Source organism: Sabethes cyaneus, chromosome 3, assembly GCF_943734655.1.
Source record: "Sabethes cyaneus chromosome 3, idSabCyanKW18_F2, whole genome shotgun sequence".
Lineage (NCBI taxonomy): Eukaryota > Metazoa > Arthropoda > Insecta > Diptera > Culicidae > Sabethes > Sabethes cyaneus.
Window position 1 is genome coordinate 46,247,756 of NC_071355.1, and position 71,315 is coordinate 46,319,070.

The 71,315-nt window shown below is 41.3% G+C and overlaps 5 protein-coding genes across 6 annotated transcripts in view; 3 read left to right on the top strand and 2 right to left on the bottom strand.

Annotated features, from left to right (window-relative positions):
- Nucleotides 1-3,538: 3,538 nt before the first annotated feature.
- LOC128741758 (YTH domain-containing family protein) lies at nt 3,539-40,137 on the bottom strand. Of its 2 annotated transcripts, none has more exons than XM_053837773.1 (7): nt 39,262-40,137; nt 39,141-39,165; nt 15,498-15,643; nt 14,135-15,429; nt 7,694-8,364; nt 7,231-7,634; nt 3,539-6,708 (listed from the first exon to the last, which is right to left on the bottom strand). In XM_053837773.1, exons 1-7 carry the CDS (start codon nt 39,280-39,282, stop codon nt 6,511-6,513), a joined length of 2,760 nt encoding a protein of 919 aa, XP_053693748.1. In that variant the 5' UTR covers nt 39,283-40,137; the 3' UTR covers nt 3,539-6,510. The 2 variants fall into 2 exon arrangements, with proteins under 2 accessions (XP_053693748.1, XP_053693749.1); XM_053837774.1 differs by having other exon boundaries at nt 6,597-6,737.
- An 11,207-nt stretch (nt 40,138-51,344) lies between these two features.
- On the top strand, nt 51,345-52,323 carry LOC128741851 (60S ribosomal protein L30). The gene is made up of 4 exons (XM_053837949.1): nt 51,345-51,396; nt 51,488-51,541; nt 51,607-51,752; nt 52,020-52,323. The coding sequence occupies exons 2-4, from the start codon at nt 51,521-51,523 to the stop codon at nt 52,201-52,203; spliced, it is 351 nt and encodes a 116-aa protein (XP_053693924.1). The 5' UTR covers nt 51,345-51,396; nt 51,488-51,520; the 3' UTR covers nt 52,204-52,323.
- Nucleotides 52,324-61,296: 8,973 nt separating this feature from the next.
- On the top strand, nt 61,297-62,599 carry LOC128742731 (very-long-chain (3R)-3-hydroxyacyl-CoA dehydratase 2-like). The gene is made up of 3 exons (XM_053839177.1): nt 61,297-61,604; nt 61,676-61,796; nt 61,860-62,599. The coding sequence occupies exons 1-3, from the start codon at nt 61,534-61,536 to the stop codon at nt 62,361-62,363; spliced, it is 696 nt and encodes a 231-aa protein (XP_053695152.1). The 5' UTR covers nt 61,297-61,533; the 3' UTR covers nt 62,364-62,599.
- A 7,114-nt stretch (nt 62,600-69,713) lies between these two features.
- On the bottom strand, nt 69,714-70,849 carry LOC128743378 (very-long-chain (3R)-3-hydroxyacyl-CoA dehydratase hpo-8-like). Its single transcript, XM_053839938.1, has 3 exons — nt 70,676-70,849; nt 70,497-70,617; nt 69,714-70,427 (listed from the first exon to the last, which is right to left on the bottom strand). The coding sequence occupies exons 1-3, from the start codon at nt 70,750-70,752 to the stop codon at nt 69,936-69,938; spliced, it is 690 nt and encodes a 229-aa protein (XP_053695913.1). The 5' UTR covers nt 70,753-70,849; the 3' UTR covers nt 69,714-69,935.
- Nucleotides 70,850-71,128: 279 nt separating this feature from the next.
- Nucleotides 71,129-71,315, top strand: part of LOC128742784 (uncharacterized) — a 1,547-nt gene continuing 1,360 nt past the window's right edge. The window contains exon 1 of the mRNA XM_053839239.1: nt 71,129-71,291. Coding sequence (XP_053695214.1) covers nt 71,153-71,291 — 139 coding nt within the window. The 5' untranslated portion in view covers nt 71,129-71,152. The remainder of the gene's footprint in view (nt 71,292-71,315) is intronic.

Here is a 71,315-nt window from a genome sequence, read left to right on the forward strand (position 1 = left end):
CAATAATGACAGCAAGGCTACGATGCTACGATGATCTGCTCTGAAAAAATCGTTCGAAACAGCTGCGGTGGTAGTGTCAAGATCGCTAGTCTTTCGCAGAGATGATTAACGCAGGATGATGAGGTTCGTCTTCAACTAGTGGCAGAGGACCTTTTGAGATGAATGGTGCGGCATCCTGTGTAGAGAAGAAACAGAGATCCAGGCAGCGCTTGAGGCGGGCGACTTATACGCTTGGGCGGTAGCGTGGGGAAGTCGCCGCACGAACCTTAGGGGTCGCATTCTGCTTGAGGCTCTGGCAAAGCTCAACGTAGATCTGGCCAACGTCGGCACCACAAGTACCTTCAGTAGGAACGGTACGGAGGCTATCATCAACGTGACATTCGGCAGTCCTGGTCTGATAGGAGACTGGAGGGTAGACAATGGCTACACAGTCTCACAGTGACCATCAGGCGGTCCGCTATGGTGTCGGTCAGATAACGAGTCGGCAGGCGGCGAGTAGAGCCGACACTCCAACCACCCGTGGACAGACGAAATCGCAGAACTCCGTGGATTATGCAAAGAGCTCGTTCGGACGAAGGTAGGTCTGAATGTCGAGTAGCACTTGTTGCTGCAGGCACAGCGCTTAAGAGTGGGATAAAAGCTAGTAAACGAGCCTGCTTCGAAAGGTTACGTGCTAATGCTAATGCGAACCCCTGGGGTAACGCCTACAGAGTCGTAATGGCTAAGACCAAGGACGTGATGGCGACGGAGATCGATCACCAGAGATGCTGTAGCGAATTATCGAGGGCCTTTTTCCGCACCACACGCCAAGGGCCTGGCCCCAGGCCGCTGAGTCGTCCCACGGCCGACGTTCCAGTATCTCAGACCATAACGTAAGATGAACGACCTCCATGCCGAACATCCAAAGTAACGTGGACGATGGCGGTTTAAAGGTCCGGGAGGAAGCAATGGTTACGAACGAAGAACTCATTGAGATCGCTAAATCCCTAAAGGTGAGCAAGGCACCGGGACCAGACGGAATTCCGAATTTGGCTATTAAAGCGGCTATTTTGGAGGGTCCTGAACTATTCAGGGCAGTAATGAGTAGATGCTTGAAAGATGGCCACTTCCCGGACAGATGGAAGCGACAGAACCTGGTCCTATTGTCGAAGCCGGGAAAACCTCCGGGGTCCCCTCGACATATAGGCCGATCTGCCTGCTCGATACTGCCGGTAAGGTGCTGGAACAGGTTATCTTTAACAGACTCGTACAGTACACTGAGGGTACAAACGGTCTTTCAAGGAACCAATTCGGCTTCCGTAAAGGCAAATCTACGGTGGATGCCATCTTGTCTGTCACTAAGACAGCCGAGGTGGCAATCCAGCGCAAGAGGACTGGTATCCGCTATTGCGCAGTTGTCACGCTCGACGTGAGAAATGCGTTAAATAGCGCTAGCTGGGACTCCATAGCCAACTCGCTTCGGAATGTCCAAGTGCCGGTGTCGCTGTACAGGATTCTGGAAAATTACAACACGGAGGAGGGTCAGAAGTGCATTTCAATCACCGCAGGAGCTCCGCAAGGTTGCATACTAGGCCCGGTGTTGTGAAACGTCATGCATGACGACGTGTTGGAGTTAAAGTTCCCGGTAGGGGTTGTGATTGTCGGCTTTGCGGACGACACCACCTTGGAAGTCTATGGTGAATCTATCAGAGAGGTTGAGTTGACAGCCACCCAGTCTATAAGTATTGTTGAAGATTGGATGCGCTTCAGGAAACTGAAGATAGCGTATCATAAAACGGAGGTTATCGTGGTGAACAACCGCAGGTCGGTGCAGTAAGCAAAGATCTGCGTCGGGGGCAAGGGGACTGCACTATTTTGTCAACGCGGTCCTTAAAACTCCTGGGAGTCATGGCCGCCGACAAGCTCAAATTCGGGAGCCACGTCGACTATGCCTGCAAGAAGGCTTCCACAGCTATTTCGGCATTGTCTCGCCTGATGTCTAATAGCTCTGCGGTATATGGCAGCAAGCGGAGGCTATTAGCCAGCGTGGTCTAGTCCATACCTAGATATGGCGGGCCGGCGTGGTCATTGGCGTTAGGAACCAAAAGCTACCTAGGTAAGCTGGAAAGTACCTATCGTCTCATGTGCTTGAGAGTGGCGAGTGCGTATCGCACAGTTTCACGTGACGCAATCTTCGTCTTAGCGGCAGGGATGCCACATATAATTCTGTGTTTTTTGTTGGAATAATCCGACAATCTGTACGGCGAGGAAAAATATCTGTGCAAAAATCTGTCCAATGCAAAACAATGAGAGTGAAAGAGATAGAGAGTCATTTTGCTGACTATTTCCATCTCTGTCACTCTCATGTAAAAGCTCAAAAATCTGTTTAATCTGTGTAATTTGGCGAAAATCTGTATTCTATGCATACAGATTTTGTACAGGCGATTTCTTTCAAATATCTGTTAAACACAGAATAATCTGTACATGTGGCAACCCTGCTTAGCGGGTATGATCCCTATTGGCATCATCATCAGCGAAGACGTAGAGTGCTTCAACTAACGTGGAACTAGAGGCATACGGAGTACCACAAGATCGGCCTTGATGACCACATGGCAGCGGGCATGGTCTAATTCCACAAAAGGCCGGTGGACACATCGACTTATCCCGGACGTATCCGGGTGGGTCGACAGGCGAAGTCAACTTCCACCTGACACAGATTTTGTCAGGGCATGCTTGTTTCAGACAGTATCTACACAAGTTCGGGGATGCGGAGTCCCCCGCGCGTTCCGAATGCGTGGATGTAGAAGAAACTGCTGAACATATATGCCCTCGATTCGTGGGCAATAGAAAGAAGCAATAGTTATCTAAGCGAGTGCGTTAAGCACAATAGCCCCTCCCTGAAGTAATACCGATAAGGTGGTGCCAGGGGGAATTGAGGCTGGAGACTCGAGTAGGGTTTTAGTGGGTCGGGATCCTCACATCCCATTAGGGAGGTCGGGATACCTAAACCCCACTCCCTGAGTTGTCTTCTTAGGTGTCTGGTAATACCGTATCTTCTAAGGTGCTCAGCAGATTTCCCTACTCGTAAAAAAACCTAATTTAATCCACCTAGTGGTGAAAGGAACCTTTGTTATACGGTCTTACTTGCTATTTGAGATAGAAATCGACATGTCTTCGGAACATAATTCATGCAATCCACATACAATCACCTGTTCCACGTCACGGAAGCGATCTTTATTATGGGCCCTATTATGAAAGTCCCATTAAGTGTCACTTTACTTAACTTGTCGACTTTTGGTATACATAAGTCACACGCGACACGATTTCGTCGAATAACTTGTATAACCGAGTCAATCGCTAAAAAACTAGTAACTCAACTGTCAGCAAATGACACCACAGCTTGCTTTGTTTTGGTCGTGCAAATGGGTTTATAAATATCGATGAAGTTTAAATTAGCCTAATTAGGATTTAGAGCACATGCATTTGCCCTTTTCCATTAAGCGGAGGTATTTCGGACACACCGAAAAAAAAGAGCAAAACTTTTATTATCAATATGCCTTTTATTACTTTTTTTTTCATTGGATTTTGCATTTTATTTGTATCTCTTACTTCTATGTACATTTCTTAATGTTCATCATTTTGTTTGTTTGTTGTTTATGATTGGCTTCTCTGTGTTTTACTGTTTCTCTTTCTTTTTTCGCATTCTTGCTGATTTCCGCTCGGGTATTGATCGATTTTAATTGCTGTTATTAATTGTATATATTTTGTCTCATCAGACAGTTTTTCTTATTCTTGTTTTTCAGCTTTGCCTGGTCTCGCTTGTCATCGTTATACATACTCTTGCATCACCGTCGATCGGTTGTCCACTTATATATCGGGTATCTTTATTTTTTTTCTTTCAATTCTTAATTCATAGTTTTTAATCATTTCTTATGCAATTATACCTTTTATAAATTAATTGATTTCATTCACTAAATCCTCCTATATCATCATTTGTATTGTTTAGGTGTTTTCATTCTTTTTTTTTATCGGCATGATTCATTTTCAATTCAATTAGAATCTTTGTATCTTGTTTTTTTTTTTGAATATAAGTGTTTTTTTTACTTCCTTAAATGTTACTTAGTTTGCTTAAATCATTCTCAATTTTTTTCCTGTTAGACAGACTTTCATTTTGCTTGTGTCAATTGATTAACTGCTAACGATAGTTTGCCATCATAGCATTGGAGTTATCCATAAATAAGTTTAAATGTTAGATTTTTTTGTTCTTTAATAATATTCGGTAGTAAAAAGGAGATTTACGAATTGAATAATGTTTTGCAAGGTGCGACACTGTTGTGAACGTAAAGTTCTCTAATCCGGGTTAGTGAGAATTTGCAGAAACAGTTTTGTTTATTGTCTGCTAAGCAAATTCAAAATAAAAGTTTTGTTTGCGTCCACATTACTGGTAAACTTCGTTAGTTCATGAATGATGATCAACACTTAGAATGATCCAATTTCATGCAAACCCTTCGCTACAATTTCCCACAGTGGTTTGCTACTTTGAACTTATGATTTCGATTATTTTTTGTTTATTTTTTCTCGTCTAACTTTCAATTATCAAGTAAAGCTTAACTTTAATAGTTTACCAAAAAATCAAGATTTTACTTTATTGACTGTTGAACTTTCTTTTCCTAGCAGCTTCTATTCGTAAAACACATTTGATCCGATGAGTGTAAACAGTGATTTTTTTTTTGTTCTAAATGTCCATCTAGATTTAAGTTTTTTAAGTGTATTTCGTTTATTAGTGAACTAGCTTGAGTAAAGTCAGCACAATTTTTTTAGTTCTTTCGACTCTGCAAAAAACTAATAAATCAATCAACAAACACCGTGTCTCCATTGTATTGAGCCATTGAACTCGTTCTTTCTTTGTTGGCTTTGTGATTCGGCTGTAGTTATCTTCGGCAGAACCGCGGATGATGGGGCATTTTATTGCACCGTTGGGGAGTAATGTTCTTCAGTTGTTGTTGCACTTAGAATTTTCGATTTCGGTTGCGCGCACTTTCGACGGATTTCTCACACTTGTTTTTCGCACATTAGTACCAACGACGATGTGTTGTTGTATCACAAATAGGTTTCCACTTATAAAAGTGTTCGTGTTATGAGTTTTAACAATGATTGAAACGGTCCATTATTTCCTGTGTGTTACTCACCATGTTACGAGGACAGGAAACGGCTTCCTCTGTTAGTTTTCCTTTAGTGAAAAATAAACCATACGACGATATGGGCTTTTTATTACGGTCGGCTGCATGGCTCGAGATCAGCAAATGATGATGAGTCTCGTTGAACGATGTGTGGTTGGAAAATACTTTCCATTTTGCTTCGTTTTTAGCTAATTAAACAACACTAAAATACAAAAATCAACAGGAAACAATACTTGGACTTTTAAAACTGAACTTGTTTGAACTACTTAATACTTGGCAATTTGTTCGTGTCTTTATTAAAAAGGGTAGTACTTTTTCAGTCGACGTTGCAGTGGCTATTTTTTGGTTCTTTGATATTCAGTATCTTCGAAAATATACACACACATATGTTGCAGCACTTGTTTTGCTTCTATGTTTCTTACTTTTTTTCAATTGTTCTGTCCAGTTTAGCAGCAGTCTTTGAGAGAGTATCAAAAATTCACTTCGAAAGCACACACTCACTTCAGTTGGCTCGCACGCGCGCGCTGGGGGCGATGACTCTATCTGCTCGTCACCAGTCACCACCGTCCAGCAGGGGACAAGCGAGCGAGTTTTGATTTCCGGTCCTCGATTCTCCCGCCATCATCCATTCTGGTAGCAGCAGCTCACACATCCTCGGAGGGTGGGTGACACCTGGCATTGCTTAAATGGTATCGGTTTAAGTGCTTCCCCACTCCACCACAAAAAAAAACATCATCTCTTCGTAGTTTAATAAATCGAAAAATTTTAAAACTGTGCATTGTTCTTGTATTAAGTTTCTTGCATGGTCTTTTTTTAACTAACGGCAGCACTTTTGTCAATTGATTCCTTTCTAATTATTTATCTCCTCAGAAAGTGTAGCAAATCAAAGCGTTTTAGGAATATTGTTTGTTAACATTCTCGTAATATTTAGCTGTGATAAAAATAAATCGTAAGAACGTCGAGTTTAGTAATTTCTTTGATTACCTTTTGCTTAGATATATACGATCTGTACTACTATATTTTAACAAGTCATAATCTTTTTTTTTTCTTTTCCTGCTGGCTTCGACTATAACGATCCAACCTTAGTATCTTTAAGATCATTCCTTCCTTAACGTTTATTAAATATTTTATGAATGGATATATTAAATTTACCATTGATTTTCTTCTTTCAATCAAACCTCGAGTGTCAACATTCATTTTTTTCTCGGTGATCTACCTTATACGCATAATTTGTATTTCTGCTGTCTTGTTCCCGCATTCGGCGTGTGTGTATGTATGTAGCGGTAAATTTAGTGCTAGAATTTGATCAAACCTTTAAAAGACATTATATTTTGCCACGCACAGCGGTGCTTCAATTCTGCTGACCTTCGCCGCTATCGCCAGCGCTACCACCGCTGCCGCCGCCACCGCCTCCTCCAGCGCTGCTGTTACTGTTGCGATAGGAGCCCGCGGATGATACTGCGTTTACTGACGGATTGGCGCTGGCAGCTGTGCTGCGGGCATTCGGAGGAGCGACCCGCGATCCGCGACTGCCGAGGTCATTACGGGGCTGCGAACGAGATACCGAGAATCTTATTTCTGCAAAATAAAGTTTCCGTCGGCGGAGAAAGAGAGAATAGTGTTCGAATCAACATATGATGAACAATATGCAGAGGCTATCAGTTCGTTCGTTAAGTTTGACGACAGAAGTTTGAAGTATGCCATTGTTTAACACGAAAAAATCACCCCTTATTTTCAAAATTCAAAAAAATAATAGGGCACAGAAGTTCGCTTTGATCGATTATTAGTAGAATTAAAAATAACATAAATTAATTTAAATAAATAATAAATTTTCACTGGACTGCCAGAACGTAAGAGGTTTACTTTCAAGAAAATGTTCCATTGTGTTATAAACAAACATTATGCTTGCAGACTGAATAATTCCATGCATTTTTGAGATCACAACACATTCAAACTCGAAACACTGACCAACCAACTGCGAACCAACCACCCTTCCACTAGACCCGGTTACCATGTAGAAAGATAATTGAACCACTAACCCGTTTGTTTTGCTTGCACTCTAGTTACCCACCCGATAGTGGTCTCTCGAACCGCCTCGATAGCCACCACCATTGTTGTCGCCTTCGGCGTCCGAACCACCACGATCGGCGCCACCGCCTCCTCCGGAGCGTGACGACCTGTAACCACCATCGGCGCCTCCGTCGCCACGGTAATCGGTGCGGCCACGGTTGTCATCCCGTCCGTAATAATCCCGATTGGGGCGACCATAGCCGCCACCGCTGCCGCCGCTACGCTGGTGATAACCGCCGTTACCGCCATCGTCCCGCGAGCGCTCAGGATAATTACTGCCCTCCCGATCGTCACCGCTATTGCTACCGTTACCGCTATTGTTGCTATTATTGTTGCGTCTGTCATAGCTTTGATAGCCTCCCCTACCACCATCCTGGTTGTACGGGCCACGGTTGTTATACCCACCTACAAAAAAACCATATGTATTAAACCTTCCATCAATAAAATTTCAGCGCACAACATACCATAACCCTTGCTGTACCCCCCTTGATAACCGCGACTGTCGTATCCTCCGCGAGAATTGTAACCATCACCGTTGCCATCTCGATCGTTATACTTGTTGTAGCTGTTATACTTGCCGGGGCCACTGTCGTAACTACCACCGTACTGCTGCGATCGATACTGTTGACCACCCTGAGCAGGCACGTCATGCTTCTTGGTGTCCTCCTCTAGCTGCCGTTTCTCGTAGTGGATAAAATCGTCGAATATCGACATCGTATGTTTGTAGTTGTGAATAATTTTCAGCGCTTGCAGCCCCTTCGCATTCGGCACCTCCTGCGTGTCTCGTGAGTTCGTGATCGGTTTGTTTTCATTGTTCTCCAATCGGACGTGTCGCAGCTGTCCATTCGGTACATCCTTTACGTAGATCCAGCGCACCTTGAAGGTGCCCTTCCATTTGTCCTGCGACCAAACGCTCGAATTCGAATTGTAATCCACTGCCGTCATCATTTGCGCGATTCCGCAAAAGTGACCGGAACCGTTAACCGAGAAGAACAGATACACCATGCCACCTTTCTCCTCGCGCTCGCGGTACGCCTGATCCAGCCGCTGATTGCCATGCTCGGTTGAGCACCAGATTTCGTACTTGATGCTTCGGTGGATGTCATCCTCCGAGTAGGATTTAATTACGAAGAATCTGAAAATGGAAAACAATGTTTGGAATGATCAACCGTGTCTACGATATAAAAATCTTGTAATCTTTTTGTGTGTCTTGTCTAACTTTTTCGTTTCCTTCTTTCTTTCTTGTTCATGACTATATACGGGGCCATGACGTAAATTCTTTTTTGGAAAATAGTCGAATGTTTGCAATATGACGGACAAGTCGTCATGCCATTTAAAAAGGATGCAGACTTGAACGCAATTAATTTGATCTCCATCAACATCGGGATAGACGTAAAATGTTCTCTGTAGAGTTCGGGGGCGTTAGCTAAAAAAAAAACTATTGGGAACCGTGATCCGACTACCTTTCATCGCCATGATACCACAAATCACCCCAGGGGCGGTATTTTAGCTCTCTTTATAACTTTGTTCTGTCGACTGTAGAATTTAATATTCTCGTTTTATTTGGCTGCCAGTCTATTAGAACAGATTTTGTAATCTTTCCAACGTTTCAACTGTGTATTTCAGTCTTCTTCAGGAATTGCTACAAAGTGTTACATGTTAGGTCTGTCGTAAAATGTTTTTGAATTATACGTACAATACTGTCTGCTCTTTGTCAAGTATCTGTGTCTCATAGAAATTACTTGTCGGTAAAATTGTGTTTGTCGCACATCTGTTTTGTATAGGGATGGATTTAAAGCTGTTGTCTGTCGTAAAATTTGATTTAAAAACCTGTTATTCTGTCTAATTAACTGGATCATTGCACCCGTTTGTCCTGTATTTGCACTGAGACTGAAATACACAGTGGAAGCGTTGGAAAGATTACAAAATCTGTTCTACTATCAATAGACTGACAGCCAATTAAAACGAGAATATCTCCATATAACTGTAGTATCTTCGTAAATATAGTTGTCTCTGACTCTTCGAGCTCCACCGCCACTCTACGTCAGCGGATCGCACTTCAGTCATCATGGTCCTGAATGTGATTGTGTGAAACCAAAACCTTTGCAAATTTCAATAAATATTATTACCATATCTTACGCGTGCGGATTAAGTCCCCCCAGCGAAAGTATCGGGTTCGCGGGACTTAGTAACCGTGCAATAACTGACGCGAACTGAACCGATTGATGTTGCCAAACCAAAACTAATTTAAGCTCGGCCTTTCCCGTCTCCTGCTAGTTGCTTCGCTACTATAAAGGCCTATGCATCTGGAGAGAAGTAATTCTTCCATTCCGACTCTTCCAAAGCCATGTCAGGTCTTCTAGCTAGTGTCCTCACTAAACCGGAGCAAGATTTCAAAAATGAATGTCGTGGTGTCCGGCCCCTATAGCAGAACCGAGTTTAATGATACACCTTTGATTTCTGCCTTGCCGTCGAATACTAATCGTGGTTTTTTCTTAGTTGGGTTCATGACGTTAAAATGCGGTAGATAATATGCATTGGTAGATGCTACCAGTTCTGCCGGCGTTAGCTTTCTAGCAAAGCGCTTTATTAAATATTTCTAAATGTTGTTCTTTTTCCATTGTTTTAATGTCTCGTCTTTTTCTAGCAATTTGTCTGTTAAAATGAGCCGCCTTAGAGCGTTTCGGTAGATTTGCGGAATTTGAATGAGCGTTGTTTAAATAGTATCCCGAGCTCATACTTTCCTCCGTCGTATTTCAAGGTGTTGTTGATGATTTCTTCCGCTCTCTTGTTTCCTTACATTTAGGAAGATCCTGGTTCTGTTTGACTCCGAAGTCCTCTGTACTGAAGTTGCCGCATCATGTTTCGCATATTTTCTTCATCTTCCTGGATGGTCATTACAATGTTTTCTTTCTGGTTGTCAAAGAGAACCCATCCGAGCTTGGTTCTCATGGCCATTGGGAAATTTTCATCGACCATTCTTTTTCCATGGACATTAGCAAATGATAATTATCTAGCCCAATCAAGATGGATGGTCGTGCCATCGTGTAGCTCGGCAAGTCTTCCAGATGTTCATATTTTCTCATTGCTTCCATGGTTAAAGCCTGTGTTGGTAGTTGGAGATTACTGATGGTCCTTACACTTTTTAAATTGAACTATTTCTCTGACGGACCGGAAATGGCGATGCGTACTTGTCTGCTTTCCGACTGTCTCGTAACATTTTGTATCCAGATAAGCTTGAGGGAATTTGTACCTCTCTCCAACCCCAATTCAATCGCTATCTCTTCTTCAATCATTGTCAATGAGGACCCTGCGTCCAAGAATGCGACGGTCCTTACTTCTTTTCCCCTATTCCGAAGCGTTCCGGAACGATTTGGGAGTAGATTTTTGGCTTTCTGATGATGATTTCCTTTGCTAGAGTTAATCGGCTTGGCTTTCTCTTCATATTCGCCTGTGTTTTCTGTTGTTGGTTTCTGTTGCTCATTTGATTTACGTGTGGTTTTGTTTCTGGGATGTAACCAACAACAACCGTGTTTTCTTGGCATTTATCAGTGGAACATGTTCTCACTCGCTCACAACTTCTCAATTGGTAGGTTCATTTCCGCAGGCGACGGATTTTTACTGACGAATTTTTTATTATTGTCGTGGTGAACATGCATTCTTGTTTTCTGCTTGAAATTGCGGGACAAGAGGGTTAATCAAACGTTGTATGTTTACGAACAGTTTCATTCATCGTTCAGTCTAGATAAGTTTGGGCAATACTGATCGCTTCTGCATAGTTCTTCCAACCATGTAATCTACATATTATAGGGTAACTTTTAAATTATTGAATCTAACAAGCGATGAACGTTCAAATATTCAGCACGGTTTATAACCTTTATCGTGCTTACTAGATTATCAGGCGCATCAGATATTTCTACCTGAGAGAGAGAAGCCAGCTCGGTGACAGATTGATTGTTTTCGTTGTCTTCTTATTATCAGCGAAAGTCGTGCTTACTATGGGCTTCACAAGCGATTGCGTTCGAACAGACTAAACTTGTCCTCAGCAACAATTTGCGACCACAATCGAGTATGACCAGTGGAACCGTCCACAGACTGCCAAAGGCCAATCGCGTGTAGTCGATAAGCACATATTAGTGCCTCTTGCTTCAGGTGGAAGTGTAGAGGTTTAATATTGAAAATAGCTTCTAGGGCGGCAGTAGGAGTTGTAGTAAATGCACCAGACATTGCCATTGAACACATCCTTTGAAGATGGTTTAGCTTTGTCTGGACAGTCACAACTTCCCCTCTCTGTCACCATACAAGACAACCATACGCCAGTATTGGTCTGACAACGACCGTGTATAACCAGTGTATGCATTTAGGTTTAAGCCCCCAAGAGTTTCCAATTGCTCGTCTACATTGCCCAAAGACCATGCACGCTGTTTTAATTCGGAAATCAATATTTGTGGACCAGCTTGGAGTTGAGAATCAACCCCACGTACTTCACCTCGTTCACAACATCAACATCCGAATCGTAAAAGCGCAGAGCGCGAGCTCCATTGGTATTTCTAATTCTTGAAAATAAGACGATGGATGTTTTGCTCGGATTTACCGAAAGTGCAGTTTCTCGGCACCACGTTTCCACGACTCGTAGTGCCTGCTGCATTAAGTCAAATAATGTGCTTATGCACTTTTCATCTACTAGGATGAGACAGTCTTCCGCAAAACCATATGACGGATAGCCTAGACCATTGAGTTTCCTCAGTAGGCCATCCGCCACAAGGTTCCATAAAAGAGGCGAGAGAACGCCACCTTGTCGAGATCCACAAACACTTTGCTTCCAAATCCTCGCTTGCCGTAAGGACGAAAAAAGCAATCGGTTACTAAGCATTTGTTCTATCCACTTTATGATTATTGAAGGCACATTATGATAACGAGCAGCCTCCAAAATGGAAGCGAAAGATACAATATCAAACGCGCCTTCAATATCCGAAAAAGTTCCTAAGCAAGATTCCTTTTGTGGAAAAGCAACCTCAATTTTATCCACCACATCATGTAATAAGGTAGATGCAGACTTGCCACTTTGATAAGCATGTTGTGCTGAATGAAGAGGAACTTCTACTAAGCTTGTTTCGCGGATGTGGTGATCAACAATCCGCTCAAGTGATTTAAGCAAGAAAGACGTTAGACTGATTGGTCTCAAACTTTTTGCTTGCTCGTATGTCGCGCGTCCACCTTTAGGAATAAACTTAATGGTTATTTCACGCCATTGAGTTGGGATGTACCCAATAGCAATACTACACACAAACATCCTTCTTAGAATGTGTTTGAAGTACTTGAATCCTTTCTGCAGTAGAATAGGGTATATTCCATCTGTTCCAGGAGATTTGTATGGAGAGAAGCTGTTCACGGCCCACTCAATCGCTTCAGTTGTGACAAGTCTCCGAGCAAAAGCCCATGAGTCTAAGCCACCTAAAACGATTTCTGGATCGTTTCGAAGTTCAGGTTCCACACAGCCCGGAAAGTGACTATAAAAGAGACATTCCAGGATTTCATTGTCATTCGAACAGTATTCACCGTTCGAACTTCGAATGTTATTAACCTGATAATCTTTCGATTTTGACAGTATTTTATTAAGTCGACTTGCCTCGCCGAAACTGGAAACGTTGCTACAGAACCTGTGCCAGCTCGTGCGTGCTGAAGACCGTAAAGCCTTTGCATAGGCTTTCCGGGCCAGCTTGAAAGGCTCCACGCCATCCCTCCAACGTCTATTCCAGGCTCTCCTGCATCGTTTCTTTAGTTCCGCGAGATGAGAGTTCCACCACGGTGTTCCTCTAATCGTTTTAATAGTTTTTAGCGGGCAAGCTACTTCAAAAGCTTCCGCAATAAAAGATGTTGTGACATCTACAGCCACATCCAAGTCGATCGATGACTCAATCGTCGGTTCGAATCCTTGAAATTTCGTCGCCAGTTCCTCCTCAAAGAGTTCCCAGTCGGAAAATCTCGGATTGCGAAATGTTGCAGCGTTCAAGGAGACACCCAAATGATCAAAATATATAAAGCAATTATCAGATATTGGTGTCTCATTTGAAACATGCCATTGTGCCAACTCATGACTGATCCTGTTAGAGCAGAATGTTGTATCTAACACTTCCTCTCTACCAGCTCGTATGAAAGTTGGACAATTGCCAATGTTGAGTATTCCAAGGTTGGTACTACTCAAATATTCCACCAAATCAGAGCCTCTCAGATTGATATCCAAGCTGCCCCAAATGATGTGATGGGCATTGGCATCATTGCCTACAATGAGCGGAAGCCCATTAGATTGGCAGTATCTCACCACATTTCTGAAATTGTCGCTGGGTTCATCGTGTGGTAACTTACCACTGGTAAGTATGCAGAACAGTAGACATGGCGCCCCTATGGACATTGTCCACGACTGTGACTGCACAAATATCTCGAGTAGTCAACTCAGAGATAAGGCATGCACTTATTTGCCTATGCAACAATATGCATGTTGTTCTGAGGGACTAAAGTGAAAGATTCCCCTTCTGAAGGTACCCCGTAAGGTGTTGCTCTACTCAGTCAATACCCTTTCCTTTCGCGTGGTCGAGTGGCAAACAATTTTACAGCTTCGTTTTGCTTATTTCGTGTATCGCGCTAGAAAGGCAGAAATTTTCAAGTCAAATTTTTTTATCGAAAAAGGATAAAGAATAAAATACGCTATATGATGATTATAAAAAAAAATATCACTGTAGATACTCTGTGAAAAAATCGTTAGCTTGGATTAAGGTAAAACTATCATGTTAATGCAACTGACCCATCTTACCCCTTCTTACCCTACTGCTACTATGGTATCCTTTGAAAATGTTCATATCATACGCTGGTTAAAAATAATCGTTAAAATCTACGGAAAAACTTACCTAGCTAGGTGCGCAGTGTCCAGCATATCGAGTGTGGGCGGATTGTAGTTGTTTTTGTTCTGCAATGCGTTCGGTATCGGGGCCGGAACTGCGGCACCACTCGGGTCCGCTGCACCGCTGGCTGGCGTAGGAGAGTGCGGTGATGCAACCGGTGGCGGTTGCTGGAGCTGGGATTGTTGTTGTTGTTGCGGCTGCTGTTGCTGCTGCTGCTGTTGTTGAACCGTTGGTTGCGGTTGCTGCAAGGCAGATGGCTGCTGCTGCTGCTGCTGCTGTTGTTGTTGTTGTTGAGACGCTGAATTATCATGATAATTATTGGGCCCATTGTTCACTAATCCCCTTCGATCGTCCTGAGGATGACGCTGATGCTGGGGAGGAGGTTGCTGGTAGCTTCCTCGTTCACCGTGTGGCTGCTGTTGCGGTTGTTGTTGATGATGATGCACCGTTGGAGGCGGACCGTGATGATTCTGATTTTGTCGAGAATGCGACTGATGTTGCATTGAAGGCGGTTGATGATGGAACGGAGGAGGCTGGTGATATCCTTGTCCACCGCTTCCTCCCTGATTCACCGATGGTGGCGGTCCGGAAAAGTTTCGGCTATTGTTTTGATGTGGCCCGCCAGTCGATTGATATTGGCGATGATCGGATCGCTGGGGATGATGCTGCTGCTGCGGCATCATGCCTCCTCCGCTTCCACCAGCAGCTTGATTCGATTGCTGTGGTGTGGGCTGCTGGGGCAGTGAATTCTGGGCCTGACCAGGGGTAGGCCAACGGGAATTATGCGCTCCCGCAGGCGGTGCCATATTTTGCTGGTGTCCATACTGAACTTGCTGCTGGTGATGCTGATGGTGACCGCCGCTTCCACCGACCTGGCCACCACCCATCATAGCAGCCGCACTATTCGATCCCTTCCCAGCTGGTTGCTCGGCCAGTGGAGATGGCTCCACCACGGGTGGTGGAACGATAGCCGGCGGTGTTGGCGTCGGAACTATGGTGCCCGATCCATTCTTCGAAGGCGAATCCCAAGTGCCTATATCCATGTTGTGTTTACCAGGAACCATCGGTGGTGGGGGCATTCCAGGGCCCTTCTTCTTCACCGTCGTACTAGTGGTGTTCACTTGCGGTTTAGGCGGTTGCGACGCAATCGAAGCCCAGGTCATCTTTTTGGGAGCTTCCTTTTGCTGCTGGTGATGTTGATCAGATTTGGATAGTGAATTGCCGCTGGCATGATGATGGTTTGCGTCTCTGTCGTGGTGCATCGAGCCGAGGCCGAGTCCCTGCATTCCTTGCTCAACATTCTAGAAAATAGAACAATCATGAATAGCGAACGATGAAACTTGTGAAGTGGAAATGAAAAGCGCTATACCTTAATTCCATCGTGACCCTGGTAGACTCCCTGATTCCGGTGGTAGTAATCATCGTACGGTTTTCTCTGCGAATGTCCTCCGGCACCAGCACCAGCATGACCGTGGTTCATTTGTTGTGATCCCCATGAATTATTGTAATCATTTCCTGTGTTCATTGGTGATAATAGAAAGATTCGAAGAAGCAGAAAAGGATCCAATTAGTGCAATTCGTTCGAGCGAACGTTGTGTTAAATGCTAATCAGAGCAAAGCAAATGCACGGCAAATAGATAGCGGGGAGTACTTTGTCCTCATTCAATTGCTAAACGGTTTTCCGCAGAACGGCTCCTTGTCCTTGTCAAACTCTCGGAAGAAATGTTTAGGAATCAGGACATGACCAAAGCAACATTTTCCTTCTCTTTTGCATATATTCTAATAACAATAATTTTTTAAAAAACCAAAATAAATAAAATGATCCCTGGAGTTAAAGCTGAACAGCTTTAACTATAGATAGAGCCGTCCAGAGACTGACTAACACATTTGTCCGTCAATCGATAGTTTAGTATAAAGACACCAACAAATATAAAGCTAATATTTTTTTTTTGAAACGATGGTTCTACAATTGATGAAGGGACGGTAGGGGAAAGAAATGAAAATTTTTTGGTGAAGGAGGGGGAAGAGCGGAAAGGAAGGGGGGGGGGGGGTATTGGTAGCTATGCTTGACAAGTAGTCATTTTGACTCCTACCTTTTGTCCAATGCTGGAAGGTGCATGAGTCGAACCAAGCTGTAATCTGAGATTATAACCGGATTCGAACCCACAACACCCTCCAGGGCATGTGGTTCGCTGGTACTTGTACCTTTGAACCATAGAGGCGCTGGACAAAAGGAGACCGCAAAATCCACTTCTCAAGGATAGCTACGCGTGTTGGTTGTGTTATCGACACATATTGTGCCGCTTCCTGCATCAATTGCAGATTACCACCGAGCGAGAAGTTTTAATCTAACTACTATTTACTTTCAGGACGACGACACTGTGCCGGTCCTTACGACTTGCAAGGTACTGCACGCGACGCTGTTCGTCCGTCAGCGTATGTTAGCCGCGTTTCTCGGCGCGGGTTTTCGAGGGAAGGCCCCGTTCCTATGTAATAGACTAATCTCAAGATTTTAGTCTTGACCTTGGAATGAGGTCATACATATATTAATATTTTTTTTTGAAACGATGGTTCTACAATTGATGAAGGGACGGTAGGGGAAAGAAATGAAAATTTTTTGGTGAAGGAGGGGGAAGAGCGGAAAGGAAGGGGGGGGGGGGGTATTGGTAGCTATGCTTGACAAGTAGTCATTTTGACTCCTACCTTTTGTCCAATGCTGGAAGGTGCATGAGTCGAACCAAGCTGTAATCTGAGATTATAACCGGATTCGAACCCACAACACCCTCCAGGGCATGTGGTTCGCTGGTACTTGTACCTTTGAACCATAGAGGCGCTGGACAAAAGGAGACCGCAAAATCCACTTCTCAAGGATAGCTACGCGTGTTGGTTGTGTTATCGACACATATTGTGCCGCTTCCTGCATCAATTGCAGATTACCACCGAGCGAGAAGTTTTAATCTAACTACTATTTACTTTCAGGACGACGACACTGTGCCGGTCCGTCCTACCGTCCCTTCATCAATTGTAGAACCATCGTTTCAAAAAAAATATTAATATATGTATGACCTCATTCCAAGGTCAAGACTAAAATCTTGAGATTAGTCTAAATATAAAGCTGTTAAATTTTCGGTCGGAAAATAAAACTAGTCGGTTTGCTTGCAGCAAATGTGCACTCGTGAAAAAGTAGTGATAAACTAAAAAAGTTAACAAATTAAAACCACAACAATAGAAGGAGCTGCTTTGCAAGCCCCTAGCCACACTAGTGGTTGGCAAGTTTCTGCCATCATCCTCACCGTTTGAACAATGTTGTTGGATATAGGGAATATGGGGGGAAAATGGTACAAAACAAACAATGTCGGCAAAGTGAAACGATTAGGTACGGTAGGGGTTATTTAAACAAACCAAAAATTGCTGTTATAGAGTTAATATTAGTTACTAGTGTACCCACCACCGATTATAGCTATACTTTCATTCCCATTGGACCAAGCAGTCGTCTCGCCTACACCGCTGAACGGAGGATATTGGAACTGTGCACCCGATGTCGTCTGCTGCGAGCCATAACCATAACCTACTTAATCATGTTATGGATGAGAGAGAGAGAAAAAGAACAGGAAAGAGAGGACAAACACTGTACACTTGACTGTTCACATTTTATTAGTATACATTTGTGCAATGCAAGTAGGGGGTTGTTACTTTTGTTCAAAGTTCATGACTCAAAACGTATTACATCAAACAGAAAATACATGAAGGAAGAAGAATTTGCAACTACGAAACAACTGTCTACAATGAATAGAGAATACAACAAAAAAACTGTAGCGAACAAGAAAGCAGTGAAATCAATCAGACTTCCTGTGCCCTGTGCATCGGTGAGGATTCCGGCCGGACAAGTCGACAGAATCGGGTTACAGTGCTCCGCAGACACAAGGAACTATCGCACAGTCTACTTCGATATTCTTTCAATTTATCAAAGTATGTCACCGTTTCGCGCACCCTTCTTCTTCGGGTGAGTTTGTTTATATTTATTTTCAAGTTTGAGAAATCCAACAACATTTATTCTACAGTTAGGGAACTCCCTAGCGTAACGTTTTTGGGTAGATTGGGGGCGCACACTGAAAATAGAAATAAACCGATTTGTTTTTTTTTTTGGGTGTTGACGGTTTTGTACCAAACTGCTTTGCAGTGTACATATGTCTCGGTAAAGACCGACGATGCCTGGAGCTTCCGGCAAGGAAAGCATTGAATTGAGCTCCGCTAAAACATGCACGCAAATTAAAAAGTCGAGCTCGTGACGACTGGTGCGACTATGCGAATAGAATCATGCTCATGAATGGGAGAAAAGGAAACGAGAACTACAATTTACATAACAAAAACTGATATAGAACACCGATATGACGATGTGGTATTTTATTAGTGACCACAATAAAATAGGATGCACGAAATGGTAGGCACGTATGACGATGAAAGTGTTTTTATAGCCATAACCATGAAATAAAATATGTATGACCGATGGATGATATTAGGATATGTACGTACATTTAGCCAAAAATGAACGAACCAAAGCATAAACGCTGCCTACCGATGATGGCTGAATCATAAATTGTTTGAAACTACAAGAGCACATGAAATATTGCACTCTGCTCTTCGAAACATGAGTCGTGAACTTCTGAGAGAAACTAAAGCTCGCTTACTCAAAGGGTCATAAAATAAGAATATCTTAGAGTTTTAAATATGCCTTTCTATATAGGGATTCTTTGCACCTGTTGACGTTGTTGACCACTGCCAAAAATGCCTTGGTTGGACGATATGGTTTGGAGTTTCCCCAATTGGTGATCCACAAAAAACCGAGCATCGATTGCATAATCGTATAATTCCAACTTGGACTACAGTCACTACCTGCCAAGCGGATACTATTCATGTGACCACAATTTTTGATGTTTACTGTTTTGCAGCACTTGCTCGAAAAAAGTCTCAATTTCGCTGCTTCGCGTCTTCCATCGCTCTACGGTTGATTCCGATGATATCGACGTCGGCCGCAAAAACAACAAGCATGTGAGGTCTCGTGATGATAGTCCCATTTCTTTTCACACTTGTTTTTCGTGTTGCACCTTGCAAGGGAATATCGAATACCAGGTTAGAGTGCATTCCCTTCTCTTCAGCCCACGTCACCAAAGTGATTGAGGTCTCATCCGCTATTCTGACGCATGATTTTGAACCATCCAGTGTCGCACGAATCAGTTCAAACAATGTCTAGCAATATCTGTCAGCTCGTTTCGTTTGACTTAATCGTATGCCGACTTAAAGTAAACAAACAGATGATGATTCTGCAAGTTGTTCTCCAGGAACTTGTGTGGTAACTATCGCAGAGTATACATTTGATTCGTCAGGGAGGGCAACGAAAACTACCTTGGTACTCGCCGGCTTACGGCATTTGTTCTTCCACCCAGATCCTGACAATGATCTGGTGGATAGCTTCGTACAGCCGCTTGCTCAGTGCTTTTAGAACTTCGACCGGGATACCATCCTTCAAAACAGCCTTACCGTTTTTCAACTCATTAATTGCCTTCTGAACCTCCTCTTTTGTCGATGGCTGCACAGTTTGACCATCGCTCACAATTTTTATACTGTTCCTGCTGATCCGAATTTACCTCTCCATTCAATAGCGGCTGGAAGTGCTCCTTTCACTTGGCTGCTATCGCCGTTTTGCCAGTATTGCACGATACCAGCACTATCAATACACTCCAAATAACAATCTGGGTTTTATTATACTCTTATGATGGCATTTAAGACCAAAATTGGTCATGAAAACCACCATAAAAGTACAATAAAACTCACATTGCTGCTTGGGACATCACAGGCATGGAAAAAGTCCTGTACTTCACGGTTGTGTACAAACGCCGTGTGTCGTTGCTGGCGATTCTCTCCTCTACACCTAAGAGCATGTGCTCTTCGTACTCGCGTATTTTAGACGGCGGGTTCCTTTTCCTGCAGCACTAGTCTATCTATACCTTTTTTCGTTCTGACGTGTAGTCTCACTGCGACATGCAACTTCTGGCCTGGTTCTTCACTGTCATCTGTTACTCTCTGGCGTTCAGTTTTTACACTGCTTACTGATGGGTGCGTGGAAAGCAGGTGCGACAGGAGGCCATACCCTTGGCACGGCATAGTGGCACGGCACGGCATATGAGCCTCAGACTCAGACACTACGAAATCGACTGCATGTTCTGCCTTTCTACTGACACTGTAGTAGATGTCGTACTTAAAAAAAGTGCCTACAATAGGATCTACTACACGAAACTCGCTTTCTCCTGAAATTGGCCACCGAACTTCCTGAATAGCAATCTCTACTCCGAGACGATGTAGCTCTCGACTAGGCAAGACGGCTCGTCCTGGTTCATGGAGAGTTCGGACATTTTTTTTTTTGTCGGAAGATTTGACCACTGCGACCATTATTTTGATCTATTGTGGTATTCGGAGTTCGGACATTCCTGGTACCGAGGTTCCGAACGTCATTCATTAATCGTTTCCTTGTTCTTTGCCGTGTCCTATACCGATTCATCCGTTCGAAATTACCATTTCCATTCGTGGTATGTGAGAATTTCCGTCACTACCTTACCGGAGTCGCGAGACCTACATCCCGCTGATGGCTCTGCCATCTTAGGAATAGCTTGTGGGATACAGCGTTTCATATTCATCCGCTCGCTCCGAGACCGACACTGTTTGAACCGCCCCTCACGTGGGAAATAGACACTCAAGTTCGCACCGACTAACTAAGCTGCTCCAGAATGTACATGAAGCATTTTCAGGTATGGTCATCGATCATGGTCGATCGTCATGGTTTGACTTAGATTTACGAGGAAGTAGGCGCTTCAGAGAGTCAGAACTGGATTTGACGCACGTTACAGGTAACTATCTCCATTTACTTGACGTTTATTTATTTGTTACATATGACGAGCAACATTTCAAAAGATCCAATGTGCAAACGAGAGATTCTCTTAGCGTCTCCTCTCTTACGCTTATCACGGCGGCATAAATACACTTGAATGCGTCTATTTTGCATAAAACGATTGCTGGTTTAGCAATCCTTGAGGAAAATTGGGTTGAAATGCATTTATGCTGCCGTAAGAAGCATAAGAGAGGAGACGCAAGGAAAATCTCTTATTTGCACATTGGACCTTTTGACACGTTGGTCGAGATATTCAACATATAGTAGCACAGAACATAGAGATAATTTACCATTTATTTATTTACGATGTATTTATTTGTGATGTATTTATTTGCAATGAAATTTCAAACCCTTCGCAAACCCGAATATGCTGACTTGATGTAAATGGTACCGTTTGAATCTTCTGCATGTAAAATAAGAAGAAGAAGACAACGAAAATAATCTGTCACTGGCTCCTCTCTCTCTCAGTACTATTCTGCTTCTTCTTCTTCTTCAGCATAGAGCCGGGGTGGCTCGTGCTGTTTCAAGCACTCTTGGGCCACTCGTCGCCAATTTCCAGGTTGTCTCAGAAGACGCAAATCGCTCTCGACCTGGTCGAGCCATCATGCACCCTCGCCGCTTCTCGAATAGACTCGAGAGTGTCCCAGAGATGCGTACGAAACACATCACTCGATCCAATGTAGCTCTGATCAGTCACGTCAGTTTGTCCGGAAAACCGTGTTCATGCGTTATCTGCCATAGGTTGCCTCGATCGACTGTATTGTATGCTGCTTTGAAATCAATAAAGATGTGATGCGTGGGCACGTTGTACTCCCGACATTTTTGCAAGATCGGTCGGATAGTAAAAATTTGGTTGCGTGAGCCCCCATGAAACCTGCCTGATAATTCCCTACGAAACCTTGTGCTATCAGTGACAACCGGCGTAACAGGATCTGGCAGAGTACCTTGTAGGCGGCGTTTACCAGCGTAATACTGCGGTAGTTGCAGCAGTCTAGCCGATCACCCTTTTTGTAGATGGGACAACCGACTCCTTCCATCCATTCCTCCGGTAGCTTTTCCTCCTCCCAAATCCTCGAAACAACCCAGTGTAGAGCCTTTGCTAGCGTTTCTCCACCAAGTCTATAAAGCTCTGCCGGTAGGCGGTCCTTCCCAGCGGCTTTATTGGTCTTCAGCAGCCCGATTTCTCGTTTGACTTCTGGAGATCAGGTGCTAGGACATTACTATCTTCCATGAGCGCTCCTAGGTTAACTTCCGTTCCGCCTCCTTCTGCGACTTCGCCATTGAGGTGTTCATCGAAAAACTGCTTCCATCTGTCGACCACCTCGCGCTCGTTTGTGATTAGATTCCCTTCCTCGTCCCTACACATGTCAGGTTTCGGTGTGTAGCCCATCCGAGTTTCGTTCATCTTCTCATAAAACTTGCGCGTGCCATTAGCTCGGAATAATTGTTCTAATTCTTCACGATCTCTGTCCTCCTTTTGGCGCTTTTTCCTCCTCAGGATCGTGGTCAACTGGTTCCTTGCTTGTCGGTATTTGGTCAGGTTCTCCCTAGTGGCAATAGTTAGAGAATTTTTCCAAGCAGTATTTTCCCGTCCACCACTTGTTGGGATTCCCCATCAAACCAATCATTTTGTGTACTCCGCGACTTAATACCTAGTGCCGAATTGCCGTACCAATACGGTAGCGGCCTCTCCGATGGCCGAGCGCATTCTGCCCCAACCGTCTTCGAGGTTTGAAGCACCTAACTCCTCGGAAGAAGGCAGTGCCTCATTCAGTATTCGCGCGTAGTTCTCGGTAGCTTGCGGGTTATCTAGCTGCCTGATGTTCAGCCGAGGAGGACGGCTTTGACTCCGCGGTATACGGTGGACAGCTTTGAACGCACATGTACTGCTACTAGGTAATGGTCAGAATCAATATCCGCAGCCCGTCGAGAGCGTATGTTCGTGATGTTAGAGATAAACCGGCCCTCTATTAGAACGTGGTCAATTTGGTTCATTGTACGTTGGTCAGGTGATCTCCAGGTGGCTTTGTGGATATCCTTGCGCGGAAAAAAGGTGCTTCGGATCACCAGGCCTCGGGAAGCTGCGAAGTTTATACATCGTTGGCCGTTATCGTTCGTGTCGGTGTGCAGGCTATGGGGTCCTACCACCAGTCTATACATTTCTTCCCTACCGGCCTGGGCGTTTATATCCCCGATGACGATCCTTATGTCCCGTGACGAGCAGCTGTCGTACGTTGCCTCCAGCCTCGCGTAGAACGCTTTTTTCTCATCGTCGGGTCTACCTTCGTGCGGGCAGTGCACGTTAATGACGCTATAATTGAAAAAACGGCATTTTATCCTCAATACACACATTCTCTCGTTGATCGCCTTCCAATCTATCACGCGATCCTGCATTCCGCCCAACACTACAAAGCCCGTTCCCAGTTCGTTGGTAGTGCCACCGCTCTGGTAAAACTGGGCCTTTCCGCCACGGATCTTCCATACCTTCTATCCTTTGCGACAGATTTCCTGCAGAGCTACGATGCCGAGTTTGCGGGGTTCAAGCTGTTCAATCAGCACCCGCTCGCAACCTGCGAAATTTAGCGATCTGCAGTTCCAAATCCCGAGTCTCCATTCGTCGTCCTTGTCCCGTCGCCTAGGCCGATGCCGAATATTCCGCTCCGAATTTGCTTGAATTTTGTAAATTATTTAATATAGATGTGTAACCATATTGGGGCAACACTACCGAGTCTCGCGATGGGGTTGCCATCTTGTAGTGCCGAGACTCACTATACCTCCTTCCCGGTTAGTATACGAACTTAGTTTCCACCGGGGTTGGTTATCCGATCTCGGCTAAGGTTGCTCGTATTCCGCCTGGTATCACGAGGAGGTCGGAATCGGAGCTGCTGGATAAGAGGCTAACGACCACTATGGAGTCTATCTATATTCCGCATTATCCAGCCATTTACCAGTACTATTCTGCTGCGAACTAACTTTTTGGCGAACCCTCATTTGGGAAACGATGGTCTGGACGGCATATTTCGTGGTCGAACAAGTTTAACACGTCACTACTAAGCCAAGTTTCAGTCAGCGCAATGACGTCATAGTCGCTAGAGATTTTTGTTGTTAATCCACGGTATTTATTTGGTAGAATATTGTTAGGAAAAGAACAGCAAGGGCAATCGGATACCAGAGAGTTTGAGAAAGACCTGATGGGCCGGAGCCTGGATCATCAGATAGGTTGCATGACTAGAAGCGGAGGAAAGATCAATGCTTTAATGATTTAAGGTGCCATTCATGGCAGCTTGGAGAACCCCTTCACCACTCGCACAAACAGAGCCGTGACGGCTGCATTCGCTGGCTGGCTGCAATTACGTGACTGTGGTGGGAGGTTTTAGGGATTCCATGGTTACAACTATGGTGCGTCCCGGCGAAGATTCAATAACGTTTCCTGAATTTATAAGTTGCATTCCATACCCTACACAAAATAATGCAGCACACGAGAGTCCTGACAATCAAGTCATCTGCAATTTTGTCCAGCAATCTCGCACTTTGGGCCCGCCTACTGCTGTTGATGGTAGGATCCTCGAATAAAACAGATTTTCGCCGCAATATCATTCTGTATCGTCACGATATGATCGACCCGTCGTATCCTCCCAACTTTCGCCTAGTTTACAATGAGGAATACGCCACTGTAAACTTTCTGTTTGTACTCCGTCTCAAGTCCGTCAATCATCATTTGTTTGTACATCATCGGCTTCGTGCAATGGCGTATGATCGAAACATTTTGCGGAGGGAAAAGTAAGTGCGAATTATCGCGTTCACTATCAAGTAGTTGAACCAGTTCACAAAAGCATCTAGCAATCCTCGGAGCCTAGGACAATTGTTGATGAATGGTACGGTGAGAAACAATTCAAGATCGGCAGCGTAGATTAGTACGCGTCCGGCTTCTAACAGTATAACTACATCGTTGGAGATAGTGTAAAGAGCAAAGGGTCCATAATGCTTCCTTGAGGAACACCAGGCTTATTTGTAAACACAGACCAAACAGTAGATTCCGACTTGACTTGACCGTCTTGACGTGTAAATATGAATCAAGCCTATTAGTATGGCTTGCTGCAATATACCGAGACGGGTGCAGTTTGTGTAGAAGGATGCGATGATGATTATGTCAGTGTAATCTACGTTAACCCGTGCTTTTTCCTCAAGTTGCCCAATACAGGACGAGGTAAAATCGACTTGGTTAGCACACACCGATCGCCCAGATATGACCCGCGCTAGTGAAACCTGTGCAGCTCCAGGTATTCCGACGGTCGCGACTCTTATAAAGTAAAACAAACGTTTGTTCATGAAAATGCAAGCAAACTTCCGCAATCTAGCAAAAATATTATTAGGAAAGAGCTTTTCACAAAGTTTTTCGCGATAATAGATAGCTCCAAACAAAAGTCGAAAAACTTTACCTCATATAAATCTTTCATTTTTTTTCTTATTCCCCAATTTCTCACCGTTTTAGACAGCTGAAAACTGATGTTTTAAAAATTTGCTGAAATTTTAAAACCGTATAAAAGACAGTTAATTTTTTACGCTAGACAAAAGTTCTCCCGTAAATAATAGCTAAAGGTAGAAATTAATAGTGAACATACATTCTTCATATGTATTTCAAAAAACTTTTATTACATTCTGGGGAGCGAAAACCGGTAGCCATTAAGGCTTTCGCAGGTATTCATACCATTCGTTCCAAAAACAAAAACACTAAATAAAACAACCATAAAATATAAAACCGTTCCGCTCTGTTGTTCGCCAACAATAATTCGTGGCCCCCGAGAACGAATGTCAGAGAGCGGGTGGTGTACTTTTGCATGCCCCAACCAACAATAACGTTGCATTTGTCGACCTTCGCGAATGGTGGAGCGACCCGCAAGTTCAAGGTCATCGCTTTCAGCAAACTGGCAATTCCCCTTCGTGAATAGCAGCAACACACCAGCAGCGGAAAGGCGATAATAATTAAATTCATCAGCTCGCATGATCGAAAAAAACACACTCGTAGTTTATAGAGTTGAACGAGGAAGAAACAGCACAAAGAGAAAGAAAGGGAGAAAGCATTCCACTCGCGGCTGAATTCCGGCGCCCTTCGCCTTGCGAAAAACGCTGACCCAAGTGATGGCATGCTGTGGCAGCAGTCTAGTATTCGCATCAAAACTCAATAAACCGGTTTCATCATCCCATTCGAGGTCGAGCTCGGGATGGCGATTTCCGTGTAAAGTCGCTCGGAATTAGAGAGTTGCAGTGGATGCTGCCAGCTACCAGTTACCGCTCTGCTCAACCAGATTGGCACGAATATCACTCGCCTGCAATTTTGCTGGACAGTCTATCAAAAAACCTGTCTCTATTTCCATTAGTCAATCAAAGTCTACGACCGTTCAAACTCATCGAAGGGAAAAGCAAAACCGACGGTTGCGTGTGCCTTCGCACAAAAGGCCAATGAACTTTTCTGGTGTCTCAAATACACACGGCCGGCCTATCGCTCGCTACAAGCAAGATTTAGCCTGACTTAGACCAAACTGGAACACAACAGAGACTACCGCTTGCTCGCTATTATCGTCGCTGCTACTTTTCCCGTCCACTGCAAGCTTATCTATCGATACACTCCGCGCCGTTGTGTAGGTTTCATTATTGTTTTTCTTTTCTTTTTTTTTTTGTTTGTGGTAAATATTGTTTTCCAATAGAGAAAGACCACGGCGCGCGAATGATGCCGGAAGGTAATGCACTGCCACTGGTCTTCTGGCACGTCTGGCCGCCGTTTGTTTTGATATTTTTTCGCTTCGTGGCCATTTCTCACGTTTCACGCTTCAACAACCCGATGGGAACAAAGCCGAAGAATGATTGACTGTTTTTCCGGCCGAGAGTTCTAAGCGTAACGTCGTCGTCTTTTATTTTGTGTTGTGCTAAGTGATTCCAGATGGTGGATGCTTTTTCTGGGTAGATCTGTGTCATCGATATACGATATATGTACATTATTTTTGGCTACGAAGTTGATACATATTTCACAATAATAAAACCGTGACTGAGTCACAACAGTGAGTCGCCTCGAGCTGTATTACGGAGCCAAATGCTAAACATCGGTTCATATTTCTGAGTTATGTCTGTGACAATGCAATGGTTTCATGTTTTTGGAAAATAAAAATACAACACATCAGCATATAAACAATCTTTTCTATAATGGCACGCTTTACTACTTTCAATTAAGATTAGCACTGTAAATGGATACCGATAAGCATGAAACCTGCAGTCAGTGCCCATCCATCAAAATTCCAAACCATCTTCGCTGTCACAGACCAGTTCGATGCCCGGTTGGTCGAACGCCGAGGGACCAACCAACCGACCGACAACGTCGAACGAAACTAGTTCGGTTTCAAGTTCATTGTACTTTTGTTTTCTTCTCGTTCCCCCGCTCAATCAGCGTCACCGAATCCCTTCGGTTCGGACGGAGCACTGTGTTCATTCGATTTTACACCGCCGCAGCGGGGCATCCCAACACACCGCCCAGATCTACTGATTATTTCCATGTGTGAGAGCTTTTTTTCGCGATACAACAGTTTCATCGCCATCTGCGTGTCGCCTAGCAGCAGGCGGACCGGTTCGTTTTCCGTCGCGTTCCCGGTCGCTGAACGATAGCAATGATGGTTGTGGTTGATGATCAACTTGATGACGGGGAGTTTTCGGGCTCCGGTAACAAGTCCCTCTGCTGCACTCCCCGATCGATCACCGTATGGAATTTCATTTTGTTTTACACTTGTACCTTACCGAGCTATGCGTCTGCATGAATTCGTTGCTGAAGATCCACTTGCGTAGCGGCGAATTCGACCTTCCTCCATTCATAATTGTTGCTGGCTTTGCACTGCTTGCCTTTGTCCACTTCACAGGCGCCGCTCGTGTACGCGTTTCATCAATTGAACACTCCCCCGAGTCCTCTCCTGAGCCTGACGATCATCAACTCGAATAGGATATTTTTATCTTTCTTGCAATTATTTATAGATAAGGCGTACTCAACTCACACGAGTAAGCCACTGGCAGAACGGTTCATCCAGTCGTCTGCGAAACCCCGCCATATACCAAGTCATCCATATGGTTTTGCATTCATGTGTTCAACCGTACACTCGAGGGCGGACCAATTTATAAAATTGTAGCAGAATTACATCGAAGTTTATTTGATAAGCACCACCCTCAAGTTCTCAGTTTCAGTTGGTATGAAACAGATGACCGATGTGTTGTTGAAAGAAATTAACTGCGCTAAGTAATTTATCAAATGGATATCGAAGATGAGCCGATAAGATTTTGTCTATCTACTGACTTTTACGACGGACTGGCTTCGGCTGTCTTAAAATAGGTATCAATTAAAGTCAGATACCACCTTGTCATATCACCGGCTCCTGTATTATCGACGTGATATCAAAGCACATACGTTTTAATTGCGTTAAGTAAAAAGCAAGATTTGAGATAACTTATATCCATTTGGTCTTCCTCATGAAGAAGAAAGGTTCTGACATTATTCCAAATAAAGCTCGTGTAACTTCTTGAAGATCAGATACTGGAACACCTAGCTTAACTTCCAGGTTGTGGGTGTACCATCTCGTAAAACTTTCGCGTGTCATTAGATCAGAATAGTTGTTCTAATTGTTTTACGATCTCTGTCCTCCTTCTGGCGCTTTTTACTACTCAGAATCGTGGTCAACTAATTCCTTGCTAGTCGGTATTTGGCCAAGTTCTCCTTAGAGGCAATGCTCAGATAATTTTATCAAGCCGGTTTTTCCTCTCTACCGCTTCTTTGGCATCCCCCACTGATAAAAACCACAAATAAACAAATGTTTATTGTATCCTGTATTATTTTTTTTTTTTTCAATTCTATACCCTGTGTCAAAAGTTATCAAACGCGATAGGACTGCAAACAAGTAAAGAATTAATAGAATGAACCAGAATGAATATCTACTGGCTGACTGTGACTGGCTCATTTCAAGAATAACTGCGTTGAAATAAACAAAAATATAAGATACTGTTACCTACGTTTTCGTACGAGACTTCAATTTTGATTAGATTTTAGTGACCGGCCGACAAAATTGGTCGTGAAGAAAAGATACTTGTGCGCTTGTTCGACATTTACTTTCAGGACATCAACTTTCTCCCGGTTCACACAAATAAACGATTCAACTTATTTATTGAAATAGCAGCATTTCAGTCTTTGTATGCCGGGCACAATGTACTGGTGTGAAGGTTACAGATGTGATCATCACATTGACAATACATGGTAGAACGTATGTTGTACAATTTTTGACCAAATTTGGAGCATCTTCTTTTCTTACTTTCAGACGAATCAAAATTCTGGGTGGATGACCTGATTGTCTGCTGATGGTCTCTAACAATATCAATACAAAATTTATTTCTGCGAAGTCTTTCCGCTGCGCAGTCTGCTTCGCCACAAGAGAGCTTCCAAAACTTTTCCAAAAAACATCGTCTTCGGTTCAATGAAGTGCTCCAGCCTTGGAATATTTCGTCAGATATTATGAAGGAATTATTTAGACAAATCTATTGCGTTGCATATGACTACAATTTTCCAATTTTTTGTCGAACGTTCCACTGAGTACGATGCTGGTCGCCGATCAACAGAGTCCACTGCTCCCTTATTTCGATTAAAAAAATGGATTATTGTCAATACTATTTATTTTTTATTAGCGGAGACAATGGCTTGGTTGTAGTAAACCTTACTCATCAGAATCACATTTTTGTTTTTTTTTCGGAATATAGGAGACAAGAGTAACGTCTTTCGTGTGGGCAAAGATTGAATAGAAGTTTTGTCGACTTTTTGTCCAGCAATGCAGGTGGAATCAAGTTTTGTTTTTACGAAGAGTACCGACCATGCTTATGTTGTCTTGCGAAAAGCCTTCAAAATGTCTTTATTATGAAAGTATAATACTTCAAGTCTTACTTTATTACAAAGTTATCATTTAATGTGCCGCAAAATGGATTATCTCAAAATTCAAAAATGTCCCCCGGAATCAGGTAGTAAATATTCCGGAACCGACGCTGAAGTGGCCACTTGTTAACAGAATATTCCCTAACTTACCTTGGGTGCCAGTTTAGGGTCATACTTTTCAAAATGAGAAAAAGTAATCGAAAATCGGATTGAAAAGCTCGAAAGAATTGGCCATTTTCGACGACAATGCATAATGTGTTCAGGGTGCCTACTCAGTTTTGAAAAAAAAATCCTTGAGTTTTCCAGGTTTTTGACGTAGGACTACGTCTTACGGCAAGGTTTGTGATATGGTGTCATTCCAAAAAATCAAAAAATGCGACCGTCACGAAAAATGAAAGATTTTAAGCGCTAATAGCTTAGCGGTTTCCAGATCGATATACAATATTATTGTGCCAATCGATTGGATTTCAAGGTACGCGCTATTGAGAAATTAAAAATAATTAAGCATTGTCATACTGGAAATCCTCGCGTCGTGATTTGTTGCGAACACGCCATCATAGTTTTAACGTATTTTTAGAAAAAAATTCACAAAATCTTCCCGTCCCAACAAGACGAAGTTTTTTAAACCTAGACATATTTGATATCTGTGCTTGGGAAGTACGCCAGATAAAGTAACAAAGTTTCCTCGTCTCAACGAAATTCCTTAGGAACGCGATTAACCCTAGTCCAGTTTGATATCTGTGCTTGGGAAGTACGGTAGAGTGAAAAACCACCTCTCTTCTTCAACCGATGTTATCGTTTGAACATTTAACCTAGTCCAATTGGATGTCCTGAAAGCTCCTGACAATTTTGCTAAAGTATAAACCCATCCTTTTTTTCAGCCGAGTTTATCTTTGAACATTGACTTACTTACTTACTTAATTGGCCTAACGTTTTACGACAAGGCCTGCGCAGCATAATTTCTCCATCTGTTTCGGTCCATGGCAACTGATCTCCAGTTCCAGATTTTGCTCCACCTGGTCTTGCCACCTCGCTCGCTGTGCCCCTCTTCGTCTTGTTCCTACCGCATTTGATGCGAAAACCATTTTTGCAGAATAGTTGTCCGGCATTCTAGCAACATGTCCTCCCCAACGTATCCGTGCAGCGTTAACCACTTTCTGAATACTTGGTTCGCCGCAGACGCGCGAGCTCGTTGTTCGCCTCCATACACCGTTCTCTTGCACTCCGCCAACGATGGTTCTTAGCACCCGCCGTTCGAAATCTCCGAGTGCTCTGCTCTTCTAGTAGTGTCCACGTTTCGTGTCCGTAGAGGACAACCGGTCTAATTAGCGTGTTGTACAGTGTGCACTTTGTACGGGGCCTCAAATTGTTCGACCGCAAGTGTTTGTGGAGTCCGTAGTGGGCCCGACTTCCGCTGATAATACGTCTTCTAATCTCACGGCTGATATTGTCGTCCTCTGTTACAAGTGAGCCAAGGTATACGAACTCGTCGACTACCTCGAACTCATCCCCGTCGATTACCACGGTACTGCCTTAGCGGACCCTGTCGCGCTCGGTCCCGCCAGCCAGCATACACTTCGTTTTAGACGTATTTATCTTCAATCCAATCTTCTCTGCTTCGCGTTTTAGTCTGGTGTACTGATCTTCCACCGCCTCAAATGTTCTGCCGACAGCATTAACATCGTCAGCAAAGCAGATAAATTGACTGGATTTATTAAAAATCGTGCCCCGCATTTCGATCGCCGCTCGTCTTATAACATCTTCAAGCGCAATGTTGAATAGCAGGCAGGAAAGACCATTTCCTTGTCCAAGTCCCTTGCGAGATTCGAATGGGTCCGACAATCCACCCGAGATTCTCACACAGCACTGGATCCCATCCATCGAAGCTTTAAACATTGAATATAGCTCAAATTGATGTCCTGAAATTGAAACGTCACAGAAAAGTGAGCGGCAATCCTTTCCTTTTTCCAGATTGTATCCATGTAGGTACTGCCAGAAATTGTTTTGAACAACTGTTGTCTTACAAGGAAATAGGACTGAAGGAATATTTGCAATCTGCAGCACAGTGAAGCCATTTTAACATAACAATTTTTTGATGGCATTAAATACTAGAGTGCTTGATCTGTGTTTCGTAAGCGAAGAATTAGGGTAACGTTGTTTTATTCTGCAAGCCCCAACACCACTCGTCAAACATTGCAGGCATCATCCACCTCTATTGTCGACACTGGATTTGAAACCCGAATATCGTTTCTTAGAGCATGCTGAAACCGTCTATTACGACTTTCTCAGAGCAGACTTCGAGGTGATGAACAGTTTTTTGGCTAACTTGGACTGGAATTCTTTACTCGCTAGTCACGACGTTAACTTTGCGGCTTCCACCGTTTGTGGCATTATACTTTACGCGATCGATCAGTTTACACCCAAAAAATTCAAACGCAAGCCTTCTAAGCCCGCAGGGTCCAACTCGGAACTTCAACGCCTGAAACGACTGAAAAGAGCTGCCCTTAGGAAATACTGTAAATATCGCTCGGACCGTACCAAAGTTGACTATGCACATGCTAACTCCAACTACAAGCGCCTAAATAATAGTTTGTTTATTGCCCATAATTCGCATCTACAGAGCTCTCTTAGAGCAAATCCCAAGAAGTTTTGGACCTTTGTAAACGAACAACGGAAAGATTCTGGACTTCCTTCCAATATGACTGACGACGTTAAAGTAGCGTATTCAGTCGCAGATATTGCCGACTTGTTTCGCACGCAATTCAGTAGCGTTTTTTCTGATGAGATCGCCCTTGCTCATGACATTGTGGCAGCCACAAGTAACATTACTCGCTTAGTTTCCCGTACAACGTAACTAGCGATGTGGTGATCTCTGCTAAGAAACAAACCGCCCAGTTAGCTTCGAGGTACGATGCTGGTCCAACAAGCTAGTCGTCGTATGTTCGAATCTCGGCTAGGCGGTGCTTGCTAGTTAGAGTCAAAAGGATCGTTGCACTGGTCCCGTAATTTTCCTGTATTCTAACAGCCGGCTGCGAAGTCTGTCGATAAAGAATGGTAATGTCTAAAGACGGTATAAACCCAAGGCTTTTTTGCTGGGAAACATTTGAAATCCTCAACTGGATGCGGCCCAGATGGCATTCCTTCCATAGTCTCGAAACGCTGTTTAAATACTCTTGCATTGCCCTTAGCTAAGGTTTTCGATATATCAATGACGACGGGAGTTTTCCCCGAGTGCTGGAAGGATTCCTTTGTTTTCCATGTGCCCAAAAAGGGATGCAAAAGAACCTTTGCTAATTACCGTGGTATTGCTGCCTTAAGTGCTGTCTCTAAGCTGTTTGCGCTAATCGTTCTGGAAAAGTTGATGCAAGATTGCTCACACTGCATCTCTCCTGACCAGCATGGATTTATGCCAAAGCGCCCAACGACAACCAATTTAATCGCCTTTACATCGTTCATCATCCGTGCAATGCAATAAGGGAATCAAGTTGATGCTATATATACGGACCTTTCTGCAGCTTTCGACCGCATAAACCATGAGATAGCCATCTCTAAATACCACGAAATGGGCATTCACGACAATCTGCTGACTTGGCTTCGCTCCTATCTCATCGGCAGAACTATGTCAGTCAAAATCGGCGATTACGTATCGTCACCTTTCGTAGCAACTTCCGGCGTTCAACAAGGCAGTCATTTGGGATCGTTATTGTTTCTGCTGTACATGAATAAGGTGAACAGTATCCTCAAATGTTTGAGATTATCTTATGCTGATGATTTGAAAATGTACTGTACAGTAAAACGCCCTAATGACGCCCATCTCTTGCAACAGGATTTGAAGACTTTTGACGAATGGTGCCGAATTAACAAGATGTCACTAAATGTGTCCAAGTGCTCAGTCATCTCCTTCGGTCGCAAACGTAACATGTATCTGCACGATTACGCCCTTCGTGAGACGGCCCTAAAGCGCGAAACAACTGTTAAAGACTTGGGAGTCTTGCTTGACTCGAAACTAACGTTCAAGAACCACATTTCTTTCGTTGTATCCAGGGCTTCCTCGCAACTAGGATTCCTGTTTCGCTTTGCGAAAAGCTTCAAGGATGTATATTGCTTAAAATCTCTATATTGCTCGCTGGTTCGTCATATGCTGGAATACTCCGCCATTGTTTGGTCACCTTTTTACCAAAATGCAATTCATCGGATTGAAGCAGTTCAACGCAAATTTATTAGGTTTGCTCTGCGACACCTACGCTGGCGTGACCCACGTAACCTGCCGAGTTACGAAAGCTGTTGCAAGCTGGTTAATTTAGAACCGCTGGAAGGAAGGCGCAATGTGACTAAGGCGTGTTTTGTCGGCGATCTCCTTCAAGGAAATATCGATTGTCCTGAATTGCTTAGTCGCCTAGATATCAACACTAGAAAACGTAATCTTCGTTCGCACGCCTTTCTCGTCAATCGACATTCAAGAACTAACTATGGGTTACACGAACCAGTGCTTAGTATGTGCCGGGTTTTTAATAGCTGCTATGAAGTATTTGATTTTAATGGGTCTCGTGAAAACAATAAGCGTTGTTTTAAAAGATGTTTGTGCTAGGTTAGTTCATATATGTTTTAAATAGATATTTGTCATTAGGATTATACTTTATCTGTTGACTATAATAAATGTAAGTAAGTAAGTAAATACATATGACACATTCCGCCGTGACGTTACAACGTTTTGACTCTTCTTTACACAGTATTTGTATTTCAGCTGGAAAAATCGTTGAGAAACCCCCAAATATTATCATATATTTGGTATAAAATTTCCTATTGAAAGTGAAAAAAATAATAGCATTTGCTTTACCCAGATTGTTTTGAAAAGCAAATATGTTGCGTGGCGTTACGACGTCTTTTGTTTCTTCTGTTAAAAAAAATCTGCTCTCTTTCAAATTATATCTAAAGACTTTCTTCTATGATTTGATAAGAGATGAATACTGAACAACTTGCCATGCTCAGAGTTCCGATAATTAGTGAAGTTAATTTTAAAATAGCTTTTACTTTTCGTGACGTTACACCGCTCTGCCTTACACAGGGAGGGTCGTAGCTCCGTTGTAGTTCGAAAACAAACACTGAGGAAGCCTGCAAGTCGTAGGCGAAAAACTAAGTCATATCTATCAAAGATGTATTTTTAAGACTATACTTCAGAGGATTTTCTGAATCTCCAACTGTAAGGAGGATTCTAGTAGGGTCTCCCAATACCCAGCTTTAGCGCCAGACGATCACTCGTCTGCCGGGGTTACAAATCAGTTTGCCCAGGCTAGCACGTTTCCTAACCCCAAAATCCACCTCCAGAACTGCACTTCCCAAACCCCAAATTCCCAAATTCTCTTCCAAACTGATTTCGTCGAATTCGACTAAATAAGAACCAAAATTTGGTTTCTGTCGCTCTCTTCTTATTCCGACTGATTATGTAACGGCACTCTATCAGGTATCAGTACTTGTGGCTTGAGCAGCACGTTCTCCTCATTGAAAGGGAGCTTTGTGCGTTAGGCAAACTAAATTGTAGCGAATAGTTCATAATTTCACCAATCACGATTTCCGGATTAATTAATGGATTTAAATTTGATTTTGTTTAATTTTCATGTCTGTACCGTAAGGTGCCACAATTCCGCGCACCTGGTATTAAATTAAATCTGCAATCTCCAAGCACAGCATGCACACGAAAAAGTATACTAGCTATCAAACAGTTTTTTCAAGAATATTATGTATGTTCGACTAGGAAACCGCCAGCTTTAGACCAAGCAAGTGCGCGATAGCAGACATGCGCGGAATTAGAGCACCTCACGGTATTTCCGAGTCAGTCCAGTAACCCCAGCTTCTGTAGATTTGCCAATTTCAGAATTATCGGTGTAAAACAAGAGTTGTCCCGGACGAATTTTAGGACTGCATTTTTCCCAAGTGCTGCGATCGGTTTCGATTACTTTCAAGAGTATATCGAAGTTTGCCCTAGTTTCCATACAGTGTTTATTCATGATTATCAGAGTGTTCAGTTGCAAATCTTGCAGAATTCGTAGGTGTCCATTGAGATCTCCAGCTTGAAAATGTTTAGCAAGTCTAAGAGCACTTTTTTCTGCTTCAATTTGTACGAATTGATGCTATGTTAGAAGACATAAAAGAACATCTGCGGCTTTGGAGAATGTTTTGGTCATTGCTCCAATTACTGAAGAGAATGCCTTTCGTTGTAATTTACCAAGCCTTTTTTGAGCTGATAATTGTATGGTAGTTACTGGATGAAGCCCCTCTTGAGGACTGTTGGAATGCCGTGAAAACAGCCATTAACAGCGTAGTGGAGAACGTCCTAGCCCGTGTGGCACCGAATCAACGTAACGAGTGGTTTGACGAGGAGTATCAGCAGATATTTGATGAGAAGCGCGGGTACAAATACGGCATTGAGCCACCCGTCAGAATGTGGAGCGATACAAACAGAAGCGGAGACAGCAAACCCGACTCTTCCAGGAGAAGAAGCGCCACCAGGAGGAGAAGGAGTGTGAAAAACTTGAGCAACTGTAGCGTTTTCACGACACATGGAAATTCTGTCAGAGACTCAACTAATTTCGCAAAGGCTTTGTGCCGTCTGCCGTGGGCCGAAATGTGCAGAGATAAAGATGGAGGTATTTTTACTGACGACCACACGGTGATCGAAAGGTGAAAGTAGCACTACCATGAACACCTGAATGGCGTGCAGGCGGATAGTGGAGGCAGTGACCTCATTGGTGTAGCAAGCAACGGAGATGTGCCACTCTCATCGATAAGGGAGGTTAACGAAGCCACCCAGCGACTGAAGAACAGTAAAGCAGCGGGAAAAGATGGTATTGGAGCGAAACTTATTAAAGTGGACCCGGACAACTTGCCCGGCTGTTTACGTTAACTGATTGTCAAGATTTGGGATACGGAACGACTACCGGAGGAGTGGAAAGACGGGGTTATCTGCACTATCGTCCAAAAAGGCGATAAGCTAGATTGTGAGAACTACCCAGCGATCACTATCCTAAATGACGCCTACAAAGTACTGTCCCAAGTCATCTTCTATCGACTATCGCCAATCGCCAATAGCCAGTAGATTTGTGGGTTATCAGTTATCAGGTCGGCTTTATGGATGGCCGGTCTACAACGGACCAAATCTTTACCCTGAGGCGGATCCTCTGGCGCGAATTTCGAGTCCCCACGCTTAACCTGTTCATTGATTTCAAAGCCACAGATGATAGTGTAAACCGACAAGAACTATGGGAACTGCTAGACAAAAACGGTTTTCCGGATAAGCTTACTACTAGACTTATCATTTCTGCGATGGATGGGATCCAATGCTGTGTAAGAATTTCGGGTGGATTGTCGGACCCATTCGAATCTCGCAGGGGATATCGACAATGAGAAGCTGTCGGCAGAACATTTAAGGCGGTGGAAGATCAGTACACCAGACTAAAATACGAAGCAGAGAAAATCCGGTTGAAGACAAATACGTCTAAAACGAAGTATACAGCGGCGGGCGGAACCGAGCGCGACAGGACCCACTTGGACAGTACCGTGGTAATCGACGGGGATGAGTTTGAGGTATTTTACTACACAAGCCTTGTCATAAAACGTAATGCCAACTAAGTAAGTAATTGTGTGGTTTCAGGCCGTTACACAAGCAAGCAAATTCGTGGAAAATCCAGGCCAGTCCCACAGGTGGATCACGAAACAGTTGGCAATCGATCATTCGACCATGTTCCGTGTTCATCATTCAAGGAGAATCAGACGACCACACTGGCGAGCTGGCACCGGATGGAAAATGAAAACGAATGTCCTCGTAAAGGCAAGAAAGGCGAAGGATTACTTCAAGTACAATACGAATATGTACAGTCTTTATGTGTTAATATTTTAAACCTCTTATGAGGCTGCATCTACATCTAGTCGTACTCTTCTCTGATACTTAAAGCAACTGTTCCGATAACTTAACCGACAGTGACGAAATCAACGTCTTCGGGAGGTCATGGCTTAAACATCGTTTTCTAGGCTTAATTGTTGCTGGAAAAACTCTAAAGAGACATATTTTAAGTCCATTAAGCTATGGTACTACTACGCATCTCAACTGTCTAGTATGCAATGTAGATAGCAACGTGGTATCTAGCAAAAGTGTAAAACTAACAATTTTCATGATTTTTCTTTAGGAAGATTCCCTTGGAAAAGTGATTTAAACCGAATCAAATTGACCATTATTGAAAACTGGCATGCTCTCCCCGTGGAAAGAAACAAGTTTGATCATATTAGGGCAGCGGTTCCCAAATGGGGGTTCGCGAACCCCCAGGGGTTAGCCAAAACTTTAGTTCGCTGCAGAATAGTATAGGGAAATCCGGCAGGGGGTACGCGAACCAAAAAAAGGTTGGGAACCGCTGCATTAGGGCAATCTATATCTATAGAAATGAATTTCTGTCTGTTTGTATGACCCTTTTAGACTCGGAAACTACCGAACCGATCGACGTGAAGATTTGTATGCAGAGGTTTGTGGGACCGGGGAAGGTTCTTATGGTTTGAGAGAATTTCAAGCGGTCAAGTTTCAACACATCCGATAGATTTAACACGGTTATAATACAGAATAACTAATTTTACAATAATTCAACGTAACATTTTATTGGAATGTTGATTGGTTTTTTTAACAATACACAAACTTTTTGACAGGAATGTCAAAACATGACATGGAAAAAGTAAAAAAACAAATCCACCAATAACATCATTAACAACTGTTGCTAACAAAACAGAAGCAGGCAGCGAAAGGGAGAAAGGTAAAACATCCACCACACTGCGAAAGTGAAAAAGAAAGAAGGCAAATTGCAAACAGCGGAACGGTAGCGCTAGGTAGTAGGAAAAAAGAAAAAAACACACATAAAATCCACATAACGGTGTGCGACTAGTCGGTTTCTGGAGCGAACCGTCCGTAATAGAGATTGTACAATGATGATAGCGTAGACCTAAACCAATAGGACTTGGCTTGGTCTTCGCTGCGACATGAAAACATGAGTGAGTAAAAACTACACTATAGCTTAACGTAATGACAACAATCTCTCCAAAGTATGTAGTATGTATGATGCGTTGATAATAATCGTTTACGTTACCGTGATTTCCTTGTCCTTTCATCCGCTGCAAATAGGAAAAAAAAGAAATCCGTTTTTAATTAGTCGTCAAATTTCACCCACCACTCTTCTTGGTTTAGGTGTACTACGGAAAAACACTGACCTGATCTGACACGGTTGACATTGGTGTATTCAATTTTCTTCCGGTTACTGGGTATCAACAATAAGAAAAAAGTTTCTGTCCCAATACAATCGACAAAATCTTCCGAAGGATTTTCTGTTTTTTAACAGCACAGTTTGTAAACACAACACAAACGAGACACAAAATCCAACCAAGTTGAAATTTCTTCTCCCGATTCGGTACTCTCGTATAATTCAAATCGACGTTACTTTATCGAACCGATTCTTTCCGTTTTGGGATTCAGGCTGCACCTCTCGACGGCTTGGTATGGACAACTTTTTCTACGTAACACTCTTCTTGCTATTTTTCCCCTCAGCACTTAGCCGCACTGCCCCGACACTGGTGCTGCTGACGACAAACTCGAGAAACGAAAAAATTTCCCTGTTCTCACTTCCTGTCCGTGGGTCCGCACTCTACCGCTCCGTCCCGAGTCCGTTCTCGACGCAAATGGAAGCCACAAAGGCTGTACACTCGAAATTCGTACTTTTTCGCACTTTTTCCGTACTTTCAACCGAAAAACGACCAACAATAATTATTATCGAAAGGCAAAACCTTTCCACATTCAACTAACACTTCAAGCGACAAAGAGAGCGTCCGCCACCGCAAAAAAGCCAAGAAATTTCTGCCTTCTGCGTATCGAACTTCCTCCCTGTTTGATTTGCTTTTCTTGGATTTAGACGAAAAATTCTCAAATTTAAGCTAGATGCTGTCACACACAAACTAATCGAAACCAGTTCTCAAACAGTGCCGCTGGAAAACAGCGAAAAACGTTCCAATTTTTCCAAGTTTTTCCACACCGCAGAACAATCTTATACTTCAGAGCCACTCGACAACGTATACGCGAATAAAATAATAGTCAACCGTGAAACCGTAAGTGCGAGAGAGAGACCAAACACGGGAAGGGTAATTAGAAAAAAAAACTTTTGTTCCGTTCGTCCGGCGATCGTCGTCAATATGGCCGACATGTGAGAGTGGCGAGAAAATTTTCCAAGAAGATGAGATTACTCAACCAGTGCTATCTCGTTTTGCCGTTCGTCGAAGGACCACGCACGCAAGTGAGATAGCGTAATGTTTTGAGAGAGTGAAAATAGAATCGGTCACGCAATGTTGGTAACACAGCCAACCTAATGATTTTGATTTTTCGATAATAATATTCGATACAATTGACAGCTGTCACTGTCAAGCATCATTTGCTATATGCAGCAAAATAGTTTAATCATGAACAAGGGGTTTTCCAAAGGGATAGTCAAGGGGTCAACAGCAAAGATTATTACGCACCTTTGAAAAAACCCAAGTAACAATTTCAGGCTGATCAAACGCTTTTATAGCTGATTTTATTCAACCTGTAGCTGATCTATGGTTTAGGCACAGACAAACAGACATAACTCTTGGAACAAAACGCTACAAAAAACATCGTTCCGCTTATTTTGCATGTACACTAGCACCCTCTGCAATCGTCATTCCCAAGCGTTGATTTACTATCGGACCATCTCTTGTAAAAGCTAACTTTTTTCAATTGGCTTATCCCCCGTTCTGTCAAAACATCAACCAAAAACAAAAATGGACTCAATGCTAAATCTTGTGCATTATACAACCGTATTCTAAAGAAAATTAATTTTTAACTGTTTTGTGGTTGTGGTTCCAGTTAGAAGCAAAAAATGTTTCTAACGGTGCTAATTATACAACATATATATGTGGCTACAGACTGTCGGGATGCTTTCAAAGCGTAGTTCCAAATACCGTGTACCCCCGCTGGAATGACCTTCCTTAATCTGAACATTTTTAATGTGAACCCCGTTGGTATGAATGCGTTCACATTAAAAATTGATCAAGCGTCATACACAATTGACGGTTAAGTTGACCGGGCAAATTGAAAAAAAAGCAAAAAAATCAGAGGGGTTGTGTACAAGACACGACCGCATATATAGGTGACGCAGGACTACGTAAGTCTCTTTGTAGTGATAGTGGCATGTATTCATGCTTGTAATCATTCGATTCTTCATGTATACATGCTATATGCAACATATATACATACTACATGCGTTGTATGTAACATTTATCAAAGTAGTAACATTGCATACGTTCAATTCTCAAAAGTTTGTGCATTTGAAAACAATTTAACAAAATCAAGAACACAAACTATTACTTTCCTGCTACCTTACTGAAATTAAAGATTGTTTTTATTATCCATAGTTTCCCACGTTGAAAGGATTTTACCAATTCAATCCTATTTTATCAGCAGCACATCTTTTCACTACACTTCTAATGAAACGGCAAGCATGCGTATTCATACAGAGCCGTATTATAACCGAACACTACAGCTGTAACACATTTTTCCAACACAGATATCAAATTCGCTGAGGTTTAATCGTCACGCAGTAAAGAATTTGCGATCTGTTGGGACAACGAACATGTGTCATTTTTTCTGGCACACTTCCCTAACACAGACATCAGATTGGACTAGGTTTAATCGTGTTCGTAAGAAATCTGTTGGCACGAGGGGGTTTTGTCACTCTCTCTGGCGTACTTCCCAAGCAAGGACATCAAAATGGTCTAGGTTGAAGCGCGGTGTTAAGAAATCTTGTTGAAATGAGGAAGCTTTGTCACTTGTTTTGGCTTACTTCCCAAGCACAGATATCAAATTGATATAGGTTTAGATCATCGTAAACAATCTTCCAACCAATCACGAAGCGAGAATTCTGGTAAAACATAGGTTCATTATTTTCAATTTTTCAATAGTTCAACATCAAGAATCCATACTTTTCTTCATTTGGGTCAATTCTTAGAAGATTTTCCGATCGATTGGTGTAAGAATATTGAAAATCGATCGGAAAACCGCTGAGCTATTAGCGCTCAAAACCTTTCATTTTTCGTGACGCTTGCATTTTTTGATTTTTTGGAATGACACCCTATCTCAAAACTTGCCGTAAGACGTAGTCCTACGTCAAAACCATCATACGTTTCCTCTTGCTCTGCAGCTTTGGCAATATAGCTTATATGCAACTTATCTCTCTCCAAAACTCAAAATAGACCATCGTAGAAAAGGAAATTTGCTCGACAGTATCAACTAAAAATACTGTCGAGCAAATTTCCTCTTCTACGATCTGGATGTTCAGAATTCGCGCATATTCGGCATGTTTTCAAAATGTTTGTTTTCGTCAAATCAAAACAACAAGGTCATAGGGTGCGCACCTTGCGCGTATGTGAAAATGAATAGATTTACCAAATATTCAGATTAAATATGAATTCGGCTGATCTGAACGGGGTGTTTTTCATATTAGCGGGTTGAGTGTAGACAGTCAGATATTGTCCATCGCCAAACGGCACAATCTGGCTATGGAAAACGAGAAGGTATAACCACAAACTATACAGACAACACGCGAACGATTTTTCCAGGTACCAGAAGAGACGTGAGCAATTCACTCACCGTCCCTTCACGAGTATTCATTTAGTTCACTTTTCGCTGGAGCTGTTTAGTTCGTCGATCATTATAAATAGCAACGAAAAACAAATGTTTTAGTAACCATGTGAAAAATAACAAACTGCAGGATACATCATCAACGTAAAATATTTTTTATTATTTCGGATGTAATTGAAAAACTTTTAGCCCTTTATGAAGAGTACAAGAACTAAAGGACCTTTAGTAAAGGTGTCCATAACTAAATATTTTTGTTATCGGCATATAGAGAACCTTTGATTAATGTAACTTATAATATTTGTGTGTAAAAAGTGCCTCCCTAGTGCTTTCGGTTTTTACCTTTCTTTTGATTTTCGATCACGAAGATTCCCTTCTACCTAACTGCACATGGTCAGAATTGGTTTCGAAATCGAATAGCGCGGGACCCCTGCTTTGGCGCGAACAGACAGCCAAACGGCCAATGAAATCATTAATTAATTATTGTACACGTATATTTCGGCATGGTTAACAAATACGCTTAATACTAAGATATTTACAGGTATTTTAAAATTAACTATCGGTTGTCTCGGATTTCGTCAAAGCGGCATTCCGCATTGATTTATGCAGGTTGTTGAAAAAATTACTTCCGTAACGCCATTACAGTTTGAGTTAGGTCCATGAACTTCCAAATAGCCTTTATACTCTCCCGCTGAAGCTCCACGACCCAACAAACATTTCTGTAGAACAGCTTAGCTAGCAAAAAAAAGGATACAGCACAGCAATTATTTGGTAAATATTTGGTTGGCGTTACCATCTCCATCATTAAAATCGTGGACCGAACTTGTTTTGTGATTTTCGTTCAGGTGGGGAACGTTGTCTTTGCCACCGTGGGACCAGGGATGCCACATATAATTCTGTGTTTTTTCTTGGAAAAATCTGACAATCTGTACGGCGAGGAAAGATATCTGTGCAAAAATCTGTCCAATGCCAAACAATGAGAGTGAAAGAGATAGAGTCCTTTTATCTGACTATTTCCGTTTCTTTCACTCTCATGTAAAAGCTCAAAAATCTGTTTAATCTGTGTAATTTGGCGAAAATCTGTATTCTATGCATACAGATTCTGTACAGGCGATTTCTTTCGAATATCTGTTAAACACAGAATAATCTGTGCATGTGGCAACCCTGCGTGGGACTGTGAGAGTCATTTGACAAATTGGTCTCGACTTCCGCGATTCCATCATCCTCGTACATTATTTTCATACGTTACTTGGCGGGCGCACCCGCACCATTTCTGTGGCTATTCGTCGACCGGGAAAATCATTCTTCGGCCATCGATGCGTTTCCGTTTAATTCCTAACCAGGGCATTTGGATAGTAACCTAAAGAAAGTCGTATGATGAAAACAACTAATTTTATATTATTTACTTACTTCGTCGTTCCATACACGGTTGTTTTCACAAGCTTTGAACAAGAGAACTGTCAAGAAAATTTAATGGATTGTTGGATTGCTGAGATTGATACGCGATTCTTTTGATGAGCTCCGCGTGATTTCGTGAGATATGCAAGGGACGAAATTCACTCACTTGAAATGAATCTGGTACCTTAGATTTTGAGCTTTTTGTTCTACGCGTGGTGTCTGTATAGTTTGTGGTATAACTTTTAAATAATTTATTAGTCTTCTGTTTAGTTTTATGTGGTTTTACTTCACAAATTGCGCGTATGCCATTACTAGATAGTCGAAAATCGTAAAGCGATTGTTCTCCACCCAATATGAAATCAGCCTTCCCGTACCGGTTGGGGGCAGACAGGATCGAGTATTCTACGAATAGCAAAGCAAAGCAAAGCCTATGTGCTACATTCCGTTATCGAAACTTGACCTTCTGTTTTTATACGACAGACTTCGCAGCCAGCTGTTAGAATACAGGACAATTGCAGGGCCAGTTGCTACGATCCTATTGATTCCAACAGCCTCTCCCAGTCGAGATTCGAACATACGACGACTGGCTTATTGGGCCAGCATCACCAACTGCCAACTCGAGACCAACTGGGAGGTACGCTCCTGGGCTTCTATTCTACGAATAGGATTTATATTGTGTTTATGGAAGAAGTTACAAAGTATTGAAAATGTAAATTGCTTCTGCTACTGGAAGTCTAGCGGCTAGAATATGTTTAGATTAATTTTCCAAGTAAGCGGTGAATTTGATTGGATCGTAGGGTAACTTTTGCTGTTTTGTTAGCTGATGCTAGGTGCGTTTAAGAAAGCAATTTTAGTGCAGTATGTTACCGCAGTACATCACCGTGAGCTTTAGTTAGCTTCTTGTGATTTCAAATAGTATAAAATCTGGCGTTGATCGAATAGGTTGAACAAAGGTAAACGATAATGTTAGCGACCAGTGATTTTAATGATATGACGTGATGTTAGTACTGGCATCTTGTAAATGTTATCTAAAATGAATAGTTGATTTGTGAACAAATACCTAGTGTTTATTAAAAAGTATTTAATTACAAAAAGAACGCGGTAATGGGCCAAAAATATACTTTTCAACAAGGTTCATACGCTTTGCTTTGCGGTTTCGTTTAGTAATTCGTTAGTTAGCAGTTTTGTCGTGGGTTGCTTTCAGCTTCTTTAAATAACCTGAGATGAGTGTATTAAACAGCTTATCTAAAATTATTCTGAAGCAGGAAGGACAAATGAAATCTTCAAATCTCTCATATTCTATCGTTTCACAAAGTCTTGCTTTCACGTTGTGTAGATTCTGGTGCAAATATCTGGTGAAACGTTGTCTAAAAGCGGTGAATGCAAGGATACCGATTTCGTACAATACGGTTCCCGGATAACATTCCGCATAATAAACAAAATTTATACACATCTTTGGAGTCCAGAATAGCCTCATCGCGCTTCAAAAAAAGCTGTTTTCTGCATCGTTGATGTTTTAATTTTAATGTGCTAATGCACCTATAACGTACATCAACCCATTATGCTCTTTATGAGTCTATGTCACGATATCAACCACATCGAGTGGTTTGAATTTGTACGTATAATGTTTCCTCTGTGTAAGATCTTTAGTGATGAAATCATCATCTTCAAGAAAAGGCACTGCATCGTCACTTTCACAATTTGCGCCCGCAGGTAATTTCTCATTCGGTGCTATTGCAGCGTATTTGTATGCTGCACCGAACTGATATGCTGTAGAAACATCATTGCCCCCACAGCGTCTCCGAATATCTGAAAAGTTATTCTCTTGTGGGTCCTGAGTTAAAAAGTTCATACAGTGGACCCCCGTTCGTTTGAACGATTCCTCATGCAAACTAACGGGGTTAGTTTTTAATTTGAAAAACTAGTAACCCTAAATATGCTGTAGTTTGTGTGAACTGGCTGCCCTGCTCATTGCTATTGTTTTGGTGGTTTGATTCAGTTGGCAGTTGCAAGCAGCGAATATTTCATTTTCCGATCGGATTTCTACCATAACCTTTGGGAAAACGCAATGTGAAACAGATTAAACACACTAGATCAGTACAAACAAATCGTGTTTATGTGCATTGTCCGCATTAGCAAATGATGTCATATTGAGAATGGCATTTGAACCATTTTTAATTTGCACGTCGTGCAAACCAACGGGGTTCAAATTAAAAAGTGTTCAGATTAAAAACGGTCAAACGAACGGGTGTCCACGGTACATAGATATTCGAACACGAAATTGTCACTAAGGTGTTTCCAAAGCCAGCGGAGGGCGTTTATATTGCTTATAAAGTCACTCACAAAATCTGGTCTACGCTGTCTTATCATAAGCGTTTTAGCTTCTTCCGGAGCCTGAAATATAATTTAAATAACAGAGTTAGAATAGAAGGGAGATAATCATTCTTGAAAATCATCGGAACAAATTTGATCTAGTACCATTTTTCTACATATCATCTGCAGTAGAGATTAGAGAAGTATCAAACTTTGAAAGAGCGAAGTTATAACGAATTTGATTATTTGGTTGATTGCGATTTGCGTAAAACAAAACCATCAAATAGAAACAAATTTACTATCAAAAATAATAATTGTGTAATTACGACTGCTAATTTTACTGGTTAAATATATCTTATTTGTGGACTGGGATGAATCAGTTTAAGTTATCAATGGGCTAGGATACTGTTCTTCACATTTCGCCCCGTAATAAAATGCAGCTTCGAAATAATCTCGTGAAATGAAATTTCCTTTTTTATTTTTGTTTCAAACTCACCTTTTTTAAATCAAAACATGTTTGTGGAATAAAATATAAGCTGCGAAGTGTTTTTTCTGCGTCTTGGAGAAAATCCCAATGAAAGGACTCATTTCTGATCGCTGTTCGATAGGGCTATAAGAAAACACGTTTTATTGAGAAATATGGCGCGTAATATTGATTAAAATCATACTTTTGAAAGGATAACTTGAGAGCTCCTGGAATTGAATGAATCGAATAAAATGTCAAAAAACTCAACATATATGACTGTTCCCATGGCACTACTATGCATGTCTCCTGGTTCAACGTAATATTCCAAGCCTTTAGCGACGAAGGAACCCAACGTGCGCGTTGCTTGTGCAACGTTCATTGATGAAAACGGTTTTTGATAAACGTAACGGTCAATTAACTTTGGAACTAATCTCGGTACAGAAGAGTGATCAATATGAAATAAATTTCTTAAATCCTCAAAGCTAGCAATCTGGTTCTTAATCACTGCATTGTGCTTATACAAGTTGTTTCGTGCATTTTTAATTAGATTTGGGCTATCAAAAAAAAAAAAGCGCCAAAGTGGTATTACCAATTTGAAGCGACGGTTTCTTTTCCGTTACTCCGGCCTCCTTTGCCATGTTAAGCCTAGTATCGACCTGAAAAGAAATGGGCAAAGAGATAGGCCAAGAAATGCTAAAGAAAAGATTTTTCGTTTACGATTTCTTTACCAGTATGCACCTCACAAGAAATATTGTTTTACTTTCAGATGGCGCAGTTTTACATGCTAGTGAATTGAAACGTCACTTTTCCGTACGGAATAATATCCGGTGCAATTATTACCACAAGAAAAAATGACAGATAATTGCTTGCCTTGCAGTTGTCAAAAATTCTTCAGTAAATACCAGGATTTTTTCTTGAGCTGTTTTCTTTTCAGCTGGATACTAGGCTTTAACATTGGTAATACACTGATCCATTACCACTGCTACTTGCTTCCAGGACAGCGTTTCCAGGACAGCGTTTAGATCCCACCATGGTTATACCACAGAGAACAGACTACAGGTATACCTCGATATAAGACAGCCTCGTTATAAAACAACCTCGATATAAGACAATTTTGTCTTATATCGAAACAAATCCCTTTGACATAGCTGATAACGATACCAGAGCTGATTTTCCATTTTGAAATCGGTGCCATGAAGATGTTCATTATTTCAAAATAACCCCAAAAATAGTAAAAAACTAATAATTCAAACAATAATAAATAGTTCAAAAATCGTAAACACATACACAGAGCAAAAGTGGCGACCGCTAATGCAATTTTTTTTTTAAAAACCATGTTTCGATATAAGACAATTTCGATATAAGACAACTTTTAGAAATTATAAATTGTCTTATATCGAGGTATACCTGTACCAGGTAATCGACAAAAAGTGTGTAAAAGGTTTTCATGTAATCTACGAGTAATCCTTTAATAGAGCACCCCTCGAGCGATGCAGCGCTCTAATTCAACGAAGACTGCGTATTCTCGGAGAGGGCGTTCTAACGCCTAGCGAGATATGGTCTGCTGAAACAAAAAAGGTACTGAAATTCATTAAGGAAGTCATACCTTCTTGGGGGGAAATGCAAATTCATAGGGCGACCAACACGCTGACTCATAGTGATGGAACGAACTGATTATGCAAACAGCAACTCGGAGTATACCACAATAGATCTAACTAATGGTCGCAGTGGTCCAGGCTCCCAAAAAAAAAACCCTCGAGCAGTAAGTGGCAAACTAAATCTTGATGTCGCTGCCATCACATATCAGCGATTCAGCGAACTTCAGCACAAAGAAATATTGATAAAGGTGCATGAATATTTTTTGATGCGTTTGGCAAACTATTTCTGGAGGGCGCTACCGACAGATTTTACACACAAAAAATCGATTACTTCCTTCGAGCCTGTTAATCTGTTCTCTGTGGTTATACTGCAGATCATGATGGCAATTGTCTCAGTTGCCAAAATTTTTGGATTATTTCATCCAAATTTTATCGGCTTCCCGTCATCAGGGAAGCCCATAAAGGTGTCAGTTTTAGCGTTGTAAGTCAGCTTTGACTTAATTGACATACCGTCGATAGCAATCATTACGGGGTTTTCCTGCCTTGTGAAATTTCGCGTCTTTTTTTCTAACCTGTCCAATATTTCATAATTGATTCCTGGCGTAATCCGGACGTCTGCGTTGTGTCTACCCAAAGTTATTTTGTGAGGCAGAGCTAGTACGCTGGAACGTTGGATGGCTCTATATGCAGATGGTCCGGCGAGATAGGTACTGACAGTAAAATTTTTCATCTCGTTTTTATACCTGCGAGCCTGCGACCCTGTGGCTTCTTTGATGCGTTAACTAAGGAATTATGATGTATTTTATTATTTATCACTAGTCGCCCGAGACACTTTGTTTCTCTGTTGCTTGCTTGTTCAAGCTTCAATTTTGACCTCAGTGCTCTAATTCTTTCCTTTTGAACTAGGTCCGATCGTAATCGCCAAGTGCTTTTCCAATTAGCCGCCTTCAGTTTCTTTAAAAGCTTCTTTTTATTGTTTTCGAGTTGAAGTCTCTTTACTTTTTCAGCAATATACATTTGCTTGTAGTCGATGTTATTGCTATTACATTCTGTCGAATTATCCACGCTAACGTCAGTAAGGATGCTATCGCACATTTCGCTGGCGACACTGAGCTCTGAAATATCACATATTTGCTGTTGATTCGTCATATCATTTGCCATGTAGTGTTCGTCGTTTGAGGAAGAGATATCCAAAACTTCTAACTTGTAATAGCTTTCCGCAGCAGTGACAACTACATGTGGGCGTAATCTGTAAATTTGAGTAATTATTAATTCTGAAAGAAACTTTCCCTTTCTGTTTACCCTTTCTCTGGTTGTAGAAGATCGAAACTATTCGATTCTTCTGCAACTAATTCGTCAGTAATGATGCTATCGCACATTTCGCTGGCGACACTGAGCTCTGATGTATCATGTATCTGCTGTTCAATCGTCGTATCGTTTACCATGATGCAGTGTTCGTCGTTTGAGGAAGAGATATCATCCAAAACTTCCAACTCGTAATAGATTTCCGCGACAGTGGGAACTGCATGTGGTCGTAATCTCTAAATGTGAGTAGTTATGACACAGAGAACAGATTAACAGGCTCGACGGAAGTAATCGATTTTTTGTGTGTAAAATCTGTCGGTAGCGCCCTCCAGAAATAGTTTGCCAAACGCATCAAAAAAGATCCATGTACCTTTATCAATATTTCTTTGTGCTGGAGTTACATAGCAGCAACGGCAGCGACATCAAGATTTAGTTTGCCACTTACTGCTCGAGGGGTGCTCTATTGAAAGATTACTCGTAGAATACATAAAAACCTTTTACACACTTTTTGTCAATTACCTGGTAGTCTGTTCTCTGTGGTTATGATTTCTGAAAGCCATTTTCCCTCTGTTTACCCTTTTTCCGGTTGTAAGGGATTGAAATATGCTTCTGGCCGGAAGTGAGTCGAACAGATCCGCCGTTGGCGAAGAACAGCAGCACCACCTTTGCGAAAAATATCTGATAATTCATCCGAGCAGCAGAACTGCACTTTTTTGATGAATAAAAATAAACGAATTCAAGAATGCTTACAATTCCGGACACTTCGGAAAGGAATGGAACGTTTTCCCGGGTACATTTCCTACAATGCAGGTGCATAAACCAAATTTACACTTTCGTCCCATATTTAGGCTGCGCGATGTAAACAAAAACAAAATGGATATCAGTTTGAAACTGCGCGACTTTTTGATGGCATCAGTGTCGCCATAATAGCGAGTGCGGAAACATTCCCAACTATGCCCAAGTTTGAAATGACGGTTTTATCGGTACGATGAACAGAAAACGAGTGTTATGTCTGTTTGTCTGTGGTGTTGGTTTGATAAAAAAAAACTTCGTGGTGAATTTGGACGTTCTCCCCAAAATTTGCGAAAACTACGAACCCACTGTCCATAAAACTTCTTATCGGTTCAGTTACGTTCCTCGTCAACTGATTTCCGAAAACTAAACAATGTTTATATTTTCACACTTCGAAAACAATCATGGATGTTCTCATAGTAGCACTTTCAGGCACCCGCAATGAATTTCGAAAAATTGTGCCCCTCGGCCCCCATTATCGCTCGAGGAATGTTGGATTAGGTTTCTTTTTGCTTTTTTCAAATTTTCCGGTCAATTTAACCGTCAATTCTGTATGACGCTTGATCAGTTTTTTAATGTCGACGCATTCAGATTAAAGAAAGTCATTCCAGCGGGGATACACGGTACGAGGGTATAGTAATCAGAGGGAATCTAGGCTTGGACCCCTTGGGTTGGATTTTCGGAGAGTGGAAATTTTTGCTTCCGAGGCTTATAGCGATATATTTGACAGTCAAACTTGACACTTGACAGCAAGTTTTTTCCTTGTTAGGTTGGTAACCGCTTGGTGTCTGTCCGATCTTTTCGTCATCCGGTGTTTGTTAAGTTCAGACGTAAGTTAGCTCTTTGTCGTCGGATTTTTAATGAATTTCGATTAGTTGTTCCAGTTTTCTTAACAAAACTTTTTTAACTTTTACTTTACAGTCCTTGCCTAACGTGTAAAATTGTTTTGGCATCATGGTTACCGCAAAGAAGCAGGTAAATGCTTCGTGTTTCTTTGTCATATCACCACGTGTATTAAAACATTGCTTTTTGTTTTTTAGAAAAAGGCTTTAGAGAGCATCAACTCTCGCCTGGCCCTGGTGATGAAATCCGGCAAATACTGCCTGGGCTACAAACAAACCTTGAAAACCCTCCGACAGGGCAAGGCTAAACTGATCATCATTGCCAACAACACTCCGCATCTCAGGTAAAGTATTCCGGCCCATTCAATGGACAGATTACCGAGAAGTAGCCCTTCCCCGCCTAAACCGAAGTCGGATTTTGGAAGGAGTTTCGATACTGAGAAGTATGCTTCCAAAAGACGGGGAAAGCTATGGAGTAATCTCAGGTTATGCGAACGGAATGGATGAATTCGCCGGATGGTTCCAAGATCACGAGAACAGGTTTGCGGAGACGAGCGGTGAGTAGCCTGCGGGAATACTGATGTGCTTTCGTTTTTTTGGGTTTCGTACAGGAAGTCCGAGATTGAGTACTACGCTATGTTGGCCAAAACCGGTGTTCATCACTACAACGGAAACAATATTGAACTGGGAACCGCCTGCGGAAAGTACTTCCGAGTTTGCACACTGTCGATCACCGATGCCGGAGATTCGGATATCATCCGAACTCTGCCGGAGGCTCAGGCTGCTGGACAGTAGGGAAAACTGCACGGTGGGCGAAACGTTTGTTGACATTCAATAAACGTTACGATGTATATTGGCATTCTTGATCGATTAAGATTAAACGGCTCGGTCAGTGAAAGTTACGATTAGTGTTTGTTTAATGTTTCTATTTATATTCGAAATGAAATTTTTCTAAAATAGTGGTTAGGCTTTAAATATTATCGGGTAGTTATGATCTATTCAAAAATAAGGCCAGTTTTAAATTGTTATTGAACGTTTGAAGTCAGTTTCCACAGAGTCACCAATTTCATTTCTGTTCTAACAAAATGCAACAAAAAAATTCATTACAGGATTTGAGATCAAATTTGTTCTATTTTACTCAATTTTGTACTACAATCGGGCTTGACTTCTGTTGATGTCTTGATACTTCTGTAAGAGATTTTCAAAAACGCATATCGGTTCTTTCGATTGACTTTGGCGCTTGGAGTGCCCCTTTCTCAGTTAGGGTGACCACCAAAATCATAATTGAAGGTGTTTTTGGTTGTCCTAGGCCTAGGCCTGGAAGGCAAAACTGTTCTTACATGATTGGTTGATTCATCAAGTTACGATAATGCTAAACCTTTATGCGTTTTTCAACAGTGAATTACCAAAATCTACATTTTTATATACACTGAAGTCGCTTTTAACGCGATTTTCGAAATTTACGCGGATGTGCTCAGTCTATTTTTTCGCGTAGTGTTGAAATCCACAGTTTTACGCAAATTTTTGGTTTTTTTTACGCGAATTTCGGAATTTACGCGAAACGTATCCGCGTAAAAAGCGACGAGTGTATTTTGGAATTATCACCTAATCTTTCCGTAACACGTAGTCCTACGTCAAAGCAAAAAGTTTGGAGAAATAATCAGTCATTAATTTTTCAAAGTTCGGAAGCAGTTTTTGGTCCCAAAACAATAGCATTGCCAATGCCAATATGAGTACAGAGAATAATTTTCATGAACAGAATTTTTATTTCGAACAAAAAATTGCTTCGATATCCACAAAATCCATGACGACCCATTAACCCATTATGACCCAGCGTATGATATATCATACCTCGTCTTCAAAACTTGTTTACTGCTGAATTTCAATAGTTAGCATTGTTAATATATCACTACAAGAGAGATAAGACATCAATCTGATGTGTGTGTGATATAATTTGTCAGTTTTTGTCATTTCATCTGTATTTTCTATAGTGCAAAGTTGTGACAAATGGCGGAAAAAAAGTTGAAAAAATGGCGAAAAAATTTTTGTCTCCAAAACGCATGAAAAAGTCTACATTTAGTGACGAAACATTACCTGGCATGTAAATTAGTATTTATATGTAAAGTCTATCACAAAATTCGATAAGAAATCTGTAAAAAACTTTGTTTGAAACTGAGCCTATAAAATATTTAACCTGCGATATTTTGGCCTTGAAAGCATTCCAAATGACGATTTTGCGTTTCCCGACACATTCGAGCCATAATATAATAGATTACAGAGTTTCACTTCATTTGGTCCAAATTTAGGTATACCCGGGTCATAATGGGTTAAGTTCATAAAGCAGGGAATACAGCACAGGAATAAAAATCTGATCACTTTTAGCTTAATTTATAATGTACCTACTTTCTGAGTTTAATAGTAAACTCAAGTCTTTTTTTACACGGTTTATTTTTACAATTTTCGGTTTTTTACATTATTTTTCGAATTAACGCGGTTTTTTATACGGCACGTATCCCCCGTGTAAAAAAAGACTTAAGTGTATTGTATTTAAGTAATACAGTTTGATTTCGAATCTGGCATGGTTCGATTTTGGCAACAAAAGTATTCGTTTTTGGCAACACAAGATATTTCTGGGTTTAGTTTTCAAAAGGTCGCATAATCAACCTTTTTGCCCCTACGATAAAACTGAACCTTGTCCTGGTGAAGGGCTTTTTAACTAATCAGTAAATGAACACCGGTCACGTTTACTTCTGAATGTGGGTATATGTCAAAATACTTTTGTGATTTCAAGTGGGACTCGGGGTAAAAATTTACCAAATGTGATTGTTGCATTGTTCAGAAAGTGCTTTTATTCCGTTTAAGAATAAGGCCAGTATGGGGATCTCTGATAATTAATAGATGAATGTTTCTGGGATTCATCGGATTGATTGGGTCGGTCAGGGGTTTAGGGTTAGTAAGGGGATGTAAGCGGGATACCAGATCCGGTTGAATGCCGAAGGACCACTCTACAATGATTACGTGTAATAATAGAAGTGCTTAGGTAGTAGATGGGAAAATTAGTTCAATTCGTGTCGTGTGTTCGAGTCTCGGCTGGGCGGTGCTGCTAGAAAAATAGAATCGGTAGAATTTTTGCACTGGCCCCGTGGCTGTCCTGTTATCTGATGGCCTGACGCGGGGTCTGTCGATGGGAAGGGGTCGAGTCTTAGAGAGACGTTTAAGCCCCCAGCTTTATTGCACTAGCTCATTGATCTCGGGTGTTGGAAGGCGTGTGCGTCTCTAAATTTTGAAGCGTCTGTCGACTACCGCGAACGTCCAGTTTGTGCTGCGTTCAATATATGTATGTACTTTGTATCTTGGGACAGTGCATAAATGCTGGGGAATGAAAGATCAAATTTTCCCTGATAAATTGACAACCACTAATGCTTCGAAATTTGTCTTTTTTATTAGTTCATTTGTGGTTGTTTGTGTTGGAAAATTGATAGGGGGCGCGCGGTTGAGGACCAGTGCTAGTGCCTGAAAACCTTCTGATTCTGCTTAGTGCTAGGCGGGGATGACGAATTCTCCACTTTACTATACTACAACTCAAATAGTACAAAAAGTCCAAAGCACATTTACAAATTCGATCTACCATTTTTCTTATCATCATCATCGTCATCATCATCATTATATTTAAAATATGATATTCCGGCCTTTGGCAGAGAGATCTTAGAGCCAGTTTGTGGAGTCCTCGCAGGGCCGGAACGCCTCCGCCTGCGGGCATAGTCGTGATGGCTATGCTTGGGGTTCTACCTGTGTTTTAGTGGGCGACATTGCCTGTCTCGTCAGGTAGAACTGACGTTTGAGGTCTCCCTGACACTTTGTTGACATCACAAAAGGGCCTAGCGCAGAGTTTTATACGCTATTAAGCGACCAGTTGGATAACCCGAAAAAAAAGGAAAAATAACCTGATTTAATCCACTTAGTGGTGAAAGGAACCTTTGTTATACCGTCTTACTTGCTATTTGAGATAGAAATCGACACGTTTGGTTTACATGAATAAATTTCATCAATTTTTATTAACCTTCGGTTACTCACGTTGTTGTATTTTGTACACCATATGTAGGTTTTTGAATGCCATATTGTTATATAGTTACAAATCGTATATTACGTATATACTAACGTATATTCTTCAATAAACTTGTTATGTTAAATTGTTAGGAAAATAGATTAGCATAAACCGACATCACAGAAACGAAGCAAGTAGCATGTGAGGTGTACCGCAATTGGCCCCAACTGGAATTTTCTTTCGTTTCTTCATATGGAAAAATGGTGTCTGTGTGCAGCAAAACTACCAGCAAATGTAAAATGTTTAAAATGTATCCATCTGTTGGTAGTCGAGTAATTCGGGGTCAAAATCAGGGTATTTTTTATAATCAAAGTTCTACAGTTCGTAAACAAGGAAACATAGAGGTATACTATGTTCAGCAAAGTTGTGTATTTTTATTATTTATACAACTTTGTAATACATGAAAAAGTCATACAACAATTACAAAAAGAGCTAAAATAGAAAAACTGATTTTTCAAATTCATATACAATAAATAAGATCTCTTCGTTGAAGGGATAGAAGGTTACTGTCTTCAGCAAAATTTCTTGTTATAATATGCTCTAAAACTTTGCAGGACACATCAATGTGTTGTATTGAAACTGAAGGAAAATAATTTTTACCTTTGTTATACTATATAACAAAGGTTTAGAAATTGGTCGAAAAACGCGCAATAGAACCAAGGCCCGGAGGGCCAAGTGTCATATACCAATCGATAGGGTTCGACGAATTGAGCAATGTCTGTATGTGTGTGTGTGTGTGTGTGTGTGTGTGTGTGTGTGTGTGTGTGTGTGTGTGTGTGTGTGTGTGTGTGTGTGTGTGTGTGTGTGTGTGTGTGTGTGTGTGTGTGTGTGTGTGTGTGTGTGTGTGTGTGTGTGTGTGTGTGTGTGTGTGTGTGTGTGTGTGTGTGTGTGTGTGTGTGTGTGTGTGTGTGTGTGTGTGTGTGTGTGTGTGTGTGTGTGTGTGTGTGTGTGTGTGTGTGTGTGTGTGTGTGTGTGTGTGTGTGTGTGTGTGTGTGTGTGTGTGTGTGTGTGTGTGTGTGTGTGTGTGTGTGTGTGTGTGTGTGTGTGTGTGTGTGTGTGTGTGTGTGTGTGTGTGTGTGTGTGTGTGTGTGTGTGTGTGTGTGTGTGTGTGTGTGTGTGTGTGTGTGTGTGTGTGTGTGTGTGTGTGTGTGTGTGTGTGTGTGTGTGTGTGTGTGTGTGTGTGTGTGTGTGTGTGTGTATGTATGTGTGTACAGCTCATTTTCTGTCGCCTGTTTCTCGGATATGGCTGAACCGATTCATCCGCTATTACTTTTGTTTGAAAGGTATTTATGCCTAGTATATCACCATTCAGTTGTTTCGTGGTACGACGTTTCGTTTAAAAGTTATAGGCAAAAATGTGAAAACTACGTGACACGGTTTTTTCCAGAACTACACAACCAATTTTAATGATCTTAGTACCAAATAAAAGCTCTTGCTATCGCTAAACTTTCTACCAAGCTTCATCGAAAACAAATATGCAGTTTAAAAGTTACGCTTAAAAAACCAGTTTTGACAAGGTCCAAATGATCGCCTGTTTCTCAGAGATGGCCAAACCGATTTATGCGCTATTAGTCTCATTTGAAAGATAATATATCCTAATAGATCACTATTGAATGATTTTTTGATTGGACGTTTAATTTGAAAGTTATGAGCAACCGTATACATCACACCAAAATTAACAATAATTTATAATGATTTTAACCAAGTTAATTTGCCTAATTTCAATTATTTTAATGTCAAACGAGAGGTTTTGACACTACGAATATATATGCAAAATTTCACAAGAATTGGTTTTTCCGGTCAAAAGATATTAACCCTCGAACACTCGCGCTAACTTTTGTAACACAGTTACTCGCGCGCACAATAGCCCAAGACCAAAGAAAACGTGCGCACTATAGTTTTGCCTGGGAAAACTTGGTCTTAGGTTTATCGAACCTTTGGAAGAGTTTTTTGAAATTGAATGCTCTATCGTCTGGTGGCATTTAAATTTTGACTAATCCCCCTAAAAGTAAAATAAAAAAATATTTTTCTTCAGGTTCAATATAGCATATTGATGTGTTCTGCAAAGCTTTAGAGTATATTATTACAAGAAATTTTGCTGAAGACAGTAACCTTCTATCTCTTCAGCGAAGATAGAGAAATCTTATTTATTGTAAATGCAATTGTAAAATCAGTTTTTCTATTTCGGCTCTTTTTGTAATTGTTGTATGAATTTTTCATGTATTACAAAGTTGTACAAATAGTAAAAATACACAACTTTACGGAATGTTGTTTACCTCTATGTTTGCTTGTTTAGGATCTGTAGAACTTTGATTATAAAGAACGCCCTAATTTTGACTCCGAATTATTCGACTACCAACAGACGGCTACATTTTAAACATTTTTCATTTGCTGATAGTTTTGCTGCATACAGACACCATTTTTCTATATGAAGAAACGAGATAAAATGCCAGTTGGGGCCAATTGCGGTACACCTCACATGCTGCTTGCATCGTTTCTGTGATTTTCGGTCGGTTTATGCTGATCTGTATTCCTAACAATTTAAAGTATTAATGCATCGAATATTTCTGACATTTTGCTCATAACAAGTTTATTGAAGAATATATGTTAGTTAAACAATGATTTGTAACTATATAACAATATGGCATTCAAAAACCTACACATGTTGTACAAAATACAGCAGCGTGAGTAACCGAAGGTTAATAAAAATTGATGAAATTTATTCAAGAAAACTTTATTGTTATGAACCAAATAGAATGGCATTACAGGAAATTATGCATAGTTCAAAAACCTATAAACTAGACCTTTACTACGCAATGTATATGTTAAAGAATAATATTTCTTCTTACAACTTAATTTTACTTGCACTTACCCATATTAGTAACAACTTACTTAGCAATTTCATGAGAAAAGGAACTATCAAAATTTAGAAGTGCTGCCAATAGATGAATTATATTCCGAGGACGTGTCGATTTCTATCTCGAATAACACGTAAGACCGTATAACAAAGGTTCCTTTCACCACTAGGTGGATTAAATCAGGTTTTTATTTCACTTTTAGGGGGATTAATCAAAATTCAAATTCTACCAGACGATACAGCTTTCAATTTCAAGAAACTCTTCCAAAAGTTCGATAAACTTAAAACCAAGTTTTCCTAGCCAAAACTCTAGTGCGCACGTTCACTTTGGTTCTGGGCTATTGTGCGCGCGAGTAACTGTGTTATAAAAGTTAGCGCGAGTGTTCGAGGGTTAATATCTTTTGACCGGTAAAACCAATTCTTATGAAATTTTGCATATATATTCGTAGTGTGAAAACCTCTCGTTTGATATTAAAATAATTGAAATTAGGTTATTTTTCTTGGTTAAAATCATTATAAATTATTGTTAATTTTGGTGTGGTGTATTGAATGGTTTGGCCATCTCTGAGAAACAGGCGATCATTTGAACCTTGTCAAAACTGGTTTTTTAAGCATAACTCTTAAACCACTTGTTTGTTTTCAATAAAAATTGGCGTGAAGTTTAGCAATAGTAAGAGTTTTTATTTGGTACTAAGATCGATGAAATCGGTTATGTGGTTCCGGAGAAAATTGTGTCACGTAATTTTCACATTTTTGCTTATAATTTTCAAACTAAAAGTCAGTCCACGAAACCATTTAATAGTGATATACTAGGTAAAAATACCTTTCAAATAAAAGTTATAGCAGACGAATCGGTTCAGCCATCTCCGAGAAATAGGCGATTGAAAATTGAAGCGCACACATACACACATACACACACACAGCCATTGCTCATTCGTCGAACCTGATCGATTGGTATATGTGACACGGCCCTCCGGGCCTCAGATCGACTTCGTGTTTTTCGACCAATTCCTAAACCTTTGTTATATTGTATAACAAAGGTAAAAAGAAAAAAAAGGTCGCATAATCAACCCTTTTGCATGCATTATGCGACCTTCTGAAAACTAAAGCCAGATTTCACTTCCAAAAATATGCTTAAATATCAAACAGTTTCCGCAAAGGGTAAAGAACTAGTTTTAAGCAGTCTAAGCGGGTCACTGATTGTTTTACCTTATTACAAGCGATGGGTTGACTAAGTGGGGGATATCAGCATACCAATCTTCTTGCTATCTTTAGTTCTTCAAGCTGTTATCATTGGAAGACACTATTGTTGAGCTAAACTTTTAATTTTTCGCTTTAAAAGTTGGAGAGGCGGAACTAATTTTGAACAGACCGAACCCATTTTCACCCGCAAGGTGCTTTTTTTAGCAATCCTGAAATCTGAATTTTTTTACGTCCCCTTAAAAAATCCCTCGAACTTTTCCCCCTATTCAGTAAGTTCGCGTTCCTATCCGCGACCTACTAATCGGCATCTGATGCGTAATCGGCATAGCGTATCGGCATAGATGCGTAAAATGCCATCTGTCTAAATTGTTTATCGGGGCATACACTCACCGCACCGTTCGGCAAACGGTATTCGTCGCCTCTTTTATTCTCTGGTTTTCTTATGGGAAACTGCGAGTTTGACGTCTCACTCGCTGTTCATAAGGATGGTGGGAGAACAAAAGAGGTAAACATATATAGCAGTACAAACGATCCGACGAACAGTGTTGTCAAAGCAAATAACATTGAAACACATCGTTGCTTTATTAAATCACTGAGAAAATCTTCGAAAATTATTGAAAAAGCTGTCTTTTGTGTTGTTTTTAATAAAGAAAAATTAATTATGAACATACATTTCTCTTGAAAGTATTGAACCACGTTTTCACCATAGGAGGTTTCAGTTAGTTTCAAACTTAAAATTCTTATTTCCAGAACCGAAACAGTGTCTTGGCAACACGATAGTTCATCAGTTGTGCTGCAGCTGCTGCTAGTGGTGAACAGGTTCCGTCAATTCAGAATTTGTTTTCAGTTTTGTTAGAAAATAATAAAACTTTCGGCTAGTGACAAAGCCTTAGATAATAGAAAAAAAAAGAGACTGAATAATATGGTATGTGACAATTGAGTGCTTGACTTTCAGAGTGGTTGTAATCAGTGCTGAAAATTTGATGAATTAGTTAGTAGCGAGGTGGCGATTGCTGAAGAGCAGCTGAAAAATGTACGTTTTTGGACAACAATTTTTAATTCATCATATTTCTTGTCGGAAACCCAGTAAATTGTGTTTGTGTGAATCAAATGTATGGTTAAGTGATTTGTGAAGATGATCCTATCAAAAGATTTTGAAAATATGAATAAAAAAGTGCATTTTCGGATCATTTATGTTCAACTGATTAAAATAGGTAACACTGCTTAACTCGTTCCTTACCCTACATGCTTTAAATGACGAAAAAACGATGCCCTGAGTATATTCAAGAAAAAAAGTTATGTGATTTCGAACAATAATATCTTTATTGCCGTAGGACTACGTCTTACCGCAGGGTGTCAATAACTTATTTGCACCGGACGGATAGCTCTTGTCGAACTTTTTGTCACATTGACATTTAGTCAACTTCTAAAGCATTTACATAAAAAAATTTCATATCCAAAAAGGGTCTCGATTTTGGCACGGTTTCGATTTTGGCAACATAGGCGACACGCATTTGTTGCCAAATTCGAAAACCTGCTGTATAATATTGTATTTAGGATTCGCCATTTAAATCATAACATTTTCTATGCGGTCTTTTTTGAACAGCACCTTCATGTGAATCTGTCATTGTCAATTTGGGTGTTCATTTCATTTTTTAATTCATCATTCATTCACTTGTGACTCGATCATTGATGACATGACATTTTCTGCTCCTTTGCTTCGTTCGTTTCTGTTTAGGCTGGTTGATTTTATTTACATTTCGGGTGAACTTGTAAATTGCTTCACCATTCACTACACAACACACCAGTCAATCCAGCCAGTATTCCATCGTACGCAGGTAGGCAAAGAGGGACGATTTTTGTGCATTACGTTGCCACTTTCCCCTGTTTGCTGTCCAGCGCAATTTTTTTGTGTGTTATTGGTGAGGTCAAAAGTCCGATTATATAACGAACACACAGAATGGCTCCCAAGGAACCTTCCCCGCTGGTCAAGTTGTACCTGATTGCGTACAATGGAGCGATGGTCGTCGGGTAAGTTATTTTTAATTTTGTGCTCTCTGCTTGCCACATATTTATAACGGGATTAATCTGCTTCCGATTAGTTGGTCTTACATGCTTTATCAACTGGTGGCTTACTACACATTCGATAAAGGAAACGGAAAACCTTTGTGGGATTACCTGGGAACCACCGTGATAATATTTCAAAATGCAGCCGTCCTCGAGGTCAGTGCAATGATTATTATTCTACTTTCTCTTTATCTCTTAAAAATTGATTTTTGCCAACAGATAGTACACGCAGCTACTCGGATCGTTCCAAGCAATCCGGTTATTACCACATTCCAAGTGCTCTCACGTGTGATGGTCGTCTGTGGGGTCGTAATGGCCACTCCCACTGGAAAGTCATCTCCCGGTCTTCCATTGGCTCTGCTGGCATGGTCCGTAACCGAAATCATTCGGTACGGTTACTATGCGCTCAATCTAGTTAACGCCGTCCCGCACATTCTGATCTTTCTCCGATATACCACATTCATTGCTCTCTATCCGATCGGAGTGACCGGCGAGCTGTTGTGCTTTTTCTGGGCCCAAAGCTATGTGCGTGAATCGAAACAGTGGAGCATCGAAATGCCCAACGCGTACAACTTTACGTTCTCCTACTTCTACTTCCTGTGGTTGGTAATGCTGCTGTACATCCCGCTGTTTCCCCAGATGTACCTGCATATGTTTGCCCAGCGGCGGAAAATTCTCGGAGGTGGCAGCAAAACTGCCTCCGGCAAGCAAAAGGTTAAATAAGCAGCTGACTAGTTCGGTGGCAACCTATTTTCGGTTCAGGGCAACATTAGACTGTTACACATTACACATTTCAAAGCTAATAAGACTTATACGGAAGAGGTTTACGTTTGATTGTTCTATTTGCATTACAAACTCGATCGTTGTTTGAAACGTTCCGTACGCACACTCGACTGCAGGCTTAAGAAGCATGCTAGGTGGAGGATTTGAAATTAAATAAAACTGCACTTAAACATACTAAGAAAAACGTGTTGGTTTTAATTGAAAACGCTTACAATGTGCACGCTGGATTAACACCCACCCTCACCCACCTACTGACTCAATGGTAACAAAATTGAGTAGATCTAATACTTTGCTCTATGTAAATTTTTGCTGTTTGAACAACATATTTGTTAAATTTTGGGATATTTGGGAGTTGGTTCAACAGTTAAGAACTTTTGAAATAAGCGACATCCGAGAACATCGCAAAATTTCTGGGAAAATAGGAGACTACGAACTTTTTTAACATCATTAATAAGATCGTAAACTATGCCTGTATACAGGGCTGTCCTGCACTCAGTGCACCTATTTTGCTTCTTTAGCCGTACGTAACACCTATGCCAAACAAAATTCGAAAATGTTATGTATGGGGCATTTATAGAGTCGATTATCATCCATAGGAGTGCTGAACTAAGTATTGCTCTATCTTAAGTATACGGCGCACTCTCAGTTCACACTGGGCGGTGCACCCAGAACGCTCTTTGCGCACCACCTAGTGTGAAGTGAGAGTGCGTCGTAAATACTTAAGATAGAGCAATACTTAATTTAGCAATCTTATGGATAATAATCGACTCTATAAATTTCCGATACATAACATTTTCGAATTTTGTCTACCTAAAATGAAAAAAGAAGAAAACATCCAATTTAATTCTACTATGTATATTTTATTCACGACAGATACGTATTTCGCCTACAACTTGCAGGCTTCCTCAGTGTCTGTCAGTGTTTTCGAACAAACACTGAGGAAGCCTGCAAGTCCTAGGCGAAATACGTATCTGTCGTTAAAAAAAGTACATAGTAGAATTAAATTGGATAAGTTTTCTTCTTTTTTAATTTTAGGTTTCGTATTCTACTAAGACACTCCAAAAACCTCAGTTCAGTGAATTTTGTTTGGCAGAGGTGTTACAGCTAAAGAAGCAAAATAGGTGCACTGAGTGCAGGACAGTTCTGCCTGTATACAAAGTGCCCTGACGTTCTGAGACTCTTTGGTCTAAACCTGTATATAATAAATCAAAATCAATAATCGAAAATTAAAACCATTTACGGCATGTTTTATTCAGTACTAATATGTTATATACACTATTTCCAGCCCACATGCTTTGTTCTCATCCACCATTGTTTTAAATAAATTCAGTCAATTCGTCCGTTTTCATTGCTTCTTGCCTGCCCCAAGTCTAGGATTTTCTAAATCTCATTATGATCCTATTTGCATGGTGGTATTCCTGAGCATTTTCCCTTGCATCACCCTTATTTTAATAAATAATATATTTTTTAGTTACTATTTTATCCTATTTTTCCTTTCAGCTACCTCACTCAAACATAAACGATGATTAGAGAAATGTTTATAAAACTTCGATAGAATTGCATTGCCAAATAATCTCCGACTGTTTCAAAATAATGTTTTTCTGTTTTGATAACAAATGCAATAGGTAGTCAACAGAATATTGTAAACTTAGGAATGTATTTGATGGGATAGCACAATTTAGTTACTCTTCGAATTTCGAAAAAATACAATTATTGTTTAATATCTGGACCAATTGAATGATCGATCACAAGATGTTTCTGATAATTAAAAATAATCAAAAATGAATGACAAGGAAGATAGCAAGGAAAATACCAGAATACGAAAAGAATCCTTTCAGTAACATTTCGAAGACAAAATGTGCTAATTCTTAGTACAGCGGGATAAAGATAAGATTTAGTTTAGATGGTCAAAACTTTTCGGTTCACAAAACAAGCATCGAAGGAGCAAGAAGCAACAATTCATTCATATGCGAGAGTGGGAGAACAAAATTTAAAGAGCAAGCCATGCACTGAAATCCGAACAATGACGGAAGATCTAAAATATAACACTTACGCCTGGGGAGAGCCCTACAAAACATGACATACAATTTTCAGGACAAATAAAATTCCATCTGGCTGAACTTCCTCGATACGTATCTCAATGCCGAAAGTTTGTGGGCCCCCAAGACTACAGGCCTGGCAAAGGGTGAACATGTGCATTCCATAACCCCTGTTCACCAACTCCTATCATATGGTATTGGCTGGGGTACGCAACCTCGGCTGTTGTACGCTAACAGGGAACAGGGCTCCCGCCCACCATAAAATGGCAGCCCCGTCATCGGGATAAGGACCTTAGCTTAATAACCTACTGTACCGGAAAGCAAAATGTCAATAAAAATGAAAGAAGAAATCATTGTGGATTATTGGTAACGACCTTTAAGACAACAGAGGACTACTGGTAAATAATACTGTGATCCGTAGCTTACAAACTATACCCGAAGATACTGCTTGTTCGCCTGCAAAAGCAACTACCAACTTTGCTAGTTTATCAAATGGCATTTCAGTCCAATATAAGCGCAGCAGACCAGCTCTTCGTACTTCAAAGATTACTCGATGAACGACGGCGGAAGGGAGCGTCTACCATCCTGGGCTCCATAGACCTAAAGCCGATATTTAACCAGATAGACATAATGAAAACATGACATCATGATATTTTGGTATCCTTAGGCGTAATTAACGCGAGTTTTACCGAGTAAACTTCCATCAGCGGTTTAAACAACGAACGGAATCTCAGGAAATCCAAAGGCATCTAACAAGTGTGCCACTTAAGCCCGATTCTGTTCGTATTTAGGCTCCACAGTGTTTTCACAACAATGAAGAAATTCATGCCTGAATTAGACATACATAGAGCATGGCCCCAGAATTGTACTACCCGTAATATTGACCTACGCGGATGACCTCCTTTTCCTATGCACAGAACCAGAAGATATTGAACGCATTATAGATTTATTAACATCGTTTCCAATCTCCGGTGGTCTGAAAATAAAAATCCTAAAATGAGAATGTGTTACCAGAGACCTGTATTGTTAGTTTCAACCGATCAGTATGACAAAGAAAGAAACAGTTGCATCTATTAAGGACTGTACCGGCGTAAATAACATTACGAAACGCGTGATGGTGGATGCGTTTGATGTTATAGCAAATCAAATGCTGCGAATTGTGAATGGTTCTCTCCAGTATGGGGTATTTCCAGATGCGGGGAAGAAAATGGTGATGATTCTGATACCGAAAATCGCGAACTCGACGAAACCAGAAGATTACAGACCGATAAACTTATTACCGCTGTACGAGAAGGTGTGAGAGACGATTGTGAAAGAGCAATCGGTGGCGTATGTAGAACGTACTGGTTCATTGCTGGCAGAACACTCAGGTTTCCGGAAGAACCATTCGTGCGAATCTGCTTTAAATTTATTATTATTGAAGTAGAAACAATGCATAGAACAAGGCAAGATAGTCTTAGCAGGTTTTGTTGATCTGAAACGTGCCTTCGAAACAATTGATCGGACGAAGCAAGTGCATGCTCTGAAACGTTCTGGTTTTCGCGGAACTGTACTGAAGTGGTTTCACAGTTATCTGGAAAATCGTGTACAAGTAACGAGGTACAAGACATGTGTGTCGCCAGAAGCTCCAGTAAACCTTGGAGTTCCTCAGGGTAGCGTGCTTGGCCCGTTGTTGTTTATTTTATACATGAATGATGTGAAACGAATTTTGGAGAGGGCAGAAGTTAAACTTTTTGCGGACGATACAGTACTGTTTGTAACTGCTAACAGTTACGATGAGTGTTTCAATGTGATGAACAATGAATTGAGTAACTTCTCTGAATGGTTAAAATGGAAAAAACATGAGTTGGACGTTACTAAAACAAAATATATGATAGTACCGGGTACCGATAAATCAATAACTAAATATTAATTACACGATCCGTAAGGCTGCTCGAAAGTTTGGTGTGCTGTGTAGAATCAATCGTTTCTTGACTATAAATGCAAAGATACTGATTTATAAGTTAATCATCGCCCCCCGCTTCGACTTTTGTGCTACGGTCCTGTTTCTTGCATCAACGCAACAGATGAAACGAAAGCAGATTCTCCAGAACAAAGTTACGCGTTTGATTCTGTGTTGTTGTGATCGACTTACGCCAAGGATGTTTATGTTAGATTGTTTGCAGTGGATGTCTATAAACCAGCGAGTCGAGTATAATACGTTGGTTTTTGTGCATCGTGTGACAAAAGGAATGGTACCTCAGTACCTGACAAACACGATAGAGTACGGAAGAGATGTGCACCGCTTCCAAACAAGACATGCTGGATATTTCAGACTGCTGAATTTCCGAAAATCGTGCACGCAAAACTCGTTATTTTATAAGGGTTACAGTTTGTTCAACGAGCTTCCAGAAACAGCAAAACAAGCAAGCAGTTTAAGAGAATTTAAACAAATCTGTAAGATATTTGTAACGCAAAGATCCTTGGATTGAGAGTTATGGATAGGAATACACGGAAGTAAGGTCAGATGAAATGGAATCTCTCTCACCCCTATTCTGTATTTCGAACGAGTCTTTATTTCGTTCGACTTGTTTCGAACGAGATGTTTTGCCCAGTTGATTTTCCTGGCGGAAATTTCATTCGAAAAAACTTTCGTTCGAAATAGGGTAAGGAACGAGTTAAGCAGTGTCATTCATATTTTCAAAATCTTTTGATAAGATCATCTTCACAAATCACTTAACCATACATTTGATTCACACAAACACAATTTAATGGGTTTCCGACAAGAAATGTCGAATTAAAAATTGTTGCCCAAAAACGTACATTTTTCAGCTGCTGAAGGCAATCGCCACCTCGCTACTAACGAATCCATCACATGTTTCAGCACTGATTACAACCACTCTAAAAGTCAAGCACTCAATTGTCACATACCATATTATTCACTCTCTTTTTTTCTATTATCTAAGGCTTTGTCACTAGCCGAAAGTTTTATTTTTTTTTGTAACAAAACTGAAAACAAATTCTGAATTGACGGAACCTGTTCACCAGTAGCAGCAGCTGCAGCAAAACTGATAAACTATCGTGTTGCCAAGACACTGTTTCGGTTCTGGAAATAAGAATTATAGGTTTGAAATTAACTGAAACCTCCAATGGTGAAAACGTGGTTCAATACTTTCAAGAGAAATGTATGTTCATAATTAATTTTTCTTTATTAAAAACAACAGAAAAGACAGCTTTTTCAATAATTTTCGAAGATTTTCTCAGTGATTTAATGAAGCAACGATGTGTTTCAATGTTATTTGCTTTGACAACACTGTTCTGAGTCGGACCGTGTGTACTGCTATGTTTACCTCTTTTGTTCTCCCACCATCCTTATGAATAGCGAGTGAGACGTCATACTTGCAGTTTCCCATAAGAACACTAGAGAATAAAAGAGACGACGAATACCGTTTGCCGAACGGTGCGGTGAGTGTATGCCCCGATAAACAATTTAGACAGATGGCATTTCACGCATCTATGCCGATACGCTATGCCGATTACGCATCAGATGCCGATTAGTAGGTCGCGGATAGGAACGCGAACTTACTGAATAGGGGGAATAGTTCGAGGGATTTTTTACGGGGACGTAAAAAAAATCAGATTTCAGGATTGCTTAAAAAAGCACCTTGAGGGTGAAAATATGTTCGGTCTGATCAAAATTAGTTCCACCGCTTCAACTTTTAAAGCGGAAAATCAAGAGTTTAGCACAACAATAGTGTCTTCCAATGGTAACAGCTTGAAGAACTAAAGATAGCAAGAAGATTGGTATGCTGATATCCCCCACTCAGTCAACCCATCGCTTGTAATAAGATGAAACAATCAGTGACCCGCTTAGACTGCTTAAAACCGGTTCTTTACCCTACTAATCCGTTCGAAATATAGAATAGCGGTGTATCAAACTATTATCTACCAATCAACTGTTTGCAATTCGTGGCTCTCCAGTTATTTTTGTACAACAAGGAACTCAAAATCCCGAAGATATCTTCGACTGGGCGCACTGAGGCAGAATTTTCGGGTCTTGGTTTTTGGGTAAAGATGGGATCGAATGAGTATCCAGGAACGATTGTGTTTTTTTTGGCGCAATACGATGATGCTCTATTCGGCCAAAACACGTATTGTCCATATGCATGATGTTTTTGTAGAACGGGATCCAAATTTTCTTCAAACATTGGTCTGGTGCATCCTTATTGATAGTCAAACCAGAGGGCTTGTTGTTGAAGAAACGAGAAAGAGAACGATGTTCTTCTGCGTCCATAATTTTGGGTGGTCTTCCACTACCTAGCTTGCGATGTTGGGCATCTTACGATATGGTAAACAGTCGAAGCGACAGAGACTGTAGATTACAGAGGCGCCGAGATACTCAAAATCTGCTAAATTTTGAAACAAAACGGAGAGTACCATCATCAATAAAGGTAACTCTCCGTTTCCGTTCAAAATTTAGCGGAGTTTGAGTGTCTCGGCGTCTCTATAATCTACAATCTGTAATCGAAGCCGCAACATATTTGCTTTTTAAATGTTGTACCGTATACTTTTTACCGAGATTTCTGTTGCAGTTCGTAGAAATGCACAATGCGCTCCCGAAATGCTTCTTGTTTCGATGCCATTTTTAGCAAAACTGGGCAAGCATAAACAAAACAAAAAATATTAACAAAAAGAGAAGAGAGAGAGAGAGCTAACACATACATACTCTCATTTCTCTCTGAGCTGAGTTTGTTGTTGAGTATAAGGGCCGCGAAAAAATTCCAAAATTTTAGTTGCCACCCGTTATTTGAGTTTTAAGGGCCAGGGAAAAATATTTGATGCATCAGGGAAAGTCAGGGAATTTTATTTTTGGTTTTAAGTCGTCACCCTGAAGACAGATACAGACCGGAAATACTCATACTATGTACAGGGGGGTTTGACGGGTCCGGGAGAAGTCAAGTTCTGTCATTTATTCTATAACATCAATTCATCTTTCGCCGTTATCGCTAACTCCACTCAACCTTGGACAGACTTGACTCTCACTGCCCCACCTTGGGCTGCAAACGAAAACGGTTTCAACAGCGTGTGTTGTAATAGTTTTTCTTTTGACGTAGGATTACGTCTTACGTAAATCTAGATGTGTAGAATAAATTTTTTTATGTTTTGCTCGTAATTAAGATTAATGCAAAATTAGAAAATGTGCCGTATTTTATCTTAATTTGCAAATGACCTTTAAACATAGTAATCTGATAACGTATTATTATTTGGACGATCGAAATAGTATTTATTTACCTTCATTTTGGTGATACAAACTTGAAAAGGTGTTTAATGATACCGAACATTTTAACGATACAGTGAATGTTTTGATCATAAAACCAGAAACTGAAATCATTATACGCCCTGTTTCAAAATCTTTCCGCATTCGATTTTTTCATTCCCCATATATTCGAGATATTGTATAGCTACTCGAATGTAAAGTTTCCTAAACCAAACATCATTGAACTTTTTGTTCTATGCGGCCACCAAGAATCTTTCGTCTTTGAGCAAACATGTGCAGATACATCTGCGGGAACAGCGGCAGATAGCCAACAGCCATGATCCAGACGAAATAGAAAAACGAAAAAGTAAAATTGTACCGATTTGGCATCGATATGCCCCACATGTCCGTCTCGCCAATGTAACTCTGAGCCCAGTAGAAGCAGAGGAGCTCTCCGAAGAAGCCAGCCGGATAGAGCGGAACGAAAATGGTGTACCGAAGCCAGGTCATAAAGTGTGGCACTTTCGGGAGGGACAGATGCAGTACGTAATAGCTGTAGCGTACTGTTTCCGTTAGGCTCCAACAGAACAGGGCGATTGGTAGACCGGGTGAAAGTTTGCCGGTCGGAGTTCCGTCGATGGCTCCCACGACGACCATACAGCGGCCGAACACCTGCATCAACGTGATCATTGCATTGCTGGGGACCAATCCAAACAGGGCGTGGAAAAACTGTTGGAAAATATCGAGTGTTGGTGTTAAGACTTCTTTTTGAGTGGTTCGAAGCTAAAGCAATCTCACCTCGAAAATTGTTAGCAACTGAAAATAATATGTGACCATTCCCACTCGATCCCACAGGGAAGCGATTCCTTTTCCTTCCACGAAAAAATGTATTAGAAACTGTACAAAAATGTAAAACCATCTGAAAATGTTGACTCAGTTCAATAAACTGTGAATTGAAAATATTTTAAAGTATGTACCCCAAAAATTGTACATTGTTGTACAAAACAAGATACAGTTTTGTACCACTCGATTGTTCCTTTCTTTTTGTCGACATTGCTACAACTGAATCACGATGTAGAGTGGAGCAGAAAACAATTATTACGTTTTGTACAAATTTAAAATTATTATTTTTGTCAGAGTTCAAATGCCGGTTCACCACTGTTTTGAAGTATGAATTCACTACTAAACTCACTCCACCTCACAATCATAACAAAAACACACAGAGCAGCCAACACAAGCGACACAAAACCTTGTTGCTGTATTGCGAGTTCATTCCGTTCGTCGCTTTGACGGCTTTGAATCTCTGAATGAATCGAATGAACGCTTCCACACACCATCAGCAGTCAGTCTGGCAGCAAGCAAGCAATGTTGTGACTGTGCCATTCATTTCATTCATCAGGTAGCTTTGTCACAGCACAGCTCAGCCAGCTCCGTCTGTCGCTCAAGCAAACAAGATGGGTGCAAGTACCAAGACTGGCAAATTTGCCGTCGGATTTACGGCTTTCGCCTTCCTATTCATATTTATTGCGTTCTGTTCGCCGTACTGGCTAACGACCGATGGCAAGCTGGTCAATCCGAAGTTCACCAATCTGGGTAAGTACAGGAACGGATTGCGAG

What these genes read in the sequence shown, in the direction of transcription:
- LOC128741758 (XM_053837773.1), bottom strand. Translation starts at nt 39,282, where the DNA reads ATGTCAACCGTGTCAGATCAG. An exon ending in AGGGTCACGATGGAATTAAG is followed by an intron (nt 15,430 to 15,497) that starts GTATAGCGCTTT and finishes TCTATTTTCTAG; the next exon opens with AATGTTGAGCAAGGAATGCA. An exon ending in GTTCGAGAGACCACTATCGG is followed by an intron (nt 6,709 to 7,230) that starts GTGGGTAACTAG and finishes TCTCGTTCGCAG; the next exon opens with CCCCGTAATGACCTCGGCAG.
- LOC128741851 (XM_053837949.1), top strand. Translation starts at nt 51,521, where the DNA reads ATGGTTACCGCAAAGAAGCAG. An exon ending in TGGTTACCGCAAAGAAGCAG is followed by an intron (nt 51,542 to 51,606) that starts GTAAATGCTTCG and finishes TTTGTTTTTTAG; the next exon opens with AAAAAGGCTTTAGAGAGCAT. An exon ending in AACAACACTCCGCATCTCAG is followed by an intron (nt 51,753 to 52,019) that starts GTAAAGTATTCC and finishes GGTTTCGTACAG; the next exon opens with GAAGTCCGAGATTGAGTACT.
- LOC128742731 (XM_053839177.1), top strand. Translation starts at nt 61,534, where the DNA reads ATGGCTCCCAAGGAACCTTCCCCGCTGGTCAAGTTGTACCTGATTGCG. An exon ending in AATGGAGCGATGGTCGTCGG is followed by an intron (nt 61,605 to 61,675) that starts GTAAGTTATTTT and finishes GCTTCCGATTAG; the next exon opens with TTGGTCTTACATGCTTTATC. An exon ending in AAAATGCAGCCGTCCTCGAG is followed by an intron (nt 61,797 to 61,859) that starts GTCAGTGCAATG and finishes TTTTGCCAACAG; the next exon opens with ATAGTACACGCAGCTACTCG.
- LOC128743378 (XM_053839938.1), bottom strand. Translation starts at nt 70,752, where the DNA reads ATGTCGACAAAAAGAAAGGAACAATCGAGTGGTACAAAACTGTATCTT. An exon ending in AACAATGTACAATTTTTGGG is followed by an intron (nt 70,618 to 70,675) that starts GTACATACTTTA and finishes CAACATTTTCAG; the next exon opens with ATGGTTTTACATTTTTGTAC. An exon ending in AGTTGCTAACAATTTTCGAG is followed by an intron (nt 70,428 to 70,496) that starts GTGAGATTGCTT and finishes ATTTTCCAACAG; the next exon opens with TTTTTCCACGCCCTGTTTGG.